Below are 68,571 nucleotides of genomic sequence, written 5' to 3'. Positions count from 1 at the left end.
ATTTGAAAGTAGACTATGATAAGCTAAAGATGAATAGTGTAAACCTTAGAATAACCATTTAAAAAATAACTCAAATAAATATAGCTAATACGCCAATAGAGGAGATAAAATAGAACATGAGAAAAAAAAGAACAAAAAACAGATGAGACTAAGAGAAAACATGCAGTGATATGGTGCACATAACCCAATCATATCAATAATTACATTACATGTAAATGTACTAAATACTCTAAAAGACAGAGGTCATGAGGCTGGACAAAGAAGCAAAACCAACCATATGCTGTTTACAAGAGATGTACATTAAATATAAAGACGAAGATAGATTAAAAGTAAAAGAATGGAAAAGAATTACACCATGCAAACACTAATGATAAAAAAGCTGGAGCGGTTATATTAATATCAAAGAAGATAGACTTCAAGACAGGAGTACAATCAGAAATAGACAAGGACATTTTGTAATGATAAGATGATTAATACATCGATAAATTAGAACAATCCTAAATGCATACACAACTAATAACAGAGCTTCAAATTACATGAAGCAAGAACTGACAAAACTGAAGAGATGGGGCCGGCCCCGTGGCCGAGCAGTTAAGTTCACACGCTCTGCTTCACTGGTCTGGGGTTTTGCTGGTTCAGATCCTGGGCGTGGACATGGCACCACTCATCAGGCCATGCTGGGGTGGCGTCCCACATGCCACAACCAGAAGGACCTACAACTAGAATATACAAAGTGTGCCAGGGGGCCTTGGGGAGAAGAAGAAGAAGAAGAAAAGAGAAGATTGGCAACAGATGTTAGCTCAGGTGCTAGTCTTTAAAAGAAGAGAGAAATAGACAAATTCGAACCTGTTTTGGAAATAGTCAGATGTTTTCTTCTAAAGTTAAAGATATACTTCCTCATGACACAGCAATTCAACCTCTAGACATTCACCCAAGAGAAATAAAAACGTGTACATGAAAAGACTTGCACAACAATATTCGGAGCAGAATCAGTCGCAACAGCCAGAAACCAGAACTACCCGAATGTCCACCAACAAGAGAATGGATAAAAAATGTGTGGTATATTCATAAAATGGAATAATAAATACTTACAATGCACACAATCACAAAGAATGCATACTGTATGATTATATTTTTATGAAGTTTGAGAAAATCAAAGCTAATTTATACTGAAAGAAATCAGCATAGTAGTGATCGTCTCTAGAGGGAATGGCAGATCGACTGGAAGGGTAATAAGGGAACTTTCTTAGGTATTGGAAATGTCTATACTTTGTTGGGGCGTGAGTTACACAGGTGATGCAATTATCAGAATTCATTGAACTGTACACTAAGCCCTATGTATTTCACTGTATGTAAATTACTCCTCAATTTAAAAATACGGAATGGCTAAAAGCAATGTAATTCACATTAACTGAGGAGAAAGAGAAAATTAATATGATTATCTCAATTGGTGCAGGAAATGCATTTGATGAAATTCAACCCCTATTTATGATTTGCAAAATTTTTAGGAAACTAGGAACATAGGAATAGAAGGGAGCTTCTTTAACCTGATAAAGAACAGCTACCAAAAAAATTAAGTTGGCAACAAATATCATCCTGATATGGCAAAATATTGAAAACTTTCCCCCTGAGATTGCAAAAAAGATAAAGATGCCAGCTATCACTATTACTATTCAACATTAAAATGGGTATTCTAGCCACCACAATAAGGCAGGAAAAAGACATAAAATGCATAAGAACTGGAAAGTCATCATTGCCTAGTGACACGATTACACACATAAAAAATCCAAAATAATCTATAAGCTATTATGCTTTCTAAGTGAACTTAGCAACTTCTCTAGATGCAAAGTCAATTAAACAGACTATTGTGTTTCCATATGTCAGTAACAAACAAATAAGAAAGGAAATTTTAAAACAACATTATTTATAATGACATCAAAAAGCACCAAACACCTATGAATAAATCTAAGGGGAAATGTGCACCTCTCTATACTGAAAACTATGAAACATTATTGAGAAATTGAAGAACCCAAACAGCTGGAATGATATACAGCATTGGTGAATTGGAAGATTCAATATTGTTAAGACATCACATCTACCCAAATAAATCTAAGGGGAAATGTGCACCTCTCTATACTGAAAACTATGAAACATTATTGAGAAATTGAAGAACCCAAACAGCTGGAACGATATACAGCATTGGTGAATTGGAAGATTCAATATTGTTAAGACATCACATCTACCCAAATAAATCTACAGATTTCAGGTGCTCTCAAATCCCAGGGCATTTTTGTAGAAATCAACAGCTGATTCTAAAGTGCATGCGGAAATGCAAAAGGCCAAGAAAAACCAAGAAGGAACACCACGAAGTTGGAGGCCTCACACTACCTGGTATCCAGACGTTTACAGAGCTACAGAACTCAAGGCCACATGCTATTGGCACGAGGATAGACTGACCAAAGTAACAGAGTAACAGAGTACAGTTCAGACCTGAGGAGGAAAACTAAGAGGATTCCTCACCAGCAGAACTACCCCGAAGGAATGGCTACAGGAAGTTCTCCAAACAGAAAGGAAATGATAAAAGAAGGAAAGATGGAACGTGGAATGAAGAACGAACAATGGAAAGCGTCAAAATATGAGTAAACATAATAGACTATCCTTCTCTTCTTGAGTTTTCTAAATTATGTTGATTAAAGCAAAAATTGTAGTCTGATGTGGTTCTAAATGTATGTAGAGGAAATATTGAAGACAATTGTATCATAAATGGGAAAGGATAATGGGGTCTAAATAGAGGTAAGGTTTGTACACGTCACTCAAACTGGTCAAATGTGGAAAGCAATAGACTATAACGAGTTACATATATATAATATAATACCTAGATATAAAGGCCTATAATATAAAGCTCTACAAAGAGATACACTCAAAAATGCTACAGATAGATAAAAATGGAATGCTGAAAATAAAATAGCCCACAGGAAGGCAGAAAAAAGGTGAGGCAGGTGGGAGTTGGAGGGAGTGAGGGAAAAACAGCAAGCCAGGCAAAGAGGCGTGTAGAGGCAGGGGCGCCAGTGCCAGAACAACACGCATATATGAAGCCTACAAGAAGACAGGTGACGCTGTCACAGAAAATATAAGACAGGAGCATTACTAAAGCAGTAAGTGAGGTCCAGACCAGTGACAGCCTGGAAGGAGAAGAATCAGAGCTCGGGCTAGTTCTGTAGGCACTGGGTCTGAGGATAAAATTCAACTTGTACATTGCCCGGGAGAATTCTGTTTTCCAGAATCAGTAGTCCCCAGCCACTCTCCCTCTGCTATTTCCTCTTGCCCGGAGTCAGCCACTTTCAAGTCTTCCAGCTGAGCCCTTTGGCATTTACCTCCAAACTTCTAAATTACATGCTTACATCGATGCTTCTTATGTTTTCGGTTTTAGGCATTACCCACTGACGTGCACACGGAAGATGAGGATCTGGCTGCCTATCCCACATCTGCCCCATTGCCTACATGCATGCTTCCCACCCCTCAACCTAATTGTATCGTAATTTTGGTTAGCTCCAGATTCAGTGTTCACATTACTACAGTTATGGAAATGCTATCCACAGCTGGGCCGTGCTGTAAACTATAATTACTTTTTCTTTGTTGCACAACTTCCATCGTTCTGCCCCAGCATTAATACTTGTTATATTCTGGGGTTTGCTTTGTTTTCCCTATAGTTATAAGCAATTCTACCCCAAATTTTTGGCCAGTTGCCTAATTATCTATTCAGGCTGTTTATTTACACCAGAGAGTCCATCACTTTCATCATTTTGAGGAATAAGTCTTTCTCTGAGCTTCTGACCTCCTGCAATCTGGCCTGGTTGCCCTCTTCGCCTGGTTCATGTTTTTGCTGTCATCCTAGCAACTCTTTTCTGTGTTGAATCTCTTTTCTTTAGCCCATGTCTTCTTCTTCCTAGTAGAGAAAGTTCTCTAGCAGCTTCCTTTTGAAAAGGAGTAGGAGAGAGGAAAAGTTTTGAAGACGTTAATGCTGAAAAAGCTTTATTCCTCCATTGCATCAATAGTTTGGCTAGGTATAGAATTCACGATCGAAAATAATGTTTTCTCATGGTTTCAAAGCATTGCTCTGTTGCTTTCTAGCCTCCACTTTTGCATTTGAGAAACCTAAAGCCATTCTTGATCTTTCTCATGTGACCTGTTTTTGTCTTTCTGGAATCTTACGGAATCTTCTCTGGGCATCGTGGGCCCTTTCATTATAAAAGCTTATGTCCTTCAATGCTGGGAAATTTTATGGAATTACTTTCATTGGATGATTTGCACCCTTCCATTTTTCTCTCTCTTTCCGGAACTTCTATGCTTTAGGCATTGGGCCTCCTACATTTACCCTATAATTTTTTTTTAATTTTTTCTCCTATTTTCCATCCACGTATCTTATTTGCCCTCCTTTCTGGAAGCATTCAGAATTTATACATTCCCTTAATATGCCTAACTTCCTTAACGTGCCACATCTTCAACTGTACCTGGTATCCTCGAGGCCAAGACTCTATTTAATACTCCAGAAAAAACCCTAAAAAACAAAAAACACCTCTGGTCTTTTGCCAAGGTTGGGAGGGGCAGTCAAGTGTCTGAAGAGTGTGTGGAAGGGAACCATCTTAAACAGATTTCTACCAGTCCTTATTATAGTTCACCCCCTCATCCTATTTCCAGAGGTACAAAATGCCAAAAATCTCTAACCCTTTTGAAGTTTCTATAGTATAAATCGGGTTGGTTCTTGACTCCCCATTAAAAGCATAGTATTCAGCTATCTCAAGATGCTAAATCCTCTTATCCTTCTGCTTTCCATTTCCAGAATTGCGTTGCTGTGATCTCTACTCCTCTCCTCCTCAACCTTGTGGGTTTATGCTTTAAAAAAAAAAATCCCTTTATTATCATCATAATGAGGTTTCAGGAGGAAACATAATTAGATGCATGTGTTCAGTGTGTCATATTTCTCCAGAAGCCTACAAGGAATGTTTAGTCCAGTGCGTTTATTTTTAATGATGTTCTTTTAAAAGTTTAATATACACCTTCTTGGTCATCTGGACCCTTATAATGAAGTATTGCCATGTGGTTTCAGTGCCCACATTTGTATTTAGGATTATCTAGCAATCTCCTAAACTGTCATATTTTAACTAACTTCTGACACAGCATTTCTCACCCTGGAGGGCAGGGCTTCCCTCCCTAGTTACGTGTTCTCACTCTTGTCGGTAATATGGACACACTGAAAATTTTTAAACAGAAGAGAGATACGGTCAGATCTTCATTTTATATCAGTCACATTGGCAGCTAATGGAGTGAAAGGTGAATTTGACAGGACAAGGTAGAAGGCAGGGAGGTGAATTAGAAGACAGTTGTAACCTAAGTGGATTTGGGAGGCTTAAGTAGGGTGGAAGTGAGCACAGATCTGAAAAATATTTAGGATCAAGATGGCAAATGCGTTCAATTTGGATTCCAAACTAATTGAAAAAGTTGCTGTGGACAGTTTTAAGCATCATAGACAGAAAAATAATAAATTGCTATCATTCATTTTGAACTAGTGAATGGATTATAATAAATACATTATGTATTATGGCAGCACAATTGAGATTAATGATAAAATTGTTTTAAGTTTCGTAATTTTAACATTTTTGTTTCCTACTGTTACCAGCACCAATTATAATTGTGCAAAATTTTATCAGTTGCACTGTGTGATACAAACAGGCAAATAGATTAGCTATTGTTGGAACTAGTGTTTCATTTCTGACAAAATAACATTTATTTTTTCAAGAAATTGACATTTCTAAGAGGTTGAAAAAAATCTTCCCACTAATAGGTCTATAGGAAAAAATATATAAAAAGAAGCCTTTTGAATCTTGAAAATCATTAGATGCTAATTGTTTGCATCACAAGTGCTAATCCATATTCTAACTGATCCAGAACACCCCAGCTGATATTCAAAATCTAGTCATCAACTGTATTTTCTTTTTGCAAGCTCAGTATCTATTCAGCTTCAATTCAGTGCAGAAATTTGTCTTTTGACAAATTTTTGAAATACAACTGGAACAATTTTCATCATGGCTTTTTTTTTCATAAAATCACTAATCATCTAAAAATGATTTTGATTGAAATGACAAAACCAGCCTCTGACACATAATTAGAACACCTAATAAGTTTTGATTAGGAACTTGCTTGAAATTCACGCCACTTCAGATACTGAAAAATAAACTGATTTTAGTAAAAATATATTTTTACAAAGATGCTTACACAAGCTTGTCTCAGAACATAGAGAACTTTAAGTTTTGATCTCTCAGTTTTGTAAAACCATAATCCACAGTGCACCTTAAGTGAAAAGGATGTGTTTTTACTTTTCAAGATTTTAATTCAACTTAATGACGACCTTATATATCTAAAAAATCTAATGAAGTATACTTCACATGTAGACAAGAGGAAAGAAGTTCGCTTTTTATTATGGAAAATTTCAAATACATACAAACGTAGAAAGAATAGTGTAATGGGCTCCCATCGTGCAGCTTATATTAATAATAATGAATAATTATTATTACAGTAATGTAATAATTATCAAGTCATAGCCATTTTTGCTTCATCTGTATCCCCCACCCCCTCCCCACTTATAGCCCAGATTTGATTATTTTAACAAATCCCATGCATCACATTTTTCATATGTGAATTGATGAATAAATCAAAAGCAATAGTATATATTGGAGTATATGAGGAAGCCATTTGGTTCAAAACTAACTTGGCCTGACTTTTTTTCCAGAAAGCCCTGACGTGCATGACCTGTTGAGCATGTATCATACAACTGCTTTAAAGATTTACGATGTCCCAAAGACAGGAATGATGCCCTGAAAGACAGGGATCTTCCCCCCATGTCGGCATTTCTTTAAGGATAAGCATCTCTTCCTGGAAACTAATACCCACCTGCTGTGCTCACCTTGTGACCACTCACCTGCCGTGCCAGCTAAGCATCTCATGACAGAAATAAAAGGGACATTCCTGGGGCCACCCTGTGGCATAGTGCTTAAGTTCAGCATGCTCTCGATATTTGTGTTGACAAAATACTTCAGTATGTATTACTGATAGGTAAGAACTCTTTAAAATAATAACCATAATACTATTATCACACCTAAAAAAGTTAACAATTGCTTAGATTCACTGAATGCCCAGTTCATATTGCCCTGGTTCAAACAATAGAATTTTAAAATAACAAATCAGTAGCGAAACCAACAGTAAGTTAAAAACCGCTCCAGGAGGGCCCGGCCCCATGGCCGAGTGGTTAAGTTTGCGCGCTGTGCTTTGGCGGCCCCTGGTTCACCGGTTCGGATCCTGGGCATTGACCTACACACTACTCATCAAGCCATGCTGTGGCGGCGTAGAAAAAACAGAATGACCTACAACTAGAACATACAACCATGCACTGGGGGACTTTGGGGAGGAAAAGAAAAAACATATTTAGAAACAAAAATAAAAGTTACAAATGCTTTAAAAAAAAAACCCACTGCAAGAGATGGACTTCCAATGTGATGGCATCAGGCACTCCACAGACCCACTCTCCAGTGAAAGTGGAGAAAAGTCTAACAAGACAACCATTTAAATATCTGGAGATGGTCCGAAGGGCATACAGCAAATGAAGAAATATCTATTCAAGAAAATCTACTAAAATTTGATAAGAGTCTGTGGTATTTGAGCCAAGGATGCTTCCTCTCTCCTTACTCCCAGCTCACCGAGAAAAAAGTCCACTCCAGACTGCAACCGAGAGCACAGGGCTCACTCTCCCCTCAGCTCCCCGTGAGGGGCTTTCTTCCGGGGAGGAGCCGGACATCAGCATTTCTCATGCTGCCCCAGCTACCTGTGGCTGAGGCTGAGTTCCGGGCAAGTATGGCCAAGAGGTGGGGACTCCTGCTCCGCAGTGGAGGCTCTCTCATGGCGTGATGTCACAATTATGCCTGACCTGGGTTAGAAAGTGCTGGTTTCACACCAGGAGAGGCAAGCTGAGAAGACCTGAGGCTAATTCCTCCCTTCCACCACATGTTCCACTCCTAAACAGGGGTATCACTCTGAAAGAAGCACACAATTGTCCCCACCCCAGCTCCAGAGCCCTGGCTGGGGGATTTTGCCCGGGACAGAAGCAGGCTGTAAAACAGATAGGTCCTAATCTCTTTCCAAAGGAAGTGACTATCTGCAACAGAGGGTGGAGAAGTTCAAGCCTAAGGCTGCTCTCAAAAACTGGAGTTTGTGAAAGGGAACTTGGAGGAGGTTGGTAGAGCCGACGAAGATGCAGTCTAAAGTGTAAACCGGCTAGTTTGCAGGGGAGAACCAGGGAAAGAGTCAGCTGGGAGGAGCCCTCCTGAGGTCAGAATACCACAGGGGCTACTCCTTCAAAGGAGCCTAAGCCTGTAGAGCCATTGATGCCCCTGAGCCTTGCTGTAAACAATAGAGCGATCAGCTGGCAATTAATGGAGCTTAATAGCTGGATGTGGTCAGGGAAAGAGATGAAGGGCGCCTAGCCCAAATCATTGCCATCCCAGGGCGTCTGTGGGCCTACCCTGAACTGCGCTCCCTGCAGAGCAACACCAGGGGGTTAACACTTCAAGTGAGCGGAGGGAAGGCTTCACCAAAATAAGCCAGCCAGTCACCAAACATACAAGCAAATAACAAGCCTGGGGCAGTGGGGGCCAGAGGAGGGGGGGGGGGGCGTGAACCAGGACCGAGAGTTGCTACAATACATTATCTAAAGTGTCCAGTTTCCAAGAAAAATTTATGAGACAAGCAAAGAAGCAGGAAAGCCTGACTCTTACACTGGAAAATGGAGTCAGCAGGAACTGCCCTGTGCCAGTGGCCGTATGTCGGATATAAGAAAGCCTAAAAGCAGCCCTGAGGAGGACACTGTCAAATTCAAATACAGAGGCAGACACAGCAGGATTAGTGCTGGAAAGCATCTGCTCCACCGGGAATGATGAAGGCCCCTGGTGGCCTCGGTGGGGACAGTTTCAGTGGTGCAGTAGGAGAAGAAACCAGACGAAGAGAGAAATGGAGACAGCACAGACTTCCCCTACCAAGAACTCGGATGAAAAGAAAAGAGAGTAGCTAAGAAAGTGCCTGCTGTGGCCCAGGTTCCTTACCAGGTCAGGGAACCACACCACCTGTCTGGGGGTCATCATACTGTGGCAGCTGTGTGTTGCTGTGATGCTGAAAGCTATGCCACCACTATCTCAAATACCACCAGGGTCACCCATGGTGGACAGGTTTCAGCAGAGCTTCCCACCTCTGGAAAAGTTGGTCATGAAAACCCTATGAACAGCACCAGAGCATCGTCTGACAGAGTGCTGGAAGGTGAGAGGATGGCGCAAAAAGACCGGAAAGGGTCCAGCCCTGGTGTCCACAGGGTTGCTAGGAGTCTGAATCGACTGACAGCTCCAAAAACAAGAGTGCCAGCTCAACAGAGGTTTGCGTTTGTGTGACTTTGTTTTGCTGTGCTTTTTAGGATGAGATACTTGGGGGCATATTCATAAACTGGGATAAGGACCCAGTTGGGGGGGGGGGTGGAATGGCAGCCAAAGCAAGGCCGGAAGAGGTGGGAGGACACAGCAGAGAGGCTGGCTTTCACTGGAGGAGGAGAGCCAGGAGGAGGAGAGCCTGGAGGAATGCAGGCGAAGATGTGTGGGCAGGAATATGTTAGGAGACAATTCTGGGTGGGTCTGTCGCATTTCTGCACAGGAGCAGAGGCACTAACTGCCCTTTTGTTCCAGATTATCTTTTCAAGAATGTTGGTATAGCAAACTGCCTTGGAAGATAAAGATAGTGCTCCCTCTGGAGCGCAGGGCAGATTTTCTTACAGTCCAGTATCATAGATAATGTCTCTCTCACCCTCACGGGGCTTGAGGGGCAAGGAGCAGTGACACAATCATGAAGCCTACGCTGTTAGCTGATCCTTGAGTAATAAAGTCCTTTGTCTCTGACCCAGGAGTCTCGTGTCTCCCGCCAGCATCCATAAAGCTGCACCAGGCTGACCGGTTAGTTTGCACCCTGGGTAAATCTCAGACCCTTCGCAGTTCCTGACAGGAGACAACTTTGTAGTCAGGGGCCTGGGAAGCTGAAGCTCCCCTCTCAGAGGTATGGCAGTGAGAAGAGGAGTCTTGAGGAAAGAGGTGATGTTCTGGAATCATTGTTGGCGGGATGGAAGCAGGAGCTCAGCAAGGACAAGGAAAAGGCTGGTGTAGAGAGCCCGGCTGAAGCTGACCGTGTGGTGGTATCCTTCTGCTCTGGAATGAGAGACTGGCCAGCACAGCTCTCAGCCAGGCCAGGGAGTGGGCAGCATGGAGGAGGGGACGCTGCACAGGCAGCTCAGAGCGTGAATCCGGGTCTGAGCTCTGCCGGGCGGAAAGCCAGGAACACAAGAGAATCTGGGTTATGATGAGAGAGCAGCTCAGATTATGACCATAGGGTCCTGCCTGGATAGGAAAGAAAGCTGTGGGGAGAGGGCTGAGACACCGGGAGGCAATGGAGGGGTGGAGAGAGGAGGCCTCGTGAGGCTGCAGACTAGGAACAGAGCTTTGGGGACGAAGATTTGGTCTAAACAGGGTGTTGCCCCTGAAGGCACTGGAGGTGGACAGGAATCATTAAGACAGGTGGTGGGGGGTCAACCCACACAGGAGGAGAGTGCCCTCCCCACCTTGAGGCTGGAGTCTGGGCAGGTGGAGGCTGGGCTGCTGTGAGGGCCAAGTTCATAGGTTTGAAAATGCAAAGTTGAAAAAATTGATAATTAGTGATTCCCTTTTTTTTCACGCAGTAAGTGAGCCTTTTTCTGAGAGCGAGGGGTATGCGTGGGATTGGGGGGGGTTTCAGAAAAAAGTCTGATGTTTTATTAACCACTGAGGAAACGGGAGAAGGTGCTGATCAAGGGAGAAGTAACCTCTACAGGGACTTTCACAAGCGAAAACCATAAAGATTGAAATAAAAGACGTGAAACCACCAATTCTAAGTAGTGTCTATCAGCAGGGTAGCAAAGCGTGGCATTTTTAAAAGTTTCGAGAACTGAGCCGGAATGACCCATTCCTGTCCACAGAGGCAGGCCCCAGGGAGCTTTTCCGGAGGCCTTGCAGTCGGACAAAGAGAGACCTGCTGCTGCGTCCAGACTTGCTCCGAGGATCAGGGTCTGAGCTGGCCGGGTTTGCTCTTCCATCCTCCCCTCCCCTCCTCAGCTGTCCTGGTGAACTGGCCCCTCATTACGCCCGCATTCTGAAAGGACTCGCGGTGCCAGGGCCAAACCGACGGGTCTTGAGAGTCCTTCCGAGGGGAGCCTCCCCGCCGCCGCTCCACCTGCTTCGGGCGTCCAGAGGGCGCAGTGCGCGTGGCAGCGTCCCCCGCGCCCCGCCGACTCCCCGGACGGCGCGCGCCCGCCCTTGACAGCACGGGGAAGGCGGCCGGCCCACCCCCAGACTCGCGGCGTCCTGGGGGGCTGGGCGCCGACAGGAGCGCAGCGGCTGGGGGCCCACTCTCCAAGACCCGGGGGCGACACTCCCGCCTCCGGAGCCGCCGTGCAGCCCCCGAGGGTGCCGGCCTTGGGCGGCCGGGCCCGGGAGAGCAGGAGCGGCAGGGTGGGGAGGGGCCGCGGGGGCAGAGGGCGGGCAGGGCCTGGCGGGGCGGGGCGGGGCGGGGCAGGTCAGGGCGGCCGCCTCCGGGAGCCCGGCCCGGCCCACCCAAGCCTCTCCCCTCCGCCCGGGACGGCGGCGGACGGGGCGCCCGCGGGTCGGGGCTGCATGGGGCTCCCGCGCGGCCCGTTCTTCTGGCTGCTGCTCCTGATCGCGGCTGCCAGCTCCGGGATCCTCTTCGCCCTGTACTTGTCGGCGGGGCAGCGGTACCCGGGGCCCCGGTCCAGAGTCAGGTAGGGGCTGCCGCGCGGGACCCGAGCGGGAGGCGCAGGGGCCGCGCAGGGCGCCCAGCCCAGGGTCCTCGGGCCGCCCTCCGCCCCGGCCTCTCCGGGGTGGCTGGCAGCGGGGACTCGGGCTGCCGCCCTTTGTCCCCAGAGCCTCCAGCCGGCGTGCAACTCGCGCTGCCGGGCCGCACAGCCGCTGCCCGGGTCCGAGAGGGACTTGGCCCCTTGCGCACCGGCGAGCCGCTCTCGGCACTGTCGCGGGTTAATTCCCTCGGGCCCTGATTAGAAACACTTTCTCTTGTCGAAAGTCGGCTCGGTCAAGCGAGTTAGATAAAAACAGTTCCGTTTTTGTCGGGAACTCTCCCTTGGGAACGTCACACTTCTCTGATTCTACTTTTAAGGCAGGGACCCAAGGCTCCCGATTCCCGTTTCGCCGGGCTCGGCAGCTCGAGCGTGGCGGGCGCCTTTCTAGCTCGCCCGGCTCCCTGCTCTCCCGGCGCTCTGTTTGCCCCCTTGTTTATTTTGATAAGTAGCGTGTGGGCGCGACCTGCCCAAGAGGCAGGTTCCCTGGGGAACAGGGGCCGATTCGGGGCTCCCTCCAGGTTCCCCTGCCTGAGCCCCCTCTGCGCTCGGCTCCCACCCGCTCGCCCTGGGCACCTTCCTTTCATTCCTGCCCCATGAGGAGAAACCTGAGAGCCTGCCTTTGGTGGGTGATGGTTCCAGTTACTGAAGAAGCCTCAAAAGGACTTAGCTTTACTGCTGGAAGGCAGACCGAGCTGTGCCCAGAGTCTGGATTCGGGAGGCCGCAAGGCACCCCCGCCCCCGCCCCCGCCACCTCATGGAGGGCCCTTTGGGCCCAGGGGTTCCCTTCCCGGCGCTTTCCCACACGCGCGCTCCTCACCAAACCTTGCTCCAGGTATAACAGGGTGAAAGCAAAATTAGTATCTGTTCTCAGGAAACAAGGTCAAAGGGCATCCAAAGTTGCAAAACAATATGAACCTGCTTGCCACTGATTGAGTCCGGTCGCTTTAGAAGGAAGGGTGTTCTAGCAAGTGATACCTGAAGTCAATTTCCTTGTAGTCAGAAACTGCACAAGGAGGACTAAAAACGATTGAGGGTGTGAAGAAAGATCTTTGTCAATTTCATGTAAAAATGTTTTAAAACACATTTTACACTTTCTTTGAAAGCATCTAATACAACTTTAAATATGAGGTTTGTTCGACGTTCATTATACCTCAACAAAGTTTTTTTGTTTTTGTTTTTTTGAGGAAGATTAGCCCTGAGCTAACATCAGCCACCAATCCTCCTCTTTTTGCTGAGGAAGACTGGCCCTGAGCTAACATCCGTGCCCATCTTCCTCCACTTTATGTGTGGGATGCCTGCCACAGCATGGCTTGCCAAGCGGTGCATAGGTCCGCATCCGGGATCGGAACCAGTGAAGCCCGGGCAGCTGAAGTGGAACGTGTGAACTTAACCACTGCGCCACTGGGCCGGCCCCCAAAGCTTTTTTAAAAAGATCTAATCTCTTAAAAATCTACAACTCAAGAACCTGTCCATTTCCTTGTTGCTTCCCTGATAATCTGTGCTATAGCTAAACCCCAGGGGGCAGGTCAGGACTGGCCTCCTTATAGGAGGTGGATATTTAGTGCCCAGAAAAGCAGGGTGGGAGGCAGGATGGCATTCTGGGCTGGGAGAGCTGGCTGTGCGACCTCTCCAGCTGGGGACAGAAAACAGATTTGCCTGGCTACAGTGGAAAGTCCAGGGGAGAAGGGTGCTGGGACCAGGGCTACCGTGCCCAAGGTGGGACGAGACTGTCCTTGCAGGTTAGAGAGTGGAACCTAGTCTGGGGATTTAATCCGGATCAGCAGTTCCCAGGCATGGGGATTTCTAGACTTATAAAAGATTTTTTTTTATGGAGGAGGAGGTGACGATAGATACAGGGTGCCAGTTACTTGCCAGATACCATCTATTGTCAACATTATTTTGTAAAGGAAAGGACATTTTAGGGCCAAGAAGTCCTAAGAATATGATTTGAGTAAATTTAGTTTTACGAAAAATGCACTATATTGTCCTTATTTCTCCTCAGGCTGGTAAAAGTTGCCGGAGGGGCATAGGTGGGCTGGTCCCCTCCCCACTCCTTCCAGGCTCCCCAGGCAGGTGTCCAGAAGCCCTTGGATTCCTAAGAGGGAGGGGCTGGGAGAAGTCACTGAACACTGGGGGGTGCTCTGGAGATGAGCAGGCGTTGCCGAGGAGGCTAGAGTTCAGGGCCGCAAAGCTGAATTGGGGGGTTCCATCATCTCCCCTGCAGCTCCCCCCTCCTGTCTCTAGTCTGCCCTGTTGCTCGGTTCTGCCATCAGGGCTCTCAAGCCTGGCTGCACAGAAGAATCACCTGGGGAGGGGCCCAGACCGATCAAATCAGCATCTCAGGGGTGGGGCCTTGGCATGGGTGGTTTTCAAAAGCTCCCTGGGAGTTCTCGCCTTGGGGGTTCTCGCTGCAGCGGAGGCTGAGCACCGGGATCCCAGTACCTCCTCAAACAGGGTCCTGTTGAGCTGCGGGAGAGGAAATACAGGATTGTGTGGGTGAACAGGTGGCCAGTCTGAGAGGGAAAGGGAGGGTTGGGGAGGGATCAGCCCTGCTCTTTCTGCCTGCCCCTCCAGGCTCTTGGAAACCTGAAGGGAGGCGGGTCACAGGCTCAGCTGGCTCAGCACTAGAAGCAAGTAACAAGAGGCCTTTGTTTCCCTTGCAAACTGCTGATCCCCAGTCCTGCCCGCTGCTCCCGTGTGGCCAGTGGGGAGAGAGCAGGAGCCTGGGAGAAGCCTGACACCCGGCTGAACGGGCAAGAGCCCCTATTCCTTCCTTTCTGGCTGCCCTCGGCTCTGATGCTGGGGCCACCTGGCAGGTGGGGGTGGGCATGGGGTGGTAACATCAGCCCCTTACCTCCCTCCAGAAGGGACACTGTCAGGGATGCTGTCCCCACAGGGTCCTTTCCCTTCTTCCTGTAGGTCAGGATAGCTAACATTTAGAGAACACTTTTTGTGTGAGATAACATAGATTCTTTATTCGAATCCCGCCAACAACTGGATGCTATGTGATGTGACTTTCAATCCTATCAGCATGATTATCCCGCTGTACAGATAGAAGACCGAGGTTCTGAGAAGTTCAGTGCCTTCCTGAGATCATGCCATACAAACCCAGGGAGTCAGCTGCAGACTCATGCCCCTCACCAGGACCTGTAGGGCAGGAGCCAGGAGTGGCAGGATGGCTGATGCCAAGGTGAAGGGGGCCCAAGGCATCTGGGACCTAACTAACGCCTGCCTCTGGGACCTCGGCAGGGAGAGACCTCAGATGGTCACAATTCCAGGGGACTGGCAAGGTTTCCTATTTTATGTTTTCATCTTTTTTTTTTTTTCCTACTGAGGAAGATTAGCCCTGAGCCAACATCTGTTGCCAATCTTCCTCTTTTTTTTTTTTGCTTGAGGAAGATTAGCCTTAAGCTAACATCTGTGCCAATCTTCCTCTACTATATATGTGCGTCACCACCACAGCATGGCTGACGAATGGTGTAGGTTTGCACCCAGGATCCGAACCCGTGAACCTGGGCCGCCAAAGCGGAGTGCACTGAACTTAACCACTACTCCATGGGGCCAGCCCCTGATGTTTTCATCTTTTAGCCACCATCTCACTGATGCTACAAACTGCACATTTCTGCTGCTTGCCAAGGGGCTTCTTGATTTCTGGGTTTATACAGCTGGGCGGAACATAATAATGTGACGGTATTTTGTGCCTAAAGAGAGAGATGTGGGCAAGGATCAGAGCATAGAAATAGAAGAAGCAAAGGATCGGACACTTTTGACCCTGGCGGGCAGCGTCAGCCCCTGGAGCTCACTGAGTCAGACAGAAGGCTCCCAGGGACAGGTCAGACCCCTGCTTTACTTCAGCTTTCTTCCCCAGGAATAGTGCATCCTCTCAAGCATTCATTGGACCCAAGGCATCGAATTCTGGGACAAGAAAGGTACAGTGGCTGGCTTCTCTGTGGCGGTTTTGAGCATCTTCAAGTTAGTGAGGACAAGGGGAAAGAGAAGAGCAAACCAGAACGTGCTTGTGAGATGCCGAGGGCCGGGGGGTGCGGGTGCTCTTTGGAACCACCAAGCTTGAATCATAGAGCCGAGCAGCCAGCCAGTCAGGGCTTCTCAGGCCTGGCCAATAGGTCCTGTACCCCAATAGCAGAGAAGGACGGATCACTGTGTACCTTTGGGGTATAGCCAGCTGAAAAGTTCTTGGAAATCTTGTGATTTATTTTATTTTTATTTATGTATTTCTTTATTTTGCTGAGGAAGATTAGCCTTGAGCTAACATCCACCACCAATCCTCCTCTTTTTGCTGAGGAAGACTGGCTCTGAGCTAACATCCGTGCCCATCTTCCTCTACTTTATCCGTGGGATGCCTGCCACAGCATGGCTTGATAAGCAATGTGTAGCTCCATGCCCGGGATCTGAACTGGCGAACCCTGGGCCCCCAAGCAGAGCGCGTGAACTTAAGTGCTACGCCACCAGTCGGCCCCTGATTTCTCTTAAAGTCCTGCGAATTTTACATTCTACTCCTGAAAATGTCATTTTACTGTAAAAGTCACATTTAAACCGCTCACCATAGAGTAAACACCAAACCCTGGGGAGATGCTGCATGTTTACCCAGAGGGTTTGAGACTCTTCTGGGCCTTGCTCCATAACTAATAGTCACCATTGACTGTGGGCTGATGAGCCAACTCAAGCACTTTCACTTAAGCGACCCTGTCAGGTAGCTTTTACAGACGAGCAAAATTAGGCACAAAGAGATCAGGTCCCTTGTTTAGGGTCACTCAGGGAAGAGGTGGTACTGGGATTTGTGCCTCCTGTTTGACCCCAGAGCCTGGCTCTGAACCACCACAAGGTGTAAGAGACGGGCCATATATCTGGCTCTGAGCTTCCTGGTGGCCACAGCGAAGAAAGCAGCTTTGCCATCATGTCCATGAGATAAAAGCAAGCCAGCTGCCCAAGTGAAGTACAGCCTTCCCTGATATGCAGACCTGAAGATTTTTCTCCTGGAGCCTGGTAAAGAAGGCCCTGGAAAACACCCCTATGATAAACTGAATAGTAGTGAAATTAGTACAGTGTGATCTGCTGTAATGCTTGCTTTGAAAATGTGAATTTGTTCCAACAAGATTCATATCTTAGGAAACAATTTGAGCATAACACAAATTCTCTGTTTGCTTATGAATGATTTTGTCAGCAAGAACACTAGGTTAAATGCAGAAAACCACACCCAACCAAAGGGGGCCTCATAGGATACACAGAATGCACACACATGCAGGCTTCAGATATGCAGCCATTTCATCACGTGTTATAACTTCCTTCCCACCACTTCGCAATAACTCACAAGCCGCCACCCTTCAGACACCCACTGCCACAAGCAAATGTCAAGTCTTTCCCAAGGTCAAGTGCCGTATTTTTAGTAGTACATATTTATTTCTTAACCATTGAATGTGTGCAAAACTGTGCTTCCCTCCTCCGTAGGTTCCTCTCTGTTTCATGCATCACTGACAGAGCTTTTGAATGTCATACCACTCCTCCCATTTTCACCAAAGTCCTGTGGTTTCGAGTGCAAATTTTGCCTATTGTGGTGGTTTTTATGCACTCTTACGTCACATTATAGCAGAAATGACTGTACAGCTCTTTCCTGCCTTGCCCTTTGATCAAACCAGCGGCTTAACCAAGAGCCCCCTTCAGTGCTGTGAGCAGCCCTGCACGGGCAAAGGCTGTGTGGGAGTCTGATGTCGAAATCGCAGGCAGACGGGGCTGGGCGCTGCTCAGTACTTCACTCTCGCTCAAGGTCCCTGTGAGCAGAGGCACTGTATAGTTTCCTAGGGCTGCTGGGACAACTGACCATAAACCGGTGGCTTAAAACGAGAGAACTTAATTCTCTCACAGTTCTCAGCCCCGGAAGTTTGAAATCAAGGCGCTGGCAGGGCCGTTCTCTCTCCAGAAGCTCTAAGGAACAATCCTGCCCTGCCTCTTCCAGCTTCTAGGGGCTCCAGGTCTTCCTTGGCTTGTAGCTGCATCCCTCAGTCTTCGCCTCAATCAGGACATGGCCTTCTTAAAAGGACACCAGTCATTGAATTTAGGGCCCACCATAACCAAGTATGACTTCATCTTAAAATTACATCTGCAAAGACCCTATTTTCAAATAAGGTCACATTCTGAGGTTCAGGGCAGACATGAATTTTGGGGCAACACTGTTCAACCCTGTTCAGGCGCCACCTGGAAGAAAGATGATCATAATCTTCCCGGAAGCCCTTTCCACGCAAATCCTACAGCGAGGACTGCCAGAGCTGGGATCTGCATCCAGGCTGATGGGTTCTGAAGCCCAGGCTGGAACTCCTCCACCCAAGGGCAGGCAGGTCATACCCATTGGTGGGAAGATGCCCCAGAGTTTCCCCAAGGGTGAGGTGAAGGAGTAGGAGGCCAGAGCCATCAGGCCACGGAGATGTGGCATCCAGGAAAGGAAGAGCTGGGCCGGGGAAATCCAGAAAGCTCTCTGATGCCCACCGGGCTGCTGCACCACAGGCCAGCTTGACTCCCAGCTCTGTGGGTGGCCCAGGTCTGGACGGGGAAGGGCGGCTCTTCCCTTCCAACCCTCCTGTGGGGTCTGCAGGCTCCCGGGAAGGCTCCCACCCGCCCCAGCCCCAGCTAACAGAACTCAGCCCTCTTGTCTTCTTGCTCAGAGCCTGCGCTGCCGACACCCACTTTCTCTCGACATCCAGCGGCACCCCCACTTCCGAGGCCTGTTCAATCTCTCCACTCCAGTGCTGCTCTCGTGGCCACTCTTCACCCAGGAGCTCTGGGACAGCCTGAGCCAGCACAAAGCCCCCTACGGCTGGCAGGGCCTCTCCCGCCAAGGTAACCTGCAGCCGCTGCCTCTCACCCAGCCCTCTGGCCTCAGCTAGTCCCTTCCTCCCACTTTTGGCCCCGGTGCAGGCCAGGCCTCCCTGCCCTACAGCAGAGTGATGTGGGACCCCCGTACCCCTTTCCTCCCAGAAGGGCCTCAGGGCTCAACCCCCCAGCTGTGCGACTCCTGCCTTACCTCCCTGCCCCTGTGAGCACCACCGGTCAGTGAGGGGGGCTTGGCCGCCCTGGCAGAGAAGCTCTCACCATCCCGGGGCCTCCCTGGCGTGAAAGGTACCAGTGTCCAAAGGTGGCCGAGGACAGGGGCTGTGGGGCCCCTGATGGTTGCTGCTGTGGGAAACCAACCAGAGCCCCCTCCACTGGGTTAGATGGCCCCTCCACCCCGACCCCTGCATGCCTCAGACTACTTTCTTTTGGAATAGACAGTCTTGAGAGGACTAGTTATTCGAGTTCTTGAGGCCTTTCAGGGCCCAGCCACACCCCCTCCCCCACCATCCTCTTTTCAGTTCTCCTGGCTCACTGACATTTCATTCCCCACCCACCCTCCGTGCCTCCTGGGAGGGGCTGGTGTCAGGCCTCTGGTGAGGTGGGGTACCAGAAACAGTCTGGGAAGGCTCCAGATGACCCCACACAGCCCTCCTCATAGTGTCCCACCTTGCCCTGCACCCACAGCCATCACCTCCACCCTGAGACTTCTGAATGGCTCCGAGAGCACTGAGCTGTTCACTGGCTCCAGGGAGCCACGTCCCCACTGCATTCGCTGTGCCGTGGTGGGTAATGGAGGCATTCTGAATGGTTCCCGCCAGGGTCGGAACATCGATGCCCACGACTATGTGTTCAGGTATGTGCGGCAGGGCCCAGGGAGGAGGTGGGAGGGGAGCTGGGCAGAGAGCTGGTCTGGAGCCAGCCCCTGGGGAAGCATCTTCCGTGAAGGCTGCAGCCCAAGGCAGCAGTGGCCTCAGGCAGCTCGGCAGTTGTAATGGGCAGACAGGCATGGACGAATGCACATGCAAACAGACCCTGAAGACAGAGCGTGGGTGCCACATGCCAAGGGGACCCGGGAGGAAGGAGCTGCCAGAGCCAGTTGTGCCTATTTCACAGGGCATCCCCTGAGTTTGGAAGAGTGGGGATGGCACCTGTGCACTGGTGCTGCCATGGGCAGAGGGAGTGGTCCGTATAGAGGCATGGGGACAGGCGTGGCACAATCCTGGGGATGGAAGTACAGAGACGCAGCATGGTGTAACCACAAGAAGGCTGATGGGCCTCTGTTCGGACCAGACTCAATGGTGCTGTGATCAAAGGCTTCGAGGACGATGTGGGCACCAAGACCTCCTTCTACGGTTTCACTGTGAACACGATGAAGAACTCCCTCATCTCCTACTGGACGCTGGGCTTCACCTCTGTGCCACAAGGACAGGTGAGGCCTCTGATAGGCATGCCATTGTTGTGGACAGTTCGTGCCTTTCTTCCCAGAGCCCCTTCCATGGGGTGAGCCACAGGGTTCCCAAGCCCTGGTCCAGTGGATGGAGAGGTTGTGCCAGGATCTCGGACGCATGTGACAGAGCCATTGAGGAGGATGTGGGCAGGGACACCCTGTTGTTTCAGGCTTCACAGGACAAGTCTGGAGTGGAGCGTGAATGGCTAATATTAACTGAAAGCTGCTGGGTGCTGGGCAATTTACAGTGCCTCATCAGCCCTGGTTTTCTGCAGAGGAGACGACGGCTCAGTGCCCTTCATTCAGCAAACCAGCCAAGGGCCAGTGCTCAAGTCCAGACTCCCACCCCAGAGCTGTCCACAGGGAAGGGCATTTATAGAGTGCCTCCTCTGTTCCCAGCGTTGGACACGGTCATCACAGTAGCCCGTTTCCAGATGGCATCATGTCCAAGGCCACCACCCAGCTAGAATCATCAAAATCTAGGCCCTCTGCCCGCTAGCGTTGTTTCCATTGCCCCATGCTGCCCACCAGAATAATGATGTGTGCCCTCCTGAATCCCCACTGCAGCCCTGTGCAGGCAGCTGACATTCAAGAGACAGGGGAACATGCCCAGTCCCCGCTGGGGAGTGGGGGAGCCAGAACTTGAGCCCGTCTGCCGCCTCCAGGTCCTTTCAACTACACCCAGTTGCCCTAAGACCTCGCTTTCCCTCCAGCGTAGTCTGGGTGCCACATGCAGCGTTAGGGAGACCCCAGGATAAGAGGTTCTGTGGTGCTCCACAGGGCTACTTGGGTTTCTAGAAGCTTCCTCCACTGAGCAGGGAATGCAGGAGTGTCCTAGCCACAGTGACTGTGTGCCAGGGCCTCACGGTAGAACCTCCCTTAGCTCATGATAGGACAAAATGGGGCAGCTTTATTTCTGGGCTAGCCACAGCACCTGTGTGAGTTACCTATCACTGCATAACAAAATACCCCAAAACTTAGTAGCTTTCAATGACAAACATTTATTATCTTCCAGTCTCAATGGGTCAGGAAGTTGGGAGCAGCTTAGCAGAGTGATTTTGGCTCAGCGTCTCTCAGGTGGCTGCAGTCAGGATCGACAGGGGCTGTAGTCATCAGAAGGCTTGACTGGGGCCAGAGTCAAGATGCCTCCCTCACAGGCCCTTGCCATGTGGGCCACTCTGTAGGCTCCTCCAGCGTCCTCACAACACGGCGCCTAACTTCACCAAGAGCACGTGATCCCAGAGAGCAAGGACTAGCTGCAGTGCCTCTTACGACCACAGTCACACACTGTCACTTCCATTTTTTTCCTAATCATTAGAAAACTCTATTCTTTAGTCAGTATGTCCAGCCCATACTCAAGGGAATGGCAAGTAAGCGTCCCCTGTTGAAGGAAGGAGAATCAAAGAATTTGTGAATGAGTCTTGAAACCATCACACACACTAGCTGGGAATGGGAATACAGGCAGATACAGGAAATTCTCCCACCAGGACAGGTGGGAGGACTGGGTGGAAGGATGTCCATTCTGAGCAGGAGCTGGATGTAGTCTTGTTTCCCCCTGGGGCTCAGTGTCTCTGTCGCCCCCACAGGACCTGCACTATATCTTCATCCCCTCAGACATCCGTGACTATGTGATGCTGAGATCGGCCATTCTGGGTGTGCGTGTCCCGGAGGGCCCTGATAAAGGGGACAGGTGAGCAGCCAAGCAGGGGCAGGGCATGGTAATGCTGCGGTCATCTCTCCTTGCTCCCGGGGCCCACTGTTGGGTGGGGAAGGTGGAGGGCGGCAAGAAAACCCCCAAGAATTCAACAGAGCATTGGGGAATCATGCTCTTTTGTCCAACACCCAGGAAAGCCCAGGTAACTGCACTGGTCCCCAGGAATGCTCCTGAAGAGGTGGGCTGCAGGCTCACGGGGCCGCTTTTCTGAATGGAGCAGGCAGGCTCCTCAGCTTCGAGCTGCTGTCCCCACAACCAGCCTCGCCACCCAGCCAACAGCATTCACGGGGCCTGTCCACAGCGGGGCTGCTGTGCTGTTGAGGACGCTGGTTCTGGAAACTAAGAGCAAGAGCCAGAATCCATGCCCCTCGTGCTGGTCGGCACCCCCCCCCCCCCCGGGGCTGTGCCCGTGAAATGGGGAACGCAGGCAACATGGGCCCAGTGTTCTAGGAAGTGGGAACAAAGGATACTCTGTCTTTTCTCCCCCACCTTCTGGGCAGCAGGCCCATGTCCAGCTCTTTTGAACCACGTCCTGGCCTTATCTGAACCTTCTCCCCGTAGTGCTGACAATTTCTTGTCCCTGAGGCAGGTCCTTAGAAATCTATGCCACCCCTGTAGTCACGATGACCAGTTCTCCTATCTCAGTGCTCCTGGAACATCTTGCCCACCCCCTGAGAGAGCAGCTTCTGAGGTGGTCCTTAGGGATTAAGCCCTCAAAGGCCAGGCCAGGGTCCACTGGCCACCCTGTGCCCCACCCCCGCCTTGTGATTACCCAACAATTGCTCACAATGCTGCTGCTGGTCATGAGGGTGGGCTTTGTGACACTGGCGGAACTGGGCTCTTGGGGGGGCTGGCTCAGAGACATCGGGTGGACACAAGCCTCCCCAACACCAATGAGCTCCCCCTCCCATACCCCTAATCCGTCCCCTACCCAGTCCCCCTCCCAGTCCCGTTCCAACAATATCATCACCTCTTCCAACCAGCAGCCCTACTCTGGCTCCGGGGGCCCGGCCCCTTCCCCATCCCCCACCCGGGGGCCTTCCTCTCGGCCCCTCTCTCACCCTCCCACCCCAAATGCCTCACAGCCCTCTTCCCGGGCTTCCTCCCTGACCCCCAGCCCTCATACCCAACATGTGCCTCGAGGGTCTGCCCAAAACCCCACTCCGCCCACCTCCAAATCTCCCTCCCAATCTGGCTTGAAAACCCTCTCTAGAAACTCTTCCCAAACTCCTGCTCAGCCTATCGGCAGGTCCCCCTCCCAAAGCCCTGTCCCCTCGGCCTCCTACATCGGGCCGGTTCGGGGCATCCCGTCCTACATCGCCCCCTACGTGCCCCGCTTCCTGAAGGAGCCCCCCTTCTTCCAGCCCCCTACATCACCGCTTCCCCTAGGCCAGTGCTGCCCCTGCCCCTGCCCCTGCCCCTGCCCCTGCCCCGCCCGCAAGCGCCCTCCGCCCCCGGAGTCGCTCTACTTACCTCTGCTGCCGCCCCCTCCGGCCCACTACAGCAGCAGCTGCTCCTACCCAACTCCCCCCGCCCTGTTCACGCCGCCTTCCTCGCTCTCCTACAGCCCGCCCCCCGAGGTCCTGGTGAGCGGGAAGCCGCACGTGGTCCCCACCGTGCTGCCGGCCACCTTCTACACCCCCTTCTCCCGCTACTACGCCCAGCCCCGCCCCTACCGGCCCCTGCGCCGCCGCCGCCCCAGTGTCCTGCCCCTCCCCACGCCCCCCAACGTGCAGTACGACGGCATGGGCCGCTCTGTCCACTTCTTTCGTGGGTCCTAGGCCTTGGACCTACTTTGGACCAGAAGCCTCTGCCAGTAAATTCAAGCTACTACACCCAGACTTCATCAGCTACCTGACGGAGAGGTAGGTGGTGGGGGGTGCCGGGAAGAACAGCTGCCCTTCCCCTCTCTCCTCCACACCCACCCCCCAGCAGCGCAGGCCCTCCCTTAGGAGGATGTCTCCCTTAGGAGACCCGATGTCTCCCCGCACTGTAGCCCGCAGCCGAGCTGAGCTGTATCGAGTGCCACGTGCCAAGTAGGGGGCCAAGCACTTAATATCAGTTCGTTCACTACTTTAAGACCTCCACGGAGGCGGTGTTCCGTCAGGGCCAACAGGAAGTGGGCAGGAAACTCAGGAGCACTCAAGGTTTATTTACCAGGGATGTTTAGGAAAGCACAGGCTGTGGGGGGACCACAGGGGTTGAGCAGTAAGGGGGCCAGTAGAAGCAGTCTTGTCATCACCCTGAGGCCCCAACACAGCCAGCCCAAGGCGACCAGAGGGGAGGGGCCTGGGGAACAATCAGCCTGATCATCTCACTTGCCTCTCTCCCTCCTATCAGTAGGGTCAGTTGTCCCTGTCTAGAGACATTTTTGGTTGTCACTAGGCAAGTGTGAGTGTCACTAGTGGGCAGAGGCCAGGGATGCTGCTTAACAGCCCATAATGCAGACGATGACCCTGGTAATAAACAATTATCTGGCCCCAAATGTCAGTTCCTGCAGTTGAGAAACCCTGCTGGAGCCCATAGGAGCCAACATCCCAAGACAGAGAGCAGGTGGAGGAGGGGGCAAGTGGCTCTGGGGAGGGACACTGAAGACCGGGCACAGCTACTGCTCCCTTTGACAGAGGAAACAGGCTGAGAGGCTTGATTTGCCTGGCAAAGCTTAGATGTGAATCCAGGGCTGCGGTCCAGGCCTGTGATCACCATCCCGTGGCCTCACTTTTGGGCTGTGGTTGCATGTGCGCACATGTGCCTGCACACACTCACCATCTCACCAGTGACTCCAGTCACAGGACCTGCGCACTCTGTTCCTCGTACACGATTCCTGCTTGGCCAGTCTGGGGGTGGAGAGAAACTTAGGTCTCAGGCTCCATAGGCCACCTGTGCATTGTGGTTACTTAGTAGCCTGCAGTGAAGGCAGGGGGTCTCAGGGAGGAAAGGCGAGTTAGGCTGGGCTCAGGCTTCTAGAGAGCGGGAGGAAGCGGGGAGGCTCTTACCTGTGCTGCTTCCAGATGGGCCTATTCTTTCTCATCCCCACTCTGTTACTTAAGGTGGTGTTTCAACTGAAGATTTTTGCATTAAGCCCATTTGGTCTTTTCCCAAATACGGAGTGGACTGGTGTAGAAGGGCCAGAAGTTCTGGATGGTTTTCCAACCTGTTTTAATTTGCTAGTCGTAAAGCATACAGGCACAACCATCAAGCTAGCATGTGAGACCTAAACGTCTTGAGTTTGAATGCCTCTTTTTGCTTCCAGGTTTTTGAAATCAAAGTTGATTAACACAACTTTTGGAGACCTATATATGCCCAGTACTGGGGCCCTCATGCTGCTGACAGCTTTGCATACCTGTGACCAGGTAAGAGGTCTTCCCTTTCAGCAGCACACAGCAGTAGAGTACAGGTGTGAATGGAACCTAATTTGATCCATGATATCCCCTACATGAGGCCTGTCACCCCCAATGGGACTCTGGGCCTCTATCCTGCAGAGGAAAGGATCCCTCAGCCGCAGGAGTGACTTGGTCAAGGGAAGTGGTGTACACGTTATCCAGGGTCCTTTAGAGGACAGCTCCCGGGCCAGCCCCGCCTTCCCTCCCTCAGCCACCTGCCCCACCACTTCCTTCTTCCACTCCCTCTTCCCCAGAGCAGCCACTCTCTCTGGCATTGAAGGCACACATTATCAAATTGCCCTTGTGAAAGCAAAATCTTCTCAACAGAACTAGGTAGGGACACTCTTTTAGGAGGACATTCTAGAACTGCGGTGGGACAGCAATTTAGCCTCCCAGGCACAGAATCTTTAAAATTCCCATATGAGATGGTCCCAAAGGGAAGTTGCCTGCATGAGCCGCGTGGAGGCAGAGGTTGAGTAGCAGTTTCCAGGGAAAGGCAGGGACCCACGCTAAAGCCAGCACAAGAGCTGGGCCTACACCTTTTCTGTATTTTAAAGCAGGAATCTCTCGTCTGCGGTCACCACTAGAATGGGAAACAGACAGTAATAGGCTTTTGCCTCCATCTTCAGCTTAATGATCACCATGGCCCTAAAATCACAGACCTGAGTTCAAAACCTGGCCTGGCCACGAGCTTGTGACTGGGGACACGTTTGGTTACTTCCCTGAGCCTCTTTCCCCACTTGTAAGATGGGGATGACAGCCACCTAAGATTATTGTAAAGCTGGGGTGAGAAAATGTGTGCAAAGAGCACAGTGCTGGGTGTGGGTGTGAGCTAGAACTGCTGTGCATCTGCATCTTCACCACGCTCCCGAGGAGAGGGGCCCTGCCTTTCCAAACTCCTGTCACTTCCCACGAGTCTGTGTGCACGGAGCTGCTCAGTAAATGCTAACTCCATGACTGTTCTTGTCCAGGTTAGTGCCTATGGATTCATCACAAGGAACTACTGGAAATTTTCTGACCACTATTTCGAACGAATAAAGAAGCCACTGATATTCTATGCGAACCACGACCTGTCCCTGGAAGCCGCGCTGTGGCGGGACCTGCACAAGGCTGGCATCCTTTGGCTGTACCAGCGCTGACCCTGAAGCACCAGAGCCTTTGTTCTTACAGAGCTGTGGCCCTTGTCCCAAGTGGCCAAAGCCGCCTTCTTGTCTTTTCAGCTTTTGAGAGGGGCTCCAACTCCGCCCGGCCATCCCCTTCTTCCCTACAGAGGACATCAGGAGGTGGATTCGTGACTGTCACTGAAGCCCGTTCACTATGGGACACTCCATCTCATCCTTGGCTCATCCAAGAAAAGTCCCCTCTGGGTCTGAGATAGATGTCCCACCCTTGGTCAAGGAGAACTGGACTGCTCTGCTAGATTTGTTTGAAAACTTTGACACTCCCAAGATGACTGTGACGCTCACCAGCAAGGGACAGGCACACTTCAGACCTAAGCAGCTCAAAGGCAGCAGTGGTACTGAGCGACTTCAGGAAGTCAGGGCAGTGACTCGGGGCCTGTCGGTCAACCAGGGTCAAGCAGCAGTTCCAGGCAGACACACTCCCCAGCCAAAACCCTCCTCCTGGCATGTCCAGCCTCATACAAACTCCAAAGCAATTCAACTCAAGGACACGTCCTAAGAACCTTTCTGAGAACATGACCTACCTACTTCTGCCCCATGATAAAGTAGGAGCACACAAGGCAGAATGTAACTTGAAACTAGGTAATCACATAAATGATGGAGGGCCATTTTGTCTTGTGTGTGTGTGCTGGGGGGGGGGGGGGTGCTCCGTGCAGGGTGTTTAGCACGGAGATCACGCAGAAGTCACGGACGGACCATGGGAAGGTTCTGTTCTTTGATGGGGTCACCTGCACAGAAGGCAGCCTGCCTGAGGGAAGTCCTATGAGAGATGGATTACCACTTTGTCACCAAAAGGATGACATTATCAGGGATTGAACCCTCACTGGGTATTAAATATCGTGGCTTCAATAAATGTGAACTTAGTTGACAGGCAGTTTCATTTCAGACAGATACGGGCTTCTGTTGGAAGTATAAGGAAGTCTCAACCGACCAAGTTACCACCGGCCGGCCCTTAAGCAAGCCCAGGATTTCCTGTCCTGATGACTAGTGGCTTTTGACAATCTGATGGGTGGGGTGGGGATCTCTCTCCAAAGGGCTGGCTGGCAAGAGCCTTCCCAAGGCATCACCCATCACCGATGATCAATACACCAAGGCCCAGGACCTGGCCTCTGGTTCTGTGGTTTTGGAAGATGATCATATCAGCATGTTTAACAAGAGGGATGAACTGTCACCAGAATCAAAACACTGCTTTAGGAATTCAGAGATGTGATCAACAGAATGGAGACTTGGGCTTTAATGACTAAAGCAGCTACCTGAGGGAACCATGGCTTCCTGGGGAGCAGGGTTTGGTTTAGACGAGAGGGAAGGAGTGATGAGTTCAGTTACTGCAACAGGCCAAGGCCTCTCACCCACTTTACCCTAGCAACACCAAACTGTCCCTTGGTCTTGAGGAAAGCAGTGTCCCAAGTATGTTTCTCTGGATAGAATAATTGATCTAATTATTCTGTTGACATTTGAAAAATGGCAAATGTGGGAACATGGTACTGCCGATAGTCAGTCCACTCTGGTCTATCTTAGAGTGACAGTGAAGAAACCCAACTGTCTTGATAACCCAGCGTTGCCCAGACTTGGGACTCCTGACTCCCTTGTATCCATAATACTTTTTACTTTCCCCTATTCCCATCACAGCCTTAGTTATCAGAATCCATCAGACTTCAGAAGTGCTAAGGTTATGTTGTGGGTGGCAACCCATTAGAGGGGTATGAAATCAACTTGGTGCGAAACAAAATCGGATTGCATCCTGTGTAACTGTTAACCTCAATTTTTCTTATTCTGTGAAACTTTCATTTATATAAGAATGTGTAGGGGCCAGCCCTGTGGCCCAGTGGTTAAGTTCACGCGCTCCGCTTCAGCGGCCCAGCGTTTTGCCAGTTCGGATCCTGGGCGCAGACATGGCACCGCTCGTCAGGCCACACTGAGGCGGCATGTCACAACTAGAAGGATCCACAACTAAAAATATACAACAATGTATCAGGGGGCTTTGGGGAGAAGGAGGAAAAATAAAATCTTAAAAAAAAAAATGTGTTTACCGAGTCACAGAATAAAATACTGTTCTCACAAGTGGGTGTCTATCTGAAATCCACGATACCAGTGAGTCAATTTTTTTACAATTTTATTTGTGCTTCAAAATTTAAGCCTAAGACACAGTGACTTCACAGGAAATGAACTGAGAAATGTTTTTCCAGGCTGAGCACCTGTTTCCCCTCAGTCTCCCCCAACAGAGCATGTACATATTAATTACTTTCTATTTACAATCACTGATTCTCGCCAATACAGGAGTTGTACCCAGATCACCCAAACTGGAGTTCTGAGTATTGTTAGTTCTCCTCTAATTTCACTAACTACCCAAGATCTTCTGGGATAAGCTCACTGTCACTCGAATCCTTTGGCTACTTGTGAAGATGAAGTGCAAACAACCCTCTAAGTGATTCTCCTTTTGGGGGCTGATTTTACAGGTGTGAGCAATTAGCAGCAGAGGCTGTGCGATCCCGCCTGGCATCGCTGGGAGACAACCTGTAAAGCCAAAGGAGAGTCATTTGATCTAACAGCCAACCAAGTGACTCAAAACCGAAGTGTCAATCTAACGGACAGACTACCTTAGAGGAGAAAAAGGCCATCAGAGACACTGGTTCTAACCGACCGCTAGGCCTATGGTGTGCTGGAGGCACGACCAGTCGGCTCCAACACAGGCTGCTGAGGCTCCCAGCAGACCTGGCAGCACAGCTCCTCTTCAGGAGGCAGTGCTTGGGGGGAGTAGGGAGGAGTGTCTGGAAAGTGGCCAGGAGAGAACCACCATGGAGCACTGGGGACATTGATATTCAACCCCCCTCTGGATGTCACAATTTCAAAGTCAAACCTAAGATTTTCTCGAGTCCAGCAGAGCAGCCAAGTCTACTGAAGCCAACTCTGACCCAGGAAGGAGATCCCCCGCTTGCCGACACCTCCGTTCACCTGGTTTGACTTACAGGTTGTAAGCTGCTGTGGCCAGTTTCCAGGATCATTAAATCTGACCCCAAATACAGCTTCCATGGTGACCAAACACATGACCTTAAACATAAAGAGCCTGCACGTACCTCCCAATTTCAACAGAAAAGGCAACCTGTGCCCACTTCGAGACTGACACTTGAACGGGAACACAGCCAGACGCCCTCCCTGCCCGGCGCCACTTCGCTACTTTCTTGCTCGTATGCCAGCCGAGCCCTCTGCTGTCCAAGGAGCAGCCCCGTGACAGTCAGCCATTCAGACAGGAACTGAGCTAAGCTGAGAGGCCCGAGGCCCTGGTGTGAACAAAGCACCTGGAAACCAAGTAGCTCTGCTAGCGCCCTGGTGCCTCTTCTTTCCCGAATGTCAGCACACACACAGAGGCAAGAGGTCAGAAAGCCCTTCAGTTTTCTCACTGCCACAGCTGGCAAACATTCTACATTCCCGTTGGTTTCAGAGAGCACATTCATTTCCCTGAAATATGTGACAAGCACTCTTTCATTCCACAATAAGAGTATAAACTGAATCTGGGCCACTTGCCCGTTTCTGCCACCTCTTATAGCCTGTACCCTCAGAGCCATTAATCAAAGGGCTTAGAGCGTGACAGGGCAGCCACAGCACTGGCTTCCGAGTTGCAGATGGATGATGCACTCGACTGGGGTCTCAGCAGGGTATGAGCAATTCCCTTTGGAGTCCACTCAATTCGAGCCCTTATAAAGCCTGCACTTCTTTTAAGAGCAAAAGACAAACGCTTAAGCCTCAGAATAGATTGTCTTCCCTCAGTCGAGATCTTCAGACAGGGATAACTGAGCATCACAGGCTTGTGGGGCTTCTTAGGGACGTGTAAGATGGGAACAGAAAGCTTACAAACAACAGGAGGAATCCTTGCACCTGCTTCAGGCAAAGCAGCAGCTCAGTTCTGTCCCACACACCGCAGACACCTGGTAAAGACGACAAACCTGCGTTACAGTCTCCCTGCCACTGAGCACAACCCTCGTCCAGGGCAGCGGAAGCGAAAAGGACATCCCACCCAAGCCCACTCCAGGTCTCTCTATTACATGCACGAGCGAAGTCCCACTTCGGGCTCAGGGCAGCTGACACCACGCGGCTAGCTAGTGTCTCCTTCCAGAGGATCCTTTGGAGCCTCAGAAATCGTGGCTGAGACTGTCCCTGGCAAGGAGAAACTGAGAAAGAAAAACCTATTCAAGAAGATAGACACGCCTCTCTCTCAAATAGCTCGCTTCTAAATCAGGCCTCAATTTTCTATAAAGCAAACTTGGGAAACTGAGTCTCAGACATCCCAATTCCACACAGAAAGGCCTTTCTTTGCCTTCAGACAGGGATAACTCGACATCATCATGGACTCAGCTCCCACCAATCTGCCAGCCAACAGCACTGATAAAACTATTTTTTCCTTACCAGATTCTGCTTTCCTTCCGTCCTGAGAACTCTCCTTCGACCTTGTCTACTTTACTAGAATGCGCTTTCCCTCAAAGGCAAAAACTGTTCCTATCTAGTGCCTAGGTGTACCAGTATCCCAGACCCGACACTGACAGTGCCTGCCCTTTTAAAGACGAGGTCTGTCACGGTACAAAGCGGCTGACAGCTGAGTATGGAGCATACTAGCCTCTTTCTAGTGTTGGTAAAATGCCCAAGACAGTGCAAGCCACTGAAGGCCGGCTGCACAGAAGGTACCTGATGCCAAGGGGTAACGACATCACAGAAGGTCACTTCTCCTTCACTCACCTCTGTGTACAAAAGATCCTACAGAGCAAGCATGTGGCTTTCAGTTTTCTAAGAGAGGATTATAAATCTACCCTGAGAGATACCTAAAAATAGCCAGTACTATAATCTTGCTGTAATAAAAATCCCTGAGCTAAAAGTAGATCAGATCATCTACTCGTTCCCAAATGCTCGCTCCTGAACTGCTACACGATTCTCGGGCCCCACTTCAGAGTCCTTCTCATCCATGCCACAGGTGGGGTCCAGGACTGCATCTATTTTAAACTCTGCAGGTAGCTCTGATGTACAGCCAGGTTTGAAAGCACTAACTTCATTTATTTCACAAATGAAGAATAAGACTCTGGTGCCATGATCCGATAAGAGGCTGAGGCTAGAGCCCAGATCTCTCAAGTGAGTCTAAGAGGGTTTCAACCTCAGCTCTCCTGACATTTTGGGGGACAATTCTTTGACACAGGGGCTGTCTCATGCACTGCAGGATACTTAGCAGCCTCTACTCTCAGTTGAGAACCACTGGTCTATCTAACTAGCTGTTCAGTTATATATCAATAAAGCTGAAAAAAGTAACAATAATATTAATAATGCCCCCCCAAACAAATCAATTAGCCATATTTTTATGGCTCTTAAAAAAAGCAACTTACTTGTGTAACTCTGGGCAAGTGAACTCTAAGCCTCAGTTTATCCACTCAGCAGCAGAGTGGGGAAAATATCTACCTCACATAGTGTTGTGGCAAAAAATACTCTTTGTGAGACCACTTGGCAAGGAGCCTAGCAAAGAGTTCCGTACTAATTCCCTTCTCTGTGCTGTAACAATCCTGGAAGACCCTCACACCCTTGAAATCTTAACAGACCAATGCTTAGAGGGATCCCAACCTACGCACTTCTGTGAAAGAGCTAAAATCTCACCATCTGTAGAAACTTCATCACAAAGATCCTTACACCCAGCATCCTAAGATGATGGTTTTCCCGTGACTTTTTTCAAAGTCCACAGCCAACGCCTTTAATCTAAAAGAGAAATATGGATAACACAATTCATTCTAACAGAAACAATCTTAAGTATTCATTCTCAAGATTGGTATTTAAAAAGCTGAGCCTCAGCAAGTCAGAACTCCTCACAAAAGATGTCCCTTCAGACAGGGATAACTTTAAATCATCCTTGGCTCAAGCAGCAACAAACACCTCTAAATCCCAGCCAACCAAAACTCATTTTCCAGTCTCCCGTTCATCCCTGTATGCAGTGGCATCCATTTTGGTTTCAAACACTGACACCTAGCGGCGCCAATTACACTGGGACAGACCCTCCTCTTTTCAGGATTCTGGGTCGATTTCTTACCCTAACTGAACTTAGGGGTCAACACGTATTCACAGAATTTGAACCGTACTGAGAGGCCTTCACACTGCCTGGCTTTCCCATTGCCGGCGCCCACCCAGGTCCTGCCTGCTCCCATTCTTACTCATGCCGGGGCTCCATTCATTACTTTTAAGCTTGAACCTGCAGGTTTGCTTCTCATTGTCTCTGCAGATGCCAAAGAAAGGCCTGTGGGGAAAGAAAAAAGTGAGCATGTAAAACGACGGCTTTCCAAAGTCCACAATTCCATGACTGCTCTCTGTGAACTAAATAAAACTGCTGATCGGGGCCGTCCTCCGGGCACTCCAGGAGGAGTCAAGCACCCAGCCGTCGACACTGTCGATGTGAATTAAGAACCGCACCGTCAGCCTGCCCGTGGGCGGACCGGGGAGACACGCGTGGCTGTGCGGCGCACCGGGCGGCGCAAGTTGGAAGGACCGCTCTCCCCCGGGAGGGGCCCTCCGACGCCAAGGGTGGGCCTGGGCTCCCTCCCCTCAATCGGCAACACTCGCGCAGTTCACGAAGCCTTTTCTCACCCAGCATCTCAGCGAATCCCAACCACCCTATGAGGACGGAGACCGGCCTATCGTCACCGTTTCGCCTCTGGGGGGGAGGCCAAACGTACTAGCGCCGTTCAAGGAAGACCCCGTCCCTCCACCTCCGCAGCCTTGCCATCGCCAAAGGCCAGTGACAGCTCGCTGCGCATGGCCCAGACATAAGGCGCCATGACTTCCAGCCACGCGGCCGGCCTCGGAGAGAGAGCGAGGTTGCGCCTGCGCGCAAGTCTTCTCGGCGGTCTCGCCGGAACTCTCGCGATGATGAGAAAACGCTGATGGGAAATGTAGTCAAAACACCGGTGCTGGGGTCGGTCGCGTCCTCAGCTAGACTCTGGAGCCAGGGGTAAGATGGTGGCCGCCGCCAGGGACAGTAGCGAGCCTAGGGTAGGAACCCTAATCTGTGAAGAGCCACGGGCGTTAGAAAAGGAAGATGGACGGGCGCTGCAGCCAGTCATTTATCTACTGAGGGCACAGGTTGTTCCTGGCCGGGACTAGGGGCGCGCAGAAAGTTCGAGGGGTCCTCATGCGGGGAACGGATGAGAAAATCGAGGCCGAGCTGAATTTCGTTCTTAATTGCTCTGCGGATTTCATTTGGAGTAGTTGGTTGCGTTCGTGAAGAACGGGGGAGATTCCGGGGAGTTGTTCGAGGTCCCCCGCTCGGCTGCTTTTCAAGTTGGGGCGAGAGCGGTGAGGCCGGGGCGCGGCGGCAGAGGGCGCCCGAGAGCGCGGGCCGGCTCCGGACGCCCCGGCGGCTCGCAAGTCCCTGGAACCCGGGTGTCAGCCCCTCGCCGCAGGTCCCACCGGGTGGCTTTAATTCCCATGAGGAAAGAAGAAATTAAAGTATGAAAAGAACAGAGAATAATGTAATACCCACTGCTGCTTCTCACTGTTATTTTTCTGGCAACCACCCTGGCTTCATTTTTGAGCTGAATTTTGGGCAAAACAACAACTCGAGTCAGGGCCAGAGTTTACGTCTATTTGGAAATTGGTTTCAATTTGCAAGACCACGAAGCCTTTTCTGCATTACCCTCTCCCCACTCTCATCAGCCGGTGGCATTTCGTCTGGTTTGCATTATTCTGTATATGGTAATATGTTGCACGTGCCTCTTTTCGAGTTACCGCATTCCTTTGTTTGCCTCCCTTGAGTGTAAGCTCTTCAAGGCAGAAGTCTCTTGTAATTATTATTTTTCCTTTTTAATTTCCTCACAGTGCCTAGCTGTGTACTCTGCTGCCTCTGCTCACAGTAAGTACTCAAATAATCATTGACTCACTTAGCATGAAGTGTTAAGTTTCTCTATTTTATTTCATATAATTTTTATTTTGTATAATCTCGAAAGAAAATAATGGGTTCCCTGCCTGCAAACTAGGTGCCTTTCGTTCTGACTTGTCGAGGGAATCTCAAGTGTGGAATTTGCCGAAAGCTCCTTGTGAAGCTGGTAGGCGGGTGACCTGTTGCAGTAACGACAGCTCAGACCTCACTTAGTATGTGCCAGCACTGCTTGACGACCTTCCGTGTATTCATTCTTTTCCTCCCCGCCACTGCACAGTGAAGTGCACTATCGCTGTCCTCACTTTACACATGAGGAAATGGAAGCGTCGAGAGATTAGGTAACTTGCCCGAATTCACACAACTAGTAACTGGTGGAGCAGGGTTTGACCCCAGCCTGTAAAGTCCGTGCTTTTACCACTAAGTTGTCCTGCCCTGTATCTATATAACTCCCTGTGTATGTAAGGGCTTTGGGTTTGAGGGAGGCAGGAAGGGGCGGGAAGAGGGGTTTTGTGTGTTTGCAGGGGTGGTTAGGGATGAAGTTGTAGAAGGAATGAAAGAGCCCCTTTGTGGCAGGAAGAGTGAGGATAAGAGGCTACGAGAGCTGCTCCGTGAAGGACTGTGAGGCAGGGCCCCAGCAGGGCTCTCCTGGGTCCCAGACTAGGTTGCCACCCAGTATGCGGTGAGAGCCATTCTTCACAGCTCCAGAAGGGCCACAGTGCTGTAAGCCACAGTGTAGCTTTTACGCCTGCCTGGCACTTAGGGGAACAGCAGCAGGCTCACGGCGGATGGGGTGTCATGGGCTGCTGGGCAGTGGCCAAGAGGCCAGAGCAAAACGCAGTGGGAGGCCACGTGCCTGAGCACATGTCAGGTACACTGCTTAGGCAATCCAGAAATAACTGGGAGAGACTTCCAGGAATGCATCAGAATTCCTGAACGAGTAGGCAAGGGCTCAGAGCTGCTGGCACTGAAGTATAAATGTCGTTGTGATTTCATTTGCCCTCATTGCTGGTGAGGTCTAGGACATTTGAGTTTTATGTACGGTGGAATTATATTTATTGAATGGAAAGAGTGACACAGTCTAGTGCTAAGTGACGGAAGTAGATCACAAGCTGAACAGGGCAGGAGTCCCCTGCTGTCCAGGGACCTGGCTCTGAGTGCAAAGGGGAGATCCAGCCAGCTTTCCTGCTGTGTTCAGGTGGCCAGCTCCCTGGGTTCCGTTCATGACAGGGTCTAAGACATGGTATGGAAACCCACAGAACAGAAAACAGTCTTTGCAATATTGAAGTTCATTTCTTAACCTGGAAAGGACTCTTTAATTTTATTAGGAAGACCATGAAGGAGGGTAGGTATGTCCCAGGCAGTTGGCCGCTTACATCGGGAGCAGCTGCCCCAGGCCTTCACCGGAAGTTCATCCGACGGCCAGCACTGTTAGCTGCCAGGCTGCGGCTGTTCTTCCTCTGTCTTACACAGAGAGCACTGCTGGGCAGCTGTGCGCTTCAGGGGAGGCAAGCCCCTCCACAGCCCTAAGGGGCTAATCTTGGTTAGTCTGCACCAGACCCGTAAGAAAAATCTCTTCCCTTTGCCGGGAATTGTTCTAGGAAAAAGTCTGTGATGCAATTCTGCTAAGTTTGGGAAAGTTTTCTTGTTTTTAAAAACAACAGCCTCTCTTCTGGCTTTGGGACATCATGAAGATGCGATGCTTGAGACTGCTGCAGCCTTCTTGCATCTGTGAGGCTTGCTTCAAAGCAAGAGCCGAAGGTCTGCGATGGCAGAGCAGAAAGAAGAAAGAGCGAGTCCTTGATGATGCTTTTGAACCGAGGCCTAACCAGTCCTGAAGCTCCCCACCTTCAGACCTTTTGTTTTGATTGGAAACACATCTATTTTTACATTTTAATATTTCTGAATGTGGGATGCATCTTCTGAGCAATGGCATCTTAGTTTCAGTGCAATACAGAATGTGACATTTAAAAGAGAAATCTCCTTCCTGTTTAAGCTTTCTTAAGTTGAATGTTCTGTTAGAGTCAAAATCATCCTAAATGATATGATCGGTATTTCGCGAAGCTTTTTTTTCCATTACTAATAATTCCCTGGAAGAATGGGCCATGGCAAAATAAAGAAAATGAACTGATGTGTGCAGGTTACCCTTCTCAAAAAATAACAGCTAGTGTATATGAAATATTTACTCCTTTCCAGACACTTCTCTACACACCTCTTTTTTTAAACCACTTTATTGAGGTCTGCTTGACATACGAAAAGCTGTACATTTTTACTGTATAAAATGTGATGAGCCTAGGCCCCTTTTATGTGCTAACTCACTTGATTCTCACAAGAGCACTGTTACTATCCCCCGTCTTTCAGCCAAAGCGCAGAACAGGGAAAGCAATTAGCAAGTGGAAGCACTGAGATCTGAACTCAGACAACCCAGTCTCCAAACCTCTGGTCTTAACCACTGTGCTGGGTTTCCTGAAAAAATACACTATGACAGTGGAACGTGTTTGGCTTAATTTCAGTGATTTTAATTCATCCAGCTAGGAAGCCCATCATGAAAGCACAGAGGAGTTTTCTTCTGTGATTTCTCAGGACCATGAAAAAGTGCCACAAGTCCCATTTAGCAGAAATCAGGATCCTTGAATGTGGCTTTAATTCTCTCCAGGAGAAATATAACGATGAGTACCCTCTTTAATGAGAATAGACGCCCTTGGGGTTGCAGTGGCTTCTTTCCTGGGTTTACCAGTAGCGCACATTTCACTTGCCTGCTGTGCAGAGCTCTTGCCTCTCGTAAAATTATATTACTTAAAAATGGATTTTAAAAACATAAAAATAAGTGAACTGGAAGAATATGTAACATTCCATTGACCTCTTCTGCTGTCTGGACGCATCTCTGTTCTCAGAAGCCCCGCCTGCTCCCAACTGTTGCACACCTTTGCTCGTGTTGTTTGCTCTCTTCACCTTGAAATTCCCTTCCCCTCGTCCTCTCCTCTGCTCAGCAAATCCCAGCCCGCACTTCAGTCCCTTCTCTGCAAAGTCTAGCTGAGATGCCAGAACAGTCCCTGGACTTTCTTCAGTGTGCCTGTGGCAGGCCGGTTTAGCACCTGCCCTGCAACAAGGCCGGCTCTGCTGAGTGGAGCTGAGTAACCTCGGGCAGCGAATCTCTCTCTAAGCCTGATTTCCTTATCAGTAACCTGAGGGTGATCATGCATGCAAAGCCCTTAGCATGTGCCTGGCACAAGGGAAGCACTCAGTAAACGGGACTCTTGTTATTTCAGCATATAGTCATGCGCCGCATAATGACGTTTCAGTCAGCGTTGGGCGACATCTACAACTGCGGTCCCATAAGGTTAGTACCATACAGCCTAGGTGTGGAGTGGGCTACACCATCTAGGTTTGTGTAAGTGCACTCTGTGATGTCCGCACAACGATGAAATCGCCTAATGACGCATTCCTCAGAACATATTCCCGCCGTTACGCTACGCATGGCTGGCCTGGTAACGTCCACTGTTTTACACTTGTTTTCATGTCTGGCTTTTCCACTAGACTGTGAGCAAGACAAGAGTCAGGTCTTCATTCTTGCTGGTTTTTTACTCTTTAACTCATCTTTGTTGAGGTATAATTCACATACTGTAAAGTGAATCCAGGTAAGCTGTACAGTGCGGCAGTCAAAGAAACGCACATACCCACGCAACGACAACCCCAATCCTGATTTCAGAACATTTCCATCACCCCAAAAGCACCTTCACGCCCTTCCACAGACAGTCTCCACGTCCAGCCCTGGCCCCGGGCAACCAGTGGTCTGCTTTCCGTCTCTGTAGTTAGTTTTTTTTTTTTTTTTTTGAGTTAATGATAGGTTACAATCTGGTGAAATTTCAGTTGTACATTAATGTTTGTCACTCGTGTTGTAGGTGCACCACTTCACCCTTTCTGCCCAGCCCCCACCCCACCTTTCCCTTGGTAGCCACTAAACTGTTCTTAGTCCATAATTTTAAATTCCTCGTATGAGTGGTCTGTAGTTAGTTTTGTGTGTTCTGGAATTTCATATCCACAGATTCATACAGTAGGTGCGCTTTGGTGTCTGGCTTCCCTCCGTTACCATGCGGTGGCTTACATCAGGAGTTCATTTCTTCTTTATTGCTGAATATTAGTCCATCATATGAACAGACCACAGTGTGTCTGTCCTGCCACGTGTTGATGGAGCTTTGGGTGGTTTCTGGTTTGCAGCTATTATAATAAAGCTGCTGTGAACATTTTGGTGCAGACCTTTTCTTGGATGTAAGTTTTCATTTCTCTTGGATCACTTCATAGGAAACTACCAAACTCCTTTCCCATGTGGTTGTAACTCCTTCCATCCCCCCAGCCACGCGTTCCAGGGTTACGGTTGCTCCACATCCTCAACAACACCAGTATGGTCAGTCTTTAATTTTAACCATTCTGGTGGGTGTGTAGTCATATCTTGTTGTGGTTTTGATTTGCATTTCCCTAATGATTTATAACATTGAGTGTCTTTCTATGTGTTTATTGGCCATATGTATGCTTTTTGTGAAATAGCTATTAAAACCCTCCTTTTTTCTTATTGAGCTGTCTTCTTATTATTGAGGTGTAAAAGTTCTTTATATATTCTGGATCCAGGTCCTTTCACAGATATTTGCCTGGCAAATATTTTTTTCCTAGTCTTTCCAAGAATTTTGATAAAGTCAAATTTATCTGTCTTTCTTTTACAGTTAGTGCTTCCTGTATTCTGTTGATAGGACTTTTCTTTCTCCACTGAATCACTTTCCTTGTGTCTATTTCTGGATCCCTTTAATCTGTGTATATATCCTTAGGAACACCACACTGTCTGGAACTCTGATCTTGTCTCCTTACGTTAGTGAGGCCACCATGGTCTGCCTGGTGTCCCCTCCCCAGGACACAGGCAGGGGACTATCCGAGGCAGGCGTGGGGTCCCTGTCCTGGGTGCTGCCCATTGTCAAGTGTCTGTTTCTTAGATTTGCCCAGTTTTCTGGTCGTTTGTGGCAGGAAGTCTTAATTCATTTCTGTATCCACAGTACCCGGCACATGGGCACCCCATAAATGTTTGCTGAGTGGGCGAGTCTTTGTTAGCACCTCCAAACACAGTCCATTTTAGTCTCTTTTGATTGGGAGGATCTCGGGGGCCCGTGGAGGCCATCTGGTCCATCCCCTTCATTTTAGTAGACAGTTCTTTTCCTGAGGATGGTCATTAGTCCTTTATGTCCTCAGCACCAGCCCACCTGGGTTCAACACATGCTTATTAAATGGGGAAACGGAGGTCCAGAGAAGGGAAGGCCAGAGGAGCAGGCCACGGCTGAGCTGGCAGCACTGGGCTTCCTAGGCCGGATCTCACTGCTGTGCTGGCTGGCAGGGCAGGCACTGTCTCCCATCGCTGTATCGCTCCCAACACCTAATGCTGGATGGGCACATTGGAGGCTCCCAGCGCATGCCTGTTAAATGACCAAGTGAGTGAGTTAAATAATTTCTTTTAATGCTGAGTTCAGGTGGCTTCTGCATATGGTATCGTGTGTGTGTGTGTGTGTGTGTTCACATAGGGACAGGACTGGCCATTCCTACTCAGGTTCATAGGTCATAGTCGGCCAGTAAATCTTCCTTTTGTTTTAATTTTCTCAGCCACCCTCTAGACTTCATCCCCACTAGGGGGCATGGTATCCCACAGAGAGGGTCTGTAGTCCTTAGGTGCAAGGACTTGTTTCCCAGCTTAAGTCAGTGGGTCCCTCCTGAAGCCACCTCCTTGGTCCCCATGCCCTGTGCCCTCCACCTGCAAAAACAAACAAAGCCTTCCTCCTCAAGCTCTGGCATCTCCAGCTGGGCTGCTGGCTGCCATCCTCTCCTCTCCCTGGGGCTCTGTCCCTGGTTGAAGGAGGCAACAGAGTGGCAGTGGCAGTGGCTGTGAGTGATGACTTCACTGTGTGTCACCCCTGCCAGTGGCCACTGCTTCCTTCCTGAGGGGGATGACAGATCCTGGAGAGGCAGCTCTCTTCACTCCCCTCACCTGGCAGACAAGGACTAGCCTTTCGGGGCCCAGAGTCTGGTCTGCTCTTGAATGATGAGTTCCTGAAGAGAGCAGTGGAATAGCCCTGGCCCACCTGGCCCACCTGGCCCACCTGCAAGGGCAGTGCGGGTGGGGCCCAGCTCTCCTTCCTTGTGCTGCGGCAAACGGGTCACACCCGGGATCTCCTCACAGCCTGCGACTCCAGGCTGAGGTCCTCCTTGCCCCAACAGCTTCATGCGCTTAGGCCTTACGTTGCCCAGGCGCAGGTCCTGGCTTCACTACCAGCTGTGGGTGACCTTGAGCAGGTTCTGTGAACTTCACTTTCCGTGTTGGGTAAATGAGGATAACAACAGTTCCTGCCTCGTAAACCAGACAAGGCTTATAAATAAAGCGCATGGCACAGTGCCCAGCACATGATTGGTGTTTGAAACATGTTAGCCATTATTAATCATATTATCATTATATTAGTGTAAGCCACTTGGCCGTTCCCTTTCAAGGCTCCCAAGGAAGCGTGACTTTCCTCTAGCTCAAGGTCTTGAGCTTCTTCCTACCAGTGAGGCCCCTTCAGAGGGGCCCTGGGGGCCTGCGGGACCAGTGGGGTACCCTACTCTGGTGCCATCGTGCCTGCCTCAGATCAGGCACCATGCCCACCTCATCTTGGACCAGGGCCTCTGCTGTATGCCCTGGCCCAAGACCGCCCTGCCACACACACACCACACCATTTGGGATGGGCTGGTACTCCCCGCAGTCGCAGCTGCATCCTAAGGTGACGCAGGATAGTGGCAGCTGCTGCAGCTGCTACAGCTGCTTCCCTTGCCCCCCCCCCCCCCCCCCCGCCACGCCACCTCATTAGCTCTCTGGTCATGTTCCAATCTCCAGGAAAGACTGGCAGCTACCCTGAGTCTCAGCCCCAGAAGTAGCAGACAGCAGCACCCCCTGCTCCTGGCTGCTGCCCTTGGCCGCCCTGCAGCTCAGAGCAGCCTTCCCTGTCACTCAGGCTCCCACCAGCAGAGAGATTAGCATTCAGACGGAGGATGGAAAAGCATCGGGGCAGGCACCTCCTGTCTTCCTGAGGAGCTGAGATTCATTCGGGGACACAGAGCCAGTGAGGGGGCAGGTGTCCAGGCCATGACCCCCAGTGGAGCTTGGGGCAGGGGTCGGGCCAACAGAGGCAATGGTGGTGCCTTCTCGTACAGTCTTACTGGTGCTGGGTCTTACTAGGTGCCCCCACCTAGCAGTCCCTGCTCTGCTGTCCTCTAGTTTGTCTCAAACTGCCCATTGCCCACCTCGTGAGTATGTGGAAAGACCGAGCAGGAAGGGCCACGGGGTGAGGAAGCGAGGGCCTCTACTCATTGTTCTGAAATTACTAATTGTTCAGTAACAGTTCACAAACAGTCACAGCAGCTCGCATAGAGTGAACACTTAACTAAGCCTGCTAAGCACATTACACACATTACCTAATTTAACCTGTCTAGTAACTCTGTAAGATAGGTTTGCTGTTACCGCCATCTTATAGATGATCAAATTAAGGCACAGAGATGTTCAGTAACCTACCCAAGGCCACAGAGGTAGGAAGTGGTGGTGGAGTCAAAATTCCAATCCAGTGCTCTGGCTCTGGCCTCCCTGCTCTTAGACTCTTTATGGTTATTTCATAACAGCCAGCACCCTGGACCAGGACTGACCCAGCCTCAGCCTCAGCTCTGTCTCTCCAGTTGCCCTTAATCCCCTCCCTCCTATTATGGTCAGTCTCCCAAGCCCCTGAACTTTCCTGCTCCCGTTTTCAAACAGCAGCTTTTACCAAGGAAATGGGAAGGGAGGACTCAGCTTCACGGGGACATTGGGCCCGCCCCCGCCATGGGCTCCACGCCAGTCCCCGGGATGGGAGATAGTGGGCCGAGGAAGGGGCGCCTTGGTCCCAGGCAGCCTTCTGTAGAGGAGTTCTAGGCCGAGGGCGGCAACTTTCTGCAGCAGGAGCTGCAGATGCGCAGATTGTGCAGAGAGCCCTGGGTGGGGGAGCCCCGGGAATAAGCTGCGAGCGGGGGCTGTGTGTGTGGGGAAGGTGTAAACACAATCTGCTCCCACCAAAGCCAGCCTGCTCCCTGGGGAGAGAGCCCCTCCCTCCCAGCCCACATGGCACCCCAGCTGCCAGGGCCCAGGCACCTCCAAGCCCGGGCAGACACATCCCCCCGTTGCCAGCAGCCCCTTCCTCTCGCTTTCCCTCCCTTCACCCGGAACAGATCCTTGGAGGAGCCATGGTCTCCTGAGCAGGTTCTTAGAACAGTGCTGCAAAGGGGTGTCACTTTGTGGATGTGTGTCTGGGCTGTGAGCCAGCCCCGGTACAGCTCGGTGACCTTGGCCTGACAATTCCTCGGACCAGTGGAAGGAGACAGGCAACTTGGAAAAGGCAGAGAGCAGCGGCAAGGATGAAGTGACAGGAACATGGCAAATAGATTAGAGAATGAATGCAGATAGGATCGGGGGACACAGACTGGGGCTCAGGAACAGTGCCCTCTGGCCCCCAGCCTGTCAGTCCTGTCACCAGGAAGGCCCATGCCTCCCAGGAGACAGACAGGCTGACAGGAGTTGAGACAGGTGGTCACAAACTCATGGCCCGTGTCAAGTGGGCAGTGGGGCTTGGACGCGCTTCCAGCACAGAGCTCCTTCCCCTGGTGCGACCCTTCCTCTGCCTCCGCCCTGCCCTACTTAGCGAGGCTCCCACAGAACTGCCAGGCTCCTCGCAGGGTACAGCCTCCGCCCCCTGGCTTCAGAGTGGGTTCCCTCAATCTGCATCTCACCCTCCCCTCCTTCCCTCGGATGTGGAGTGGTGGCTGCGGGGCTGCTGTCTAGAGAACTCCTCCATGTCCTGCTTCCTGAAAGTCAGGGGCAGGGGCCAGCCAGGCACGGACCTGGCCACTGAGTGGGAAGAGGGAGCTGGATGGGATGGAGAGATGCACGTGCATGTGGGGGGCGGGGGGCTTTGGAAGATGAATGGCTGTGAGACAGTCGGAGCAGCTGCCTGCAGGGTCTGCGCCTGGATCTCAGGGAGCAGAAGCGGAAATCTGCTTTTATCTCTGCTCCAGATCGGGCAGGATTGTAAAGAGAGAGAACTGGCAGAGCAGCTGGGGGCAAAGAGGCTGCGCCGCTGTTACTGAGCAGTCAGCAGATTGACAAAAACAAGTGTCATGCTTTTTCCCTTCCCACATGCTACTGCCCATTTGGAACACACGCACGCGCGCACACACACACAGAAAACACAGAGGACAAGCTGTAGGTTGCTTCCATCCAGCCACAGGCAGACATGTCACAGATCCAACTGGCATTTCTTACTGATAATCTCAGCAGAGCAGCCAGTGACAGGGTGAGCTCTGGGGACCAGGGAGAGGCAAATGCCACAGGAAGTGAGTGCCACCACCACAGACTGACACCGCACTGCCCTGGACCACAAGCCAAGGTTTAACGGGATAGCTCCAGAGCTGCCACAACAGGTGGCCAGGCCAGTGAAACCCCTTCTGTCACCTGCAAACTTCCAGGTGGTTTCAGGCTAAGAACATGGGTTCTGCAGCCTCCATATGAGCCTGGGGTCCCCCACTTACCAGACGGGCGATGCCGGGCAAGTTAGTTAACCTCCCTCTGTGCTTCTCGTTTCTGAAATGTGCATAACATGTCCAGTGTCCGTGTATTACTGTGGCGAGGATTAGACTAGAGAATGAATGGGAGCCCTTCCTTAGTAAACACAAGCTCCCAGCTGCCCCTCGGTTCTGGAGTCTCCTCGCCCCTGTTTGTTCCTCCCCGTCTCCTGGGGTGCTGCGCTGGCCCAGAGTTAACCTGGTGCATCCCACCCAGTCCCTCTCTCTGGGGCTGCCTCAGATGAGCCTCAGGAACTCAGAGGATGGGAGCCTGTCCCAGAGCAATGAGCACCTCTGTCCCTCCTGCCTGCCCTGGCCAGGCCTTGCTGCAGGAGCCCGGCAGCCAGGGCCTGGGGAGAAGCAGGACCGGCAGGGGCTGAGGCGAGGAGCCTACCTTCTCGATTGCCTCTTTTTCCCATTCTCCCTCTTGCTCCTGCCTCTTCCACCACAGCATCCTTCTGGGGTAGGGGGCAAACCAGGACTTGAGCTGAAAAGAAAACCAGACCAGATCGGCACTTTCTCCCATGCCAAGGTGGGGGCTGCTGTTGCAGAGCGGATGTTGCAGAACACCACTTCTCCCTTGGAAGTTCTCTAGCACTGCCCTCAGTCCCCCAGCGTAACCACTGCCTTATCCCAAGTCTAGAAAATGCTCTAAAGATCACACGTGGTTCTCTGAAAACTAACCTTGCGCCCGCAGCCTGGAACAGAACAGGCTCAAGGTAGGGGCTCATGGAAGGAGTCCACCTCCCACTCCTCACCTCTGTCGATGATCACAGAGCTGAAGATGGCCTGCTCTGCTCCCCCGTGGCCAGGCCTTACATATCCTTCCTTCCTTGTCCCGAGCCTTGCCCTCTGCCCTCCCGGGCTCCCGGCCCTGCCCCGCTTGCCTCGCAGCTGATCCCGGTCCCTGGGCTGAGCTCGGCCTGCAGAGGTGAGGGCTTACTTCAGGGGCTCTTTCTCCCTAAACAGAGAAAGCACAGGAGACGGAGAACTGGAGAGGATGGCCTTCCCGTGTTTCCGGACTTCTTCCTCCACCCCGTGCCTAGCAGTTCACCCCACCGCAAGGGGCAGGAGCACCCAAGGAACCGTAAAGTTGGAATTTATGACTGTGGAGTTGGCGAGCAGACGTTTCACCCCTACCATCACCCTGGGCCCGCCCTCCATGGCAGCCACCATCAGCAGGAGGTGTTAAATGGTAAGCCAGTTTTTCTAGTTAACTGGGTTCCAAGGAGTTAATAGGCAACTGCTTCCTTCTGGCTGGGCCACACCAGGCCAGGCCTGGCCAGATGGTCCCAGATTTGGCCTTTCATTTCCCGACAGGAGGTCCAGGCCCATTTCACATAGAGGAGATGGACTGCCTGAAGTCAGGGACCTGTCAGTCCCACGTCAGCCACAAATTGCATGGATGACCTTGAGCAAGGAATTTACGTCTCCCTGCCCTGGCCGTTAACAAGAGATAGAAGCAGTTGTCCTCCCAACCCTTCAAGGCTATTGAGACTGGGGGTGAGTAAAGACGGGTCAAGTGTCAGATCCCAACGAGAGAAGAGCCAGCCTGCACTGAGTGGTCACTCTGTGCCCACTGCTTCACACACACTCAGTTAAACCTCACAAAACCCTCGCAACCACTCTCTTAGGAATCCCAGTTTCCACACAGGTAAAAAGTTACATAATTTGCCCCAAGTCTCTCAGTTAGTAAGAGGGGAGCCAGGATTTAAACTCTGGCTGCCCAAATCTAGATCCAAACTCAACAGTGAGGACCACTTGGCATTTGAGGGCCTCCTCTGTGGGAGGCCCAGGGATGGTCATTTAAATATGCCAGCCCATTGCACTAGTAGTAGTAATTAGGCACTTTTGTGACCATCTCAGCTAGCCTAGATGTGGAGGAAGGGCATGACAGAAATGCCTCTGTTCCCCCGCACACACCCAGGGCTTCCCCGTGGGACTTGTGACATTCAGAACCTGGGGGAATCCCTGGACTGAGAAATCCGGGGCAGAGACATAGAGAAATCCTCAGGTTCTCTCAGCCTGCCAGTCTCCACATAGCAAGGGGCACACATGGCAGGCAAGTGCCCCACCCTGAGAGATTCGTGGGGTGCACAGGATGCATGCATGCTGACTCAGCCTTCTGAGCCCTGCGGGCAGACACCCTCCTTCCAGGGGTCCGAGCCGAGTGCGCCACACTCTTTGTTTCACTAGGAACTACGCTCTTTGCTTCACTAGGAGCTAGAGAAGCAGCGCCGGGGAGCTGGTAGACACTCCTGCAGGGGAGAATGTCACTCTTCAGATAGAGCTTCGGCACTAGCTGGGTCCATAGGCATAAAGGAACACTTCAAACAGTACGTTCTTAATAAGCATTTGTTTATTTTTCAGTATTTGAGGGGGGCAAAGGTGCCTCTATCATCAAAGGACACTGGTCACCCAGGGAAAGAAAAGTCTTTAAGTTCCCAAAACTTCACCCCTCGTAAAGGCCACATGGCTTCCACCTAGGGAAGAGTTAACTTTCTGGCCACTGGAGACAGTGTCCTGCCCGCAGGGGCTGCCCAGCCAATGGCGCTCAGTGCCGATGATGTCATGCTTCTCCTGCGCCTCCTATTGGGGCCTGGACAGCGAATCCTGCTGGAGGCTCAGGCAGTGGAGCCGCTGAGGCTGGGCGGGGGCAGTGGGAGAGGGAGGGGGGAGGGAAGACGAGCAAGGCAACGCTGAGCTGCGTCTGCCTCATCCCTCTCTCCACTGCCCCTGAGCCTTCCTTCTGACAGAAGGGACCCTGGGGACCACCCTGCACTCAGACAAGCAAGGCAGAGCAGCTTTGGTCCAGAGAGGCTGGGGGCTCCCATTCCCAACTGAAGAATACATTCAGCATGCCCACCAGGCATACAGGGAACAGGGTAGCTGGGGCGAGGGCCAGCATACACCCCTGCTCATCACAGACAGGGTCAGGGGACAGCAGCACCTTCCTTGGCAGCACCCTCCCTCCTCCACCCCAGACTCCCCTCTTCCTTACCTGCCCGAGGACTGGAGGTCTGTTTCCGTGCTGCTGCCTGTAACTGCCCCATCCACTCCGCTGGGCTCTCTGTGGGAGGGAAGAACAGGCAGGAAGCGCTGTGGGCAGCGCTCAGACCCCAGACCTCTTCTCCCGCTTTTCTGCAAGATTTAGCCACACTGGGCTGTGGGACTGCAGGCTGCAGCCAGTGTCTTTAAAGAGCTCCAAGTTCCCCCTGCTCTGTGGGGGAGACCCTCAGGGATTTCTTGCAAATCCCTCCCAAGCCTCCCGGGAGGTCCAGGCAGCCCCTGGCCACCTTCAGCTCTGCTGTAGCCCAGCCCCGTGGTTCTCCCCGCACCCCAGCCCATGGCCTAGTCAGTTTCTCACGGTTGGACCCGGTTGGCGAATCGGCGGCGCCAGAGCATGGCCAAGGTGCTAAGCAGGAAGAGGGTGGTGCACATGGCTCAACCGCCCCATCCCCTCCCGGGCCGAGTCTGCAGAGGAGGCCAAAATGGCCCCGCCAGCTCTCCCAAGCCACCACTGTCTATCCTGAGGTTCCTGCTGGCGCTGGATTAGGAGGCTCAAGCTGATTAGTGGGGTCAGCAGACCTGACCTTGTGAAGACTGATTAACCTCACTGGGCCTGGGTTGTCCCCCTCTGTGGCAGGGTAAATCGACCTCAATCTATGCTGGATGTAGATACGACCAAGACCTGAGTCGCCCTCAGGGGGCTTAGAGTGTAGACAAATGCATTGGCAACTTAAACGGATGACCACAGTCGAGTGACTTAGGCAATTACCGGCACCTGTAGAGCACTCTGGGCATTGCAAGCATCAGGGGAAGCTTCAAAGAGGAGATGGGGGCACCTGAAATTGCAGGTGCTCGAGGAAGGACGGGCCGTCAGAGGACTGCCAGGGCTGCAGATGTGAAAACACAGGGCATGTTCCAGCAACTGGAAGTTGAGTGGCAGCAGAGCAATGATGTCACGGGAGGCATGGGGAGGGGAGGAGGACAGGGGAAGAATATTAGATAATGAAGCCAGAAAGACAGGGGAGGCCAGGGAGTGAAGGGCCAATTAAGTGGTTCAGGTCTGCACTCTGGACATTCCTCTCCAAACGTTTCTGATTCCATACCCTCTTCAGTAAAAGGCACTCATGAAATAGATATATGCATCCACTCACAAATTATGTATTATACTAATGTGCAAATACAGTCCTACACCATAGACATACGTAAACCTGGTAAAGGATGACAAAGTAAACAGAAATAAGATTTCTCCTACTTTCTTTCCACATCCCAGTGGACCTCTTGGGCACCCAATTTGAAGGCCACTGCCACTGGCTTTGGGAAGCTATCACAGGAGTTTTGTGAAGCAGCCCAGGATGGTGTGCTCAGTCTTGGCCTAGGCAGCAATGGCAGGGGGGACCAAAGTGAAGACGTGGGTCTGAGAGTGATGTAAGAAACTGAACCCTTGCACTCTCCTCCATCCCCGCTAAAGACCCCCAGGAGAAGGCATTTGGTTTTTCTTCCCTCAGCTGAGATGGAGGCAGTGTGAGAGGCCTCCTGCCCGGGATTCCAGTAAGGTACCTGAACCCCGAGCTCCAGGGAGGGCCTGCACTGGGGCTGCGCTGGGGCTCTCTACTTTGAAATATGATTTTTAAAATAAACACATAAACCAAAGCTGAAGAGGAGAGCCAACCTCTTGCAGTACTTAAGCAGTGGGACACAAAGTCTTGAGAAGGTCAGGGTCACCACGGAGTCTTAGAGAGAACTGGACGCACTCCACGCGTGCTGCTATGCGTTTCAGATGCTGCAGCCCTGGTCTGGCATCAGGCTTCGACTGGGAGTCAGAGGTGGCACCTGGCTTTCCCAGTACTGAGTAGCTGCTGGCAGAGTGGGGCCCCTGTGGCTCTCAGAGGTATAGTCCCCACCTCTGGTCCAACGGCACTCACACCTCCCTGAGCAGGGCCACTAGGACAAGAATTTGTCTCCTCCATCCACAGCACCCCTCCCTAATCCGGGCCTTGGTGATTGAGATGTCTCCAGCGGCCTGGGTCTCCCCAAGACTTCTTTACCTTCCCAGGTCCCCTTTGCCCTGCCCGGCTGCCTCCTTTGGACTTTTTCTCCACCAGGGCTGGAATTCGGGGCAGTGCTTGTTTTTTGCCGGCCTGTGTCGTTAATAAGCCCCCAGGGACTTCTTTCCGACGCCATGTGAGTGCACCGAGTTGCGGGGGGGGGGGGGGGGGTGCTGGCCGGAAGGAAAGCGGGGCTCAGGCCTCTGGCGCTCAAGTTCTGCTCCCCCCGTCCTCTCAGCGGTGGGTTCTAGTAAGGTACTGCAGCAGGCAACTCGAGCAGGGAGACGACCCCAGCCTTAAACCCTCCAGAGCCTGGGGTCCAGAACTCTGGGAGCGGCGCCGCGGCCCCCAGCGGCTGGCTGGGGGAGGCCTGGAGCGGGCGGGAGCTCCGTTCTCACCGCGGCGCCGCTGGAGGGGCTCGCGTCCGCCCCCTCGGGCGGGCGGCCACGCCGCAGCTGTCTGGGAGTGTTTGACTTTGAGTCAGTTCCCCGCCGCGTGAAGGGTGCACACACGCACCCGCCCCGGCACCGCCCGCAGCGTGAGCCGGGACACGGTGCCCCCAGACCCGCACGCGCCGGGGCGCACTCCTGTGCGGCGCGCGCCACCCCGCCCCGGGTGACTGCCCCCTCCTCCCGAGACCCCCCAGCACACCCGCCACACCTACACCCCAGCCCCGCCCGGCGGTCAAACTCCGCGGTGGCCTTGCGGGTGGGCGGGAGCCAGCCGCGTCCGTCCCCCCCCCCCCCCCCCCAGCCTTCACCTTGCCAGAATTGGCTCACGGACACGGGGTTGGGGGTTTGGAGCCGATTTATTTTTTTTTTACATTTTTCCAGCAGACCACATTCCCGCCCCCCGCTCGCGGTCCCCCGCCCCCCCGCACATATACCCTACACACACACACACACACACACACACACACACACACATACACACACCCGGCGCGCACAGACAGACACGCTCCCTCCCTCCGGCGCGCTCTACCCCTCGCTCGCCCGCCCGCCGCGCGCGCAGCCGGCCCCGGCTCCCCGCGCCCCGCCGCCACCGAGCGAAGCCGGGCTGGGCTTGGAGCTGCTCATGGAGAAAGTGCCGGGCGAGATGGAGATTGAGCGCAGGGAGCGGAGCGAGGAGCTGTCCGAGGCGGAGAGGAAGGCGGTGCAGGCTACGTGGGCCCGGCTCTATGCCAACTGCGAGGACGTGGGGGTGGCCATCCTGGTGAGGTAGGTGTCGCCCCGGCTTGGCCGGGCCCGGGGGAGGGAGGGCGGCAGCGGCTCCGGGCAGGGGCGGGCTCGGCCCGGGTCCGAGCTCCGGCGCCACCTCCCCAGCCGTGATTGGGGCCGGGCTGGCGGCGGCGCGGGCAGCGTGGGGCGCCTTAGGGTGGGTGAAACCCTAGCTGAGCCCTGCCTGGCTTTGGGCGCGGGGCTCACGAGGAACTATGAGCCAGACGCAGAAGGAAGGCACCTCCGTCCCCCGCCTCTCCCCGGCCTCAGAACTCCGTGCTCAGCCAGCCATGCCTTCCTCACCAGCGACCCCAGCCAAGCTGTCGTGGACACACATCTTACCAGCCCTTCACATGGGGGCAGAGGGGACTCCCCATTTCAGAGACAGAAACACTGAGGCTCAGCCAGGAAGGGGGACAAAGAGGAGCAGACCACTGTCTCCATCTCAACCCCTTTCCATAGTCAAAGCCCCTTCGAAGCACAGAGCAAAGGGCGAGAGAATGGAGCTCAGAAGGAGTAGATGCTGAGGTCCAGTTTCCCAGCTGGCTGCTTCCTGCCCCAGGTAGGTGGGCCAGCAGGCAGCTCAGGGCCAGACACAGGTGAGTGGAGAAGCAGACGGTCCCTAGGATACAATCCCTGCCCAGTTTGGTGGAGGGAAAGAGAGATGCTTCAGGAGACAGGGCCCCACCCTGAAACTCCACCTGGACAGGAAAGGCCATGTGTCATTCAGGCACCAGATGCCCCCAAGGGACACACACACAGAGGCAGTGTTGTGATTCACACCTCCACACTGGTACACATACACCGTTCCTGTGGTTAATGTTGATGTCCCGAAGCCCTACAAGCTAGTAACGGACTATAGCTACACATCGATGCTCTCTTCCCATGTGTGCTGGTCCCTGGGGGTGCGGGCAGAGAGGCCCCAGACCACACTCGCGCTCAACCCCCTGTCCTCGGCAGAGGCAAGCTGTCAAATCTAGGACAGAGCAGGGCAATCTTACTATTTGAAGACGGGTGAAACCTCGCTTGTGGAAAGGACAGTTGAAGTGCACGGCTGTCTCCCAGGCCTGGCCCCATCTCTGGCTCCTCTTTCTCCCCCATACTCTCTCCCTTCTACCAAGCTCCATAGTGAGACACCCTGATTCTAACTTAGAAACAGATTTTGGAGGAAAAAGAACAAGCAGCACTCTTGAGGAGTTTCAGGACGATTCCTGAGGAAGGGGCAGCTATTTTGGCAGCTCCCAGGCCCAGAAACACAGCCAGGGGTGACGGGGAAGCTAAGAGGGGATTTCAAATCCCACAGCCATCAGACGTTGGGAGACGCAGATCCGCACGAGCGAGCACCCACACAAGCTCCCGGTGGGTAGTGGAGTCACAGATGCGCCAGACTGCATCCCTCGAGTGCTGCTGTCAGCCGTGTGTTGGCACACACAGGTGTGCCAGGCCTCGGGATGCACCCAGGTGTGCATATAGGTCACCAAGAGGAAAGGAGGCAGAGTCCACAGGACCTGGGAGATTTTCTGTCCCAAACCCTGTCATTTGTCAATGAGGACATGTAGGAGATGTGTCCAAGATCTGGCTCCTGGGGCACCATCCAACCTCCCCAGGAATGGGGGATACAGAGGAAGGAACTGAACACTGAGGGCAGAGCTGTTTCTGGAGAGTCTGAGCTTTCAGCAGGTCTTCTTTCTCTCTCTGCTCCTCTCTAGTTCCCTATTCCTGACTCTTAGAGGGGGCTGGGTGTGGGCTGGGGGAGGCATCAGGCCTGAGATAGCAATTAGATCTGGCCTGCTGATAACCTCACACTTCACCTGACCGCACCTGTGTGTTAGCCTGAGCCCAGCCTGGCCCAGTGGGGGAGAACCCAGCCAGAGCCGGCTCAGCTCCTCCAGGCCAGCCCCAAGTCACACCAGCCTTCCTTTCCTGTTTCTCCTCTTCCTGTCCCAGGACCTGACCAGTTGGTGAGGGGAGCGTTAAATTGGGGGTAAGGGAAAGATAAGCTTCTCTGCAGTCCCAAAGGCCACTCCCCAGATCCTCTGCCCCTCAGTTTGGTTGCAACTCCCACCTATCTTCACACACACATCTACGAGGACAGGCCCCAGTGAGAGCCTGAGGCACAAGCCCTCTGACCCATCACTCTCACCTCCTCTCTCCCTACTGGGCTGAGGCCAGCCGCACCCGCACCCCCCATCCCCCACCCCCCATGGAGGAGTCAGCAGCCACGATGGTGGTGGTGGTGGTGGAGCTGCCCGTGGGTCTGAGCTAGACCCACACCTCCACTCCCTGCCGGGGAGGAGACCCAGAGGGAACACCCGTGCTCTAGGAAGGCTCCCCTCCCGGTTGTAACTCTGCTGCCTTCCCCCTCACACTCAGACAAGCCTATTTCAGGCTCTCCTGGAAGCCTGGATGCCTCTGGGAGCTGAGGAACTCCCAAGGCTGGCTGCTGAGGCTTCTCCCTGGCAGCACAGGCCTGGCTTGGGTGGGTCAGGAGTAAACACGAAGGGGCTGGGAGAGAAGCCAGGCGGGAGGAGCAGAGCGCATGGCCCCTAGACTCCCCCGGTCCAGGAGAGAGACTCCCTGGGTCTGTCATTCCTCAGGGCCATAACCTGGAGCTGGGTGTCCGGGCAGGAGACTGGCAGGAAGCCATCAAGTAAGGGTGGTCTGGGCTCCTTCCTGGCCCCACCGCCTACTTTGCTGGGCAACCTTGGGCATCAATTCCTAATCCAGAATGTGTAGACAAAAGCAGTGCCACCCTCAGGAGAGCGTTGCAGGGACTAATGAGATCATATAGTAAGTGCTCAGTAAGTGTTCCCTGTTCTTTCCTCATCAGTAAAATGGGTATAGTACCTGCTTAGTTTTGGCAATTAAATGAAGTAACAGGTGGACATGCTCTGCACATTGTAACGCACCAGGCAAATAGAAATCAGTATTTTTATTTCAGTGTAAAACCCCCGAAGTCTGAGATCCTCATTTAAGTCCGGATTGGGTTTTTCACATTTGTCCCTCATTACAGCGCTTCTCCACAAAACCCAGTGTATTTGCAGACTCCTCACCTCATTTATCCTCACCAGTATACCTGTGAAGCAGCGAGCGGGAGGGACTCCTCTCACATTTCTGCAGACAGGAGGCTGTGAAGTGGTTTGCCCAAGGTCACACTTGGCCTCCTAGTGGGGCCCTCCTGGGTCTCCACATGGACTGTGTCCTGGTCACTCCCCTGCCACAGCACCTTTGTCACCCAGACGGATGGCCTGGGCCAGATGCTCTTTCTGCATGTGTTCCAGCTCTCAGTTCTGAGACTCAACGCCTGGCCAAAGGGCTGTTTTGGCAAATTCTCAGCTCTCTCTGGTATCAGAAAGGGGGACACTCCAAAGGTGTGAAACAACCTGAAAAAGTAGGTCCCAGACATTCCACACATTTCCTGAGGCTTCAGTTCGTAAGTTTGATCGAGTCTGCGTGGACGTCCCGTGACATCCAGCCCCAGCTAGAAGAGGGAGTGCAGATGTCATCACATCATCCTGTAAACAGCAGGGCCCGGGGCCAGGCGATGGGGCAGAGGCTCCGTGAGACCTGGGCTTGGTTGGGTCCCACAACCCAGTCCAACAGGCAGAGAGGGAAGAAGCAGTAGATGGTGGCAGGGAACCCACGAATGGCCTGGAGGGGAAAGCAGTAGCCCTGGGCCAGCCTGGGTGCTCAAGGAGAGGCAAGGCTGTTATGGGCAAGAGCAAGGAAGGCCTTCCACCGGGAGGAAAGGACGGCTAGCATGCCCGAGGAATGTTTTACCAATGGTGAGTGAAGCTGTTGGCTGGAGCGAGATGGGTCACGTGTAGGGGGGAGTGTGGACATGATGGTGGAGAAGTGGGTGTGGGACAGTTTTAGAGGCCTGGACTGCCAGGGTAAGGAGTTTTGACTTTGATGGTAGACAATGGGGAGCCACTGAATGTTTTTGAGCACGAGAGTCACCTAATGAAAGTGATATTTGGGGGAATTAGACAGTTTCAGATAAACTGGAGAGGGGAGGAGGAGAGCTATAAAGACCTGAGTCTGTCCCAAGAAGTGCACAGGCTGGTCGGAGAGGTGAGATGTACTGGCCCGAAGTAATTACAGAACCACACCAGGCAGGTCCGATCAATCAGTATCTTTAATTAAATCAATCATTCTATAGTTGCTGCCGGCTGAGGAGGGAAGCAGGGTAGCGAAGAGGGAAGAGACTGAGCCTGGAAGAGAAGGACCAAGTCTCGTTTCTTCTCTAGGAGGCTGGGTGACCCTTACTTTGTTTCTAAAGAGAGCCCTAACTGTATCATAATAAAGGCCAGCCATTACTGACACCCCAGTGTCCATACCGTGCTGAGGACTCCACGTGCAGTTTCTCATTTCATCCTTGCAACAACCCACAGCAACTTACAACAAGATAGGAACGATGATGCGATTTCACGGATGAGGAAACTGAGGCTCAGAAAAGTTAAATAACTTGCCTAAGGTCACACCAGCCCGTGATTCCAGAACTGAAGCTCTTAGCCTCTCGGCTGTGACTGCAGCAGGCTTTGAAGGGTGTGTCAGGTTTGGAAAGGAGGCAAGAAGTACGGAAGGCAGAGGCCTGGAGACGAAGCTGCAAGCCTGAGCAAGCCTGGTGGATAGAAACGGCCGGGACCTGGGGAGGGGGCTGTGGGAAGCCAGCTCGGCCAGAGGGAGGGTCTGTGTTAAGGACAGCTACACACAGTGATGAAAACAATGATTGTGGTGTGGGTGGGGGTGTGGGTGGGACTGGGTCCTGCCTCTCCCACCCCCGAACCCCCACATTGTCCTGGCCACTTCAGGGTGGGGCCCAAGGCAGCCCCCTGCTTCAGCGTCCCCCACCTCCCTCCTGCCAGGTTCTTTGTGAACTTCCCGTCGGCCAAGCAGTACTTCAGCCAGTTCAAGCACATGGAAGAGCCCCTGGAAATGGAACGGAGCCCCCAGCTGCGGAAGCACGCCTGCCGGGTCATGGGGGCCCTCAACACTGTTGTGGAGAACCTGCACGACCCCGAGAAGGTGTCCTCTGTGCTCGCCCTCGTGGGCAAAGCCCATGCCCTCAAGCACAAGGTGGAGCCCGTGTACTTCAAGGTATGTCACCCGGTGGGTGCCGCCAGCCCACCGCCCACCCTGCTCCACCCCAGAGCCCCCCAGGGCCCACTCACTACAGCCACCTGCAGTCAGAAGAGACCACTGGGCCACCCAGCTTCTTCCCCTGGCGTGGCTGTGACAGGGACAGGCAGCAGGGTGGGGGGGCTGGGTCCAGGGCAGCTTTTGTCTTGAGGGCGTTTGGTTCCCAAAGCTGCTGGGCCGTTCTGTCATGAAGGGTCCCTTTGGCCAAACACCAGATAGAAGGGATGCAGGGGCTGCTGTTGGGGGCAGGCACCCAGGCATTTACTCCTCCTTCCTCCCTCTGCCCCCAGATCCTCTCTGGGGTTATTCTGGAGGTGATCGCTGAGGAATTTGCCGATGACTTCCCAGCTGAGACGCAGAGAGCCTGGGCCAAGCTCCGCAGCCTCATCTACAGCCACGTGACAGCTGCCTACAAGGAAGTGGGCTGGGTACAGCAGGTCCCCAACGCCACCATGTGAGGAGGGGTGAGGGTGGGCCGGGCAGCTCCCTGCCGTGTCCTCCCCTGTCCTGGTCTCCTATCTCTCCCGGGGCCCAGGGGCTGACTGCCAGGGCAGGAACACTTCCAGCAGGCTGGGTCTGGGGTCTGGCACCATAGGAAAAGACCCAGGGGCCCCACTCCCATCCACACAGAGCTGCGAGCCCTGGGACAGGGCCATCCCGTTCTCTAGAACAAGGGAGTGCTCAGAGCACCCCAAGACTGTGGCCGCCCCGGCAGAGAGGCGCCGAAGGTTGCTGGCGGGAAGGCTGGCTAATCGGGCCCAGAGGCAGCCCAGGCCAGCTCCGGCCACTTCCTCCCTGGGTATCAATCACATGGGGCTGTTTTTCATCTAATGCTGACCAGTGCTCCCTCCCACCTCTGCCTCAACAGGCTGGAGCCAGGAGCATCACAAGGACATGTGCACATGTGTGCACATGCACGAGCCCACCCGGGGTCTGCGGGGGCGTCACTCTCACGCACACCAGCAAGGGCGGTTACTTCTGGGCTGACCCCGGAGGCCGGGTTCCCAGTTCTGGAGTGAGGGCCCGGAAGATGGGCTCAAGGAGGGTGGCCAGCCTCAGTGACTCAGAGGACGAGGGGAGGGCTGGCCCCCAGACATGGCGGCTGGGAACACTCCGGCCTCCCTGGGCCCCCAAGGGGCGGCTGGCTCTGGGAGCTCAATGGAGGGGGGAGGCAGGGCTGGAGTAGGAAGGAGAGAAAGAAGCAGAGGCGGGAGTGGGAAGCAGGGGTCAGCCAGCAGCTCTGGACACGCGTTTGTAGAGAAACATTCCCAGCAGTTTCCCATGGAAAAGGCGGGTCTCCTTCCCGGGCTTGCAGCTGGCCCGCGGAGGCTGCCGACCGCCTGCCATAGGCCTTGCTTCATGCAGCTCTGCGGAGGAGGTCCCCTGAGGGCAGCCCTGGGAGGCCAGGCCTCCTGACCTTCCTGCCGCTGACCACACTGGGCCCGGCTTGCTCCTGCTCCCTTCCCCCGCATCGGCACCACCCCAGGAGAGCAGAGTCCCAGGAACTGCTGGCTGCAGCCAGGCAGCGACGCCAGATGTACGCAGCTGGGCCCTGACCTGCCCGGACCCCGGGGTGGATGGGAAGCAGGCAGGAGATTTTTACCTGCCCGAGGAGGCGCTGGCAGAGCCGGGATGGCTGCCGGAAGCAGCCAGAGGGGCCAGGGAGGGGTCAGTGGGGGGAAGGGGGCTTGCCCTCCCACGCCTCTCCCCAGGCAGGCTCTGCCGCCAAAGATGAGTTTGTTTACAGCCAGGAGACAAGACTTCCTGCTTCTAGAGAAAAGGGCTTTTTTACAGGGGCCTAGAGGGACTGGTGAGAGAGAGAGCTGGCCGGCACAAGCCCCAGTGAATCAGAAACACATGGACAACGTTTCCCGACACGAAGCCCCATCCCCTCCCCTCTCTTGCCCCAGCTGGACCCCTGGGACTTAAATCTCGCCAAACCCCAAACATTAGGAAACCGATGAAATCTTCTCCTCTGCTCATTTCTGCTCTTGTGGACTGAATGGAGATGGGCAACAGTGGGTAGGGACTGGCTGGGGCCCTGCTCCCACCGGGGCCTAGGCACCTGGCATTTGGGTTACCCCCCAGCTGTGACGTCGTGGGGATCGTCCCCTCATCCCTTTGCACTCTCTCCCACCCCCTGGTCCCCCTGAGGGCACGGTGTGGCCCCGAAGAAGGCATATCTCCCTAGGCCTGCAGACCCGACTTGCTGCCAAGGTCCAAATGGGCTCAGAGGGTGGAGAGGGTTACAGAGCAGAGTTCTGGAAGGTCTCCCTCCGACTTCTCTTATCAGGGGAGCAGTGGTGGGCCAGATGCCACTGTTTACTGAACTGTCTCTGCTTAGGGGGCTGTGTGTGTTTTTGTGGGTCAGGGAATTGGGAGGTTGGGGGCGCTGCATGTGCTGAGAATGCCTGTGGGTGGCCGGAAGGGGTACCCAGACAGGCCAACCAGAGTGCATGGGTCTCAGAATTAATAGAAAAAGAGCTCACATTTGTACGGCTTTTGGCAGTTTGTGAAACGCTTTCACATAGTTGATGTCATAGAATTCTCACAGAGGTAGGCGAGGCAGACATTATTCACATTTTAGAGAAAAAGATCTGGGGTTCAGAGGGGCCAAATAGCTTGCCTGAAGTCACACAGCAGGTTCCTAGCAGAAGGGGAATTGGAACTTGGTCTAGTGGGTTGCTTTCAACTGCTCTGCACCGGGTAGCTGGCAGAGAGGGTGCTGCCTTGCCGTTCCCTCCCCTTCTCCCCTCCCAGCCAGGATCCCGGGTCCCTCCGTGCCCCTTGTAACCTGTTACCTCCATCTCCATCTCATCCACAGCCCACCGCCCACGCTGCCCTCCTCAGGGCCATAGGACTCCCTCTCTCCTCCCCCCTCCCTGGCAGCACCTTGAGCAGAAGGCCGAGTTCTGAAGACCCTCCTTGACCCTCCATTTCTGGGTGCCAAGGAAGCTGGAGGAATCCCTGACTCGTCTTCCCAGGAAGAAGCTGCCTCTGCCGCTGCCACAGTCCCCCTGCAGCCGCCGGGAGGTGGCGCTGGCTGCCTGGATGCTGACCCCAGCTCGGCGGCAGGTGGCCTGCTGGGTGGGGGAACCTTCCTCCTTGAAGAGCCAGGCCCACTCTGCTTAGCTTTTCTACTCACGGTTAGGGACCTGGCTGAGCGGCTGGCAGGAATCGGGACAGGTCTGTGAGTCCGGAAGTAAAGCAGCCCCGTTTCTATCTGCCCGACCAGCATGCGGGTCTCCACACCACCTATCTAGAGTATCACACACACATCTACCGTATATACAGATATATTCTATATACAATCTATATATAAATACATATATATATATACACGTACATATCTATAATGTCTATCTGCAGGGCCCAGAGGCACCTGTGAAGCCTCAGTTCTGCCCATATGCGTGTGGGGAAGGGAGGGGTCCTGGTCATGCTTCTGGGCAGAGGACAGAATATTCTGGCAGAGATGGGGCTCCCATATCAGCACAGAGAGGATCCGGGCCTGTGGGCAGGGTTGGGGTGACCCAGCTTGCCAGCAAAGCCCAGCCCTTTCTCTCTGACCAGCTCTCCACATTCCTGCTTTCCACTTCCAGGCAAAAAGTGTTTGCCTCTCCCCACCTCTGCCCCCTCCAAAAGGATGTAGGTCCTTGACTTGCCCCAAAATGGGCAAGGGCAGACAGAGGGGGCCAGAAGTTCTGGACAGGATGACTGCGCTGAGGAGGGACCATGGTAAAGAGACCTCCAGTGCCAGCCCCATCTGCCTTGGCCACTAAGACAGCCCCTGTGGGAAGGGGGATCCAGGCTGCTCTTCAGCAGGGCAAAGATGACAGGACCAGATGCCTCCATCTCATCCTGGAGCTCTGGGGGCCCAGGGCCTTTCCTCACTTGCCCCTCCTGGCTGGCGGTTGGTCCTGTCCATACATCTGGGTCAGCGTTGCTGGGGACCCCTGTGTGTGCCCCTTGGTCACGTGTATCATCCTCAAGGATGTTTTGCTGCTGTGGCTACTGTGCCTGTGTCCCCTCCTGTACTGTCTCCGTGCAGCCATCCCGGTAACTGCCTGTCCTCCTTTTGTAGTTTCTGATGTTTGTAACCAGACCCAGCCGCTGTCATTAAACAGACTCATTCTTCCTGTTCTGTGTGTTTGGTCTTTTCCTGCCACCTGCCCCTCGCCTCTGTCTCCCCCTCTTTGTTCAGAGCTCAGGCCTTTTCCTGAAAGCCCTCTCCTGCAAGGGCCCCCTTCTGTTCCTGGGCCCCTCTGAGTTGGGGCTTACGACTGTGGTGGGCCTCGCCTGTTTAATCAGGAGCGCAGGGCTGGGAACTGGAAGCTGGGCCGGTGAGGCAGGAAGGGTGTCTGTGCTTGTTAAAAAAAGTCAGGGGCGGGGGCTGGCCCCGTGGCCGAGTGGTTAAGTTCGCGCGCTCCGCTGCAGGCGGCCCAGTGTTTCGTCGGTTCGAATCCTGGGCGCGGACATGGCACTGCTCGTCAGACCACGCTGAGGCAGCGTCCCACATGCCACAACTAGAGGAACCCACAACGAAGAATACACAACTATGTACCGGGGGGCTTTGGGGAGAAAAAGGAAAAAATAAAATCTTTAAAAAAAAAAAAAAGTCAGGGGGCTTTTAGTCTTTCGTTCTGGAAATCTCCTCCCTGGTGAGGATAGAATAAGTGAGGGGGGAGTCAAGGGAGAGATGTTCAAAAGGAAGGGCCCTGCTTGTCCAGTGATCTAGTGAGAGCCAAGGATGGGGCCTCGGCCTTGTAGACCTGGCACTGGGCGTCCACCACCTGGAGAGCTAAGTGCCGGCCTGCTACTCAAGTTATGTGTGGTGGGTCAGCCCCTGCGTGTTTGAGAAAGGAAGTATGCTCTTACCAGCCTCTATCCCCAACATCTTCCCTGAGCTCTCAGCTCCCAGACCCCGACTCCCAAGCCCTCTATCCTGCACCCTACAGCCTCAGGCCAGGTCTGCCCAGCCCCCACCCACGAGGGAGGCAAGAGTCAGCAGCATCAACTCCTGGAGGAAGGACCAGGAGGTCACCACCCACGATGGAGGCGAGAGTCAGCAGCATCAACTCCTGGAAGAAGGACCCGGAGGTCACCACCCCCAGGAGGTCACCGCCCCCTGGCTGCAGGAAAAGCAGGAAGCAGCCTCTGCCCCTTGGGAGGGCTCTCGGCTGCCTGGGAAGATTCAGCTGACACACAGGAAAAGTCTTGTCTCCCAGACCGTGAACTTGAATGCAGGCTGCGCGTTCATCTCCTGGGCCTGGCACAGCAAAGATGCTGGCTAGAAATCCAAAGAATAAATAAATACCACTCTTAGAAAGCAACCAGTACACGGGGCCAAGAGTAAGCTGTGCAAACTGAGACATAAGTGCAGAGTGGAGAGGACAGTACAGCCAGGGCCCTTCCAGGGGGCAGCGCTGCAAGATACAGTGCCAGGCTCTGGAGTCAGACTGTCTCCTAATACTGTGTGACCTTGGGCAAGTCACTCAGCCTTTCTGAGCCACGGTTGCCTCTAATTTAAAATAAGGTGAACATGAGGCCTGCCTTGCAAAGCAGATACCAGGAGGAGAAGGATGTATGCCACTATGCTGGGGATGTGGGAGTGCTCAGGACAGAGTGACCGTCAGGCCGCTGGAAGAGCGAATTGGGGGGGAGGCTGGACTGGGCCAAGATGAGCCGTGAGTCTTGAAAGAGAAGGGGCAGAGAAGGAAAGAGGAAGGGAGGTGAATGAACGAGGGCAGTCTCAGGAGGCAGAGGGCAAAGGAAAGGGAGGTGGAAGCAACCCGGGGGTCCTGCCAGGTCCTGGGCATCATGGCCTCTGGTGAGCTCAGGCCAAGCAGGAGCCAGAGTGGGTGGGGCTGTGGGGCCACAGGGACTGTGAGAAGAGAAGGGGCATCTGTGGTCGGGGGCAAGGGGTGGTCTCTGGGAAGAGAGACCCCCTCCCCATTTCCCTTCACTTGGCTTCAGAGTGGTGAACAAGCTTCTGAAGCAGGCAAAACTGGAATCGTTTTGGTATGCAGCCCTTGAGAAAGGTTCTCTCCACTCCCCTCCTAGAGAGAGGGCATTGGCAATCAGCGATTCACCCCGAACCTGGGCTAGCGAAGCTGCTTGAGGAGATGGGGGATGAGGTCCAACCAGAGGGGATGCTGGGCAGGGCTCAGGTGTCCTCCGTTGGGGGGCAGGCCAGGCGCAGGGGGCTACGGGGTAGGGAAGCAATGTCTGGGGTTTTGTTTTGTGCTCTACACTCAGGGATAGCCTTGTCACCGAAGAGCTGAGCAACTGGGTCAGCTCCCCGTGGCGTGCTCGCGCTGGGGTGTCAGCAACGGGGGTGCGGAGGCTGCGGGTCCTTCCCGGCCAGACGGCCCCGGCCGCGCAGCCCCACAGCGACCCCTGCTGGCCGTGGCGGGAACCGCACCCGGGGAGCCCGGGCCGCGGCGCGGGAGAAGGTACCTGCCTGCTCGGCTGCCTGGGGGCGACCTTCCTCCCTGGCTTCAAAGCGGGGAGCTCCCGTAACGCAGCCTGAGGCACAGGGGGACAGTGTGCGCCCCTTACATACTTACGAAAATATCCTCCCGTGTTTTGAGCCAAGGAGAAAAAAAATAAATGCTCTATTTTTAAAATGACTGTACATAAAGCCCCACATTTCCCAGGCTGTTGGCTCGCCTTTGTCAACAACTATAAACTCGATTTGGGACACCAGAGCCACGTGGAATCATTAAAACAAACAACAGCCTGTCTTTGTTTAAAATTTCGATTTTTTTTTTTGTTCATCATGGATATTTTTGTTTTAATACAGATTTTTTAAAATATTGTGTTTAAATATTATTTCTCTTGATTACCATCCCCCTTAAATTTTGTGCCCCAGCCAAGAGCCTCACCCACTTCACCCTATTCCAGGCTGTTTCCCAGTATATCCTGTTTGAGGGACCCCAGCGGAAAAACCCTCATTTTTGACCTCAAGGAAGTCCCCCAGCCACACCTACCAGGGCCGTGGGTTTCATTGTGGCTCATTTCATATCTTTGGTAAAAGAATTTATCTCACCAGTTTGGACTTGGGCAGTCCCTTAGGGTTGGCGACAGGAGCTCAGAAGCTTCTGGTGGCAGGAACAGAAGCCCACTGAGGCTCCCAAAGTGCAGGGGGCTGTATCGTCAAGTTCATGCACTGCATCGTCAAGTTCATGCTTGGAATACGTGAGTCAGGCCTCTGGGATCAGGAAGAACCACAGGGCCCAGGCTCGCTGGAAGGACCGGCCCCGGGCAGCCGCCCAGGAGCCTGGGAACTGGAGGGTGGACTAGGCGAGTGCGGCTCCAGGCCCGGTCATCTCCCGAGCCTCAGCCGCGAGGCTAGGCACCCCCCACCGCAGCGTGCACAGGCTCTGAGACTCCACTCCTCTCCGCCCAGCTTCTCAGCCTTCCACTTCTTCCCACCACTGAGTAACCAGTTCCCAAACTCCACACAGAGACGCTGTGTCATCCAGCCTTTCTCAGTGTCTGTGGGTGGACAAGGCTCTCATCTGAGGCCACCATACAAGCTACTGCTGCCCTGGGTGAGGTCCAATCAGCCATGGCCACATGGTACGGAACATGGCTACTGCTACAGTACTAGCACCAAGGGCCTAAAGGACAGAGACATCATCCCCAGATGACTTCCTGTCAGCTTCAACTTCTTGGTCTTAGGTGCTCTCTCCCACACTCGAAACCCCCGCCCCACAGCCCCCAGTCCTATGGGCGCAGCCCCCATATCTGACCTTTTCTTCAGCTGCCCTGTTGCTTCTGGCCTGACTCCGAAGCCGCCTCCCCACCTTCTCCAGTCCGTCCTTCACGTGGACGCCAGCTCAGTCTGCTGGGGACAAAAGTGGCCCTGTTCCTGTTCCAGAATCTCCAGTGGTTCCAGATTACCTCACAGAGACAGTCTGGGATCCTCAGCCATTGAGAGCCCACAGTCTGGCACCAACATACATCCCTCATCTTACTTGGCAAGTCCAAACTGTTAGTCATTCTCCATCACAGATCTGACTTTCTCCAGCTTCGGGCCTTTGCTCACTCGCCCCCACTCTGGAGCGGTCCTCTCCTCCCCACCCCAGCATCTCCACCTATTGAAATGGTACCCCCTCCTCCAGGCTGCTCCAAGCCTGTCCTTGCCAGAACCTTCCTGGAAGAGCCCTCTCTTTGTGCAACTGAGACTACCTCCCACCTGAGCACTGTGGTGTCCACACCATACACAACCTCTCTCTCCTCCCTGGGACAGGTTTGAGAGTTGACGTGACATCTTCGAAATCACAGCCAGGCGGCCGTGTGGACGGTGCGTGCGTAGATGGTGGATGCAGGAGGAGAGGACGGAGTCTTGAACGGGGGTGGGGGTGGGGGTAGTGGAGGTGGTGGGAGGTGATAGATCCGGGATTTATTTTTGAAGTAGGTCCAACACGATTTATTGGTGGATTCGACGTGGGGGGTGGAAGAGAGGACATCTGAGGGTGACTCCAAGGTTTCTGGTCTGCTTGGTTTGATGAGCGGAGTGGCCATTTTCTTGGGGGAAATAGCCTGGGAAGAACAGGTGTTGGCGGGAGGAAAAGCAAGAGCTCTGCTTTGTCCACGTGAGACACGGGGCATCCAGGAGGCAGCTGGATGCTGCAGCCTGAAGCGTGACAACACTGTCAGGGCTGGGACTTAAATTTGGGACTGGATGAGATCACTGGAGAGAGTGTGGGAAGAGAAGAGAGGCCAGGCCAGAGCCCTGGAGCGCTTGACCCTGAGGTCAGGGGTAAGAGAGGAGCCAGCGAGGGAGTGGGGTCAGGGGATGGGACAAAATCTAGAGCTGCCCAGAAGACTTTCCTGGTGGCCTGCCCAGCTGTGTCAGCACTGCTGCAGGGTCCAGAGCTGTGAGGACAGAGGCAAGGTGTGCCCAGCATGGCTGGAGGGGAGGGAAGCCTGATGGGGGGGCAGGGGGAGGGTGTGGAGGAGTGGATGGGGAGGGAGACAGGGACAGAGGAGATGGGGAACATGGAGTCAGGGGAGAGAGGGGCCAGCGCATTTGCGAAGGAGGCTGCGAGGGTGCACGAGGGGCAGGGGGCAGGATTGCAGGAGCGAAGTCCTCCAGAAGGAGAAGGAGGTGGCCTTAGAGGACCTGCTTGGGAAGGTGGGGAGGTGGCTGGGGAGACATTATGGGGGGTGGAGAGCACCAGGCTGACTCAGTGAAGTATGAGTCAAGGTCATTACCTGATTATCTGAGGAGCTGGTGGGTGGGGGTGCAGGGGGGTTGAGGAGAGAAGGGAGCTGAGAAGGTCTCAGCTGTGGAACTGGGCAGAATGATGAGGAAGGTGTGAGATTCCAGAGACGTGCACCAAGAACTTGAAGTGAGAGCAGCCAGCGCCCCCCTGGGGTAACTTTTGTCAAAGAAAAACTAGAGCTGGACGGTAGTTACAGTGGTCAAACCAGACTTTATTCAGGACTATTTCAACAGGAAAGAGACCAGAGTACAGAACCAGGCTCGACTCCAAACACAGTGTGGACAAGCGGGGATTTACAGCCAAGGAGCAGGGTAGGGGCAGTGGATGGAAAATTACTAAGAGGAAACACCAGGAGGGAGGCGGCTTCTGGCTAAACCCACCTGCCAGGATTCTTGCTGGAGGCAGCCCGGGGTGGGGGGGGATCAGACATCACCTGGGCTGGGGGCGGGGGAGGTTTGTGAAGGACGAGGAATCGGATGGGGGATTCTAGCTAAACCAACTGAGCAGGATTCTTGCTAAAACTGGACAATGCAGATGAACACGCAAGTCCGGAAGTCAGGCCTAGTGGGAAAGATCAGAGGATCCTTGTCCCTTTCTCCCCCGGGGCTCAGGGGAGGGTGGAGCAGGGTGTGCTGAAGGACTACACAGGGGCAGGCAGGCCGGCCTAGCCCTGGGGCCTCCGAATGAACCGTCATGTGGAACAGACACGCCCACTGCCCAGAGGGTCCCCAAGAGGCCACCCAGTCACACAGGGGCCTGAGGAGCCCACCCCTCAGTCCTGCTCTTCCAGCCTTTTCTGCAGCCGATGTGGGGCCTGTGCACCTGCGGTGGAGGGGGGGGCCGGGGAGGGGGGGCTGGGGGGGAGGGACCTCTCAGGGCAGGTGGCGAAGTGAGCCCTTGACCTTGTCTAAGTCCAAAGACAGAATGTGAAATACTGTTAATTGCTAAAAACAATAATTTTGTTACGTAAAAACAAAAATTCTTTAACTGCATTTCAGAAAATTTAGAAAAGAGCACCACCGGTCATCCATCACCCTCACCAATCTTCCAGATGTCTTTTGTATGCACTAAAACTTTTATAATGCTTTAAATTTTTAGACATAGTCTTAAAAATAGCATTCACAGGAGTTTTGCATGGGTACAAAAGCAATCTGTGATCTTTGCGGGGAATTTGGGGAAAAGGAAACACACAAAGAAGGAATAAAACTCACCTGCAATCCCTCCCACCAGACGCGGGCCGGCGGTGTTCGGTGCGGATGCTCAGCTGCCCGCCGCCTTCCCGGGGCGCACCCGGCACGTCCACGTCACTTTTGTACTAAGATGGGGTCGGATGGTCCGCCCCGGTTTTGTGCGATCCCTTTGCAGCGGGAAGCCTTCTGAAGTTTGCACAAGTAAGTCACTTATGTGACGCAGGGACAACAAGAGCCGTGGACTCCGAGAATGTGTGCCTGACACGCTCCCCGGGTGTTTGGCTGGCCCCTCTCCGCCCCATCAAGACCCTCCCACAGTTTCGCACAGTCACGCGCACACAGGGCCGGCACCATTGGGTCCAGAGCCCACCTCTCCAGCCTCACTTCCCTCGTGCCCCCTGCTATCTTGCTCCAGCCCCTCTTGCCCTTGCCTCCTTGCTGTTCCTTGCATGTTCCTGCCCCGGAGCTGCTGTTCCTGTTGCAGCTGCTGTTTCCTGTTCCCAGAATGCTCTTCCCCTGCATCATCTTGCAGCTTCCCCCCTCCCTTCGCTCAGGTCTCTGTGCAAATATCACCTCCTCAGAGAAGCCTTCCCTGACTACCTCTCCGACACAGCAGCCCCAGTCCCTCTCTCTTTGCCCTGGTTTGGTTCCTCTGGCTCTGACCTTGACCTGACCTTGCACTTTTGGATGTCTGCCTCCTTCATTAGCACATCTCCTTCAGGAGGACATGGACCTCACCTATGGCAGCTGGGACCAGGGTGAGGTGAGTGAATTTTGCCCTCAGGGGCAAAATTTCAGGGGGCGTTAAAAATCCCAGGAATCAAGAGAAATAATATTTGAATGCAATATTTAAAAAAATTGAAATTAATGCCCACAAAAACCATTATGGAAAAAATATCAAAATTTTAACTGAAGACAGGATCTGTTTTCCTTGCTCCTCTATCGTGAGTGTCCAGAGCCGTCTGGCCACAGCTGATGCTGGCAGATGTTCGCTGAAGGAGTTAAGGAGAGCAGGGGAGGGGGCAGACAGAGCTGGGTGGAGGCAAAAGACCAGAATGGAGGGGACAGAGGGACAGAGGGGCCCCCAGAGGGGCCCCTGCCCTGGGAAGTAGGGAGGTGAGAGGCCAGCGAGTCCCCTGGAACAGGGCAGAGACCAGAGGCAGTGAGTTGGGGTTCTGCTTTCAGGGGAGTGGGGAGCACTGATGAGGAAAGTCTGAGTTAGAGTAGATGCCGGTGGTGGTAGTTGTTGGGGAGAAATTTGAATTACTCACTGTGTTAGCTTCCTGTGGCTGCCATAACAAATTATCACAGAGCAAGTGGCTTAAAACAACGGAGATTTATTTCCTCACGGTTTGCAGGCCAGAAGTTTGAAATCAAGGTGTGAGCGGGGCTGCGCTCCCTGTGATGGCTCTTGGGCAGTATCCTTCCACCGTGGACTGGTTGTTTGTGTCCCCCCCAAATTCATATGTTGAAACCTGATCCTCAAGGTGACGGTATTCAGAGGTGGGGCCTTTGGGAGGTGATTAAGTCACGAGGGTGGAGCCCTCATGATGTGATTAGTGCCCTTGTAAAAGAGACCCCCCCAAGACCCCCCTCATCCTTCCGCCGTGGAAAGACACAGCAAGAAGATGCCTTCTATGACTCAGGGAGCAGGTCCTCACCAGACATGGAATCTGCCGGCATCTTCGTCTTGGACTTCCAGCCTCCAGGACTGTGAGAAATAAATGTGTGTTGCTTACAAGCTACCCAGTCTGTTGTATTTTTGTTATAGTAGGTCAAATGGACTAAGATACCTTTGTCCCTTCCAGCTTCTGGTGGCACCAGGCGTCCCTTGGCTTACGGCTGCATCATTCCAGTCTCTGCCTCCGTGGTCACATGGCTTCCCTGTGTCTGTCTCAAATCTCCCTCTGCCTTTCTCTTTTAAGGAGATGTCGTTGGATTTGGGGCCCATCCTAAATCTAGGATGACCTCATCTCGAAATCTTTAACTTAATTACATCTGCAAAGACCCTTTCCCAAATAAGCCCGCATTCACAGATCCCCAGTAGATGTGAATTTGGGGGTGTCCATTTCAGGCCACTACACCCATCGTGGGAGGAAGGAGCCGTGGAAGAGGCAGGGACCTGCCGTGACCGTGAGCCTAGGCCCTGCTCCTTCTTCTGTGAGCCCGACAGTCGCTGGGCCCTGCCCTGGAACTGTCCATCCCCAGGGAGGAAGAACACGGTAATGATCATGTGAACAGCAGGGTAATTTCAGCCAGGTGAGGACAGAGTCGCATGGGCCGGTGGGGGTGGGGGCGGTGTTCTTTTAGGTGGGCCTCATCTGTTCTCCATCAGCCCTCAGGACCCCGTTTTATAGCCCAAGAGCTGGGCTCAGTTAGCAACTCACCCGCAGTCACAAAGCAAAGCACGAACCCCAGGCTGACCCCGAAATCCGAGCCCCACCCCCCCCAACTCCCACCATTAGTGGAGAGAAGCAGACAGAGCAGAGAAGGAAGCCGTCATCCCTGGCCTGGACCCCTCGCCTGGCTTCCTCGCTGCCCTGCCGGCTTCCACAGTCGCCTCCTGCAGCCCGTCTCCACCAGCAGCCTAGCAGTGCCTCCTCCAAGCGTGCCAGCCCCAACTCAGGCCATCCAATGGC

General features: G+C 52.9%; 3 protein-coding genes, 3 long non-coding RNA genes and 2 other non-coding genes across 16 annotated transcripts; 5 read left to right on the top strand and 3 right to left on the bottom strand.

The window, feature by feature from the left end:
* Positions 1-11,739: 11,739 nt before the first annotated feature.
* Positions 11,740-27,422, top strand: ST6GALNAC2 (ST6 N-acetylgalactosaminide alpha-2,6-sialyltransferase 2). Its single transcript, XM_046675704.1, has 9 exons — positions 11,740-11,911; positions 15,855-15,915; positions 18,661-18,835; positions 19,514-19,682; positions 20,120-20,258; positions 21,863-21,966; positions 23,772-23,855; positions 25,244-25,343; positions 26,345-27,422. The coding sequence occupies exons 1-9, from the start codon at positions 11,787-11,789 to the stop codon at positions 26,510-26,512; spliced, it is 1,125 nt and encodes a 374-aa protein (XP_046531660.1). The 5' UTR covers positions 11,740-11,786; the 3' UTR covers positions 26,513-27,422.
* On the top strand, positions 21,973-23,771 carry LOC124246929 (vegetative cell wall protein gp1). Its single transcript, XM_046675703.1, has one exon. It carries the CDS (start codon positions 22,614-22,616, stop codon positions 23,769-23,771), a length of 1,158 nt encoding a protein of 385 aa, XP_046531659.1. The 5' UTR covers positions 21,973-22,613.
* A 1,228-nt stretch (positions 27,423-28,650) lies between the features above and the next one.
* Positions 28,651-33,396, bottom strand: LOC124246790 (uncharacterized). 4 transcript variants are annotated; one of them, XR_006890595.1, is made up of 6 exons: positions 33,250-33,396; positions 32,731-32,813; positions 32,183-32,281; positions 30,595-30,720; positions 30,404-30,477; positions 28,651-29,068 (listed from the first exon to the last, which is right to left on the bottom strand). It is a non-coding gene; the product is annotated as an uncharacterized LOC124246790 (long non-coding RNA). The 4 variants fall into 4 exon arrangements; XR_006890596.1 differs by having other exon boundaries at positions 30,595-30,706; positions 33,161-33,389; XR_006890594.1 differs by having other exon boundaries at positions 33,161-33,388.
* Positions 30,821-30,904, bottom strand: LOC124248056 (small nucleolar RNA R38). The gene has a single exon (XR_006890937.1). It is a non-coding gene; the product is annotated as a small nucleolar RNA R38 (small nucleolar RNA).
* On the bottom strand, positions 32,364-32,441 carry LOC124248055 (small nucleolar RNA R38). The gene has a single exon (XR_006890936.1). It is a non-coding gene; the product is annotated as a small nucleolar RNA R38 (small nucleolar RNA).
* An 84-nt stretch (positions 33,397-33,480) lies between the features above and the next one.
* On the top strand, positions 33,481-50,027 carry LOC124246791 (uncharacterized). 6 transcript variants are annotated; one of them, XR_006890601.1, is made up of 5 exons: positions 33,533-34,267; positions 34,391-34,424; positions 34,549-37,788; positions 45,066-45,291; positions 45,417-49,983. It is a non-coding gene; the product is annotated as an uncharacterized LOC124246791 (long non-coding RNA). The 6 variants fall into 6 exon arrangements; XR_006890603.1 differs by lacking the exon at positions 33,533-34,267 and adding an exon at positions 33,481-33,524 and having other exon boundaries at positions 34,391-37,788; XR_006890598.1 differs by adding an exon at positions 49,984-50,027 and having other exon boundaries at positions 33,533-37,788; positions 45,417-49,286.
* A 41-nt stretch (positions 50,028-50,068) lies between these two features.
* On the top strand, positions 50,069-59,648 carry CYGB (cytoglobin). Its single transcript, XM_046675384.1, has 4 exons — positions 50,069-50,367; positions 55,236-55,467; positions 55,800-55,963; positions 58,334-59,648. Exons 1-4 carry the CDS (start codon positions 50,225-50,227, stop codon positions 58,365-58,367), a joined length of 573 nt encoding a protein of 190 aa, XP_046531340.1. The 5' UTR covers positions 50,069-50,224; the 3' UTR covers positions 58,368-59,648.
* Positions 59,649-65,994: 6,346 nt separating this feature from the next.
* Positions 65,995-67,606, top strand: LOC124246569 (uncharacterized). The gene is made up of 3 exons (XR_006890532.1): positions 65,995-66,133; positions 66,640-66,695; positions 67,291-67,606. It is a non-coding gene; the product is annotated as an uncharacterized LOC124246569 (long non-coding RNA).
* Positions 67,607-68,571: the final 965 nt, after the last annotated feature.

The sequence above is a fragment of the Equus quagga genome, chromosome 11, assembly GCF_021613505.1.
Source record: "Equus quagga isolate Etosha38 chromosome 11, UCLA_HA_Equagga_1.0, whole genome shotgun sequence".
NCBI classification, from domain to species: Eukaryota; Metazoa; Chordata; class Mammalia; order Perissodactyla; family Equidae; genus Equus; species Equus quagga.
Note: the sequence above shows the minus strand (reverse complement) of the source record. Positions and strands in the feature narration are given on the sequence as shown.

Bases quoted from the DNA above. Each gene is read 5' to 3' on its own strand.
- ST6GALNAC2 (XM_046675704.1), top strand. From the start codon at position 11,787: ATGGGGCTCCCGCGCGGCCCGTTCTTCTGGCTGCTGCTCCTGATCGCG. The intron at 11,912-15,854 runs GTAGGGGCTGCC...TTTCTTCCCCAG, and splicing joins GGGCCCCGGTCCAGAGTCAG to GAATAGTGCATCCTCTCAAG. The intron at 18,836-19,513 runs GTAACCTGCAGC...CTGCACCCACAG, and splicing joins GCAGGGCCTCTCCCGCCAAG to CCATCACCTCCACCCTGAGA.
- CYGB (XM_046675384.1), top strand. From the start codon at position 50,225: ATGGAGAAAGTGCCGGGCGAGATGGAGATTGAGCGCAGGGAGCGGAGC. The intron at 50,368-55,235 runs GTAGGTGTCGCC...CCCTCCTGCCAG, and splicing joins GGGGTGGCCATCCTGGTGAG to GTTCTTTGTGAACTTCCCGT. The intron at 55,468-55,799 runs GTATGTCACCCG...CTCTGCCCCCAG, and splicing joins TGGAGCCCGTGTACTTCAAG to ATCCTCTCTGGGGTTATTCT.
- LOC124246929 (XM_046675703.1), top strand. From the start codon at position 22,614: ATGACCAGTTCTCCTATCTCAGTGCTCCTGGAACATCTTGCCCACCCC.